The sequence below is a fragment of the Balaenoptera physalus genome (genome assembly GCF_965194825.1).
Source record: "Balaenoptera physalus genome assembly, chromosome: 17".
In the NCBI taxonomy this organism is placed as follows: Eukaryota; Metazoa; Chordata; class Mammalia; order Artiodactyla; family Balaenopteridae; genus Balaenoptera; species Balaenoptera physalus.
This window is the reverse complement of record NC_138895.1, coordinates 77,832,534-77,904,622: the sequence shown is the minus strand read 5'-3', so window position 1 is coordinate 77,904,622 and position 72,089 is coordinate 77,832,534. Positions and strand designations below refer to the sequence as shown.

The window sequence follows — 72,089 nt, the reverse complement described above, 5'->3', positions numbered from 1 at the left end:
CGACCGATGAATGATTACACAAAATATGGTGCATGCATACTGTGGGATAGTATTCAACCTTAAAAAGAAAGGAAATTCTGACACATCCTTCAACATGGATGAACCTTGAGGACATTATTCTAAGTCAAATCAGCCAGTCCTAAAAGAACAAATACTGTATGATTCCATTTATACAAGCTACTTAGGGTAGTCAAATTCATCGAGAAAGAAAGCAGACAGGTGGTTGCCAGGGGCTCTGGGGACGGGGGAAGGGGAGTTATAGCTTAATGGGCACAGGGTTCCAGTTTTGCAAAACAAAAAGAGTTCTGGAGATGGATGGTGGTGATGGTTGCACGACAATGTGAATATACTTCTTAGCACTTACACTTCAAAGTGGTTAAGATGGTAAATTTTTATATGTGCTTTACCACAATTAAAAGTAATGTTTGAAAAAGCAATCTGGATTATGTTCTTTTCTATGATACCTTCTCTGACCCTCATTCTCTTCCCCTACAAGACACAGCACCTGGTCGCGTTCACCCTCTTCCCTCTACCTACCTCTTCTGTGCTGGTACCACCCCTGATGCTGCCCTGCTCAGCCTGTATTTATGTTGCCCGATTTGCTAATTCAGCCTGGCCTTTCTAGGAGGATGGCCACCAGGAGGATGAGCTTCTGGTGGAAGGCTCCTGGAACATGGAACTTGTCTTTCTCCCTTCACTTCCACCTCCCTGTCAGTCTTAGACCACCCCACACTCAGCCCCTCACCTCCTGACAGTCTTCTCCGTGTGTACTGGCTGGAGGTCTTCTAGGTGTTTGCTTTCCCCGCCTTCTCCACTGCACCTGGTGTAACAGGACAGCAGACCTGCTCCAGAAACCAAATCAATCCCTCTGTGTTACAGACTGTTTGCTAAACTCCATAAAAGCACTGATGGTTTACTGGCTTAATTCATCATCATTTTTTTAAATTCAGAAAACCAACTCTATTTCAAAACTCAAAGAATGGCTATTCGATTTGGAAATTGGAGGAGATCCTTTCTCCCTGCTGAGAATCTGTTTCATCATTTTAAACCCCAGAAGATTTCCACTCAAATAACCACTTATGAAAACTCACAATGAGTGGGGAACTTGAAAAAAACTCTTGATCTTGGAACCAGGAGGCCTGGCCCTTGTCCTTCCATGTCGGCACAAACTCAGGCAAGTCACAGATCTTCTTGGAGCCTCAGGTTCCGCATACACCAAGGGGAGGCTGGAAAAACAACTCTCTTGCTATGGAGCAGGCATTCTGCTCAGATGTGACCACGCTCTCATTTCCTTCCTACAAAATCCCCACAAACTGGGTACCATCATTTCACCTTTTTTGAAGATGAAGAAGCTGAGGCTTATTGCAGTTGAAGTAGTTTTCAAGAAGTCACACCTGTTGTAAATTGCAAAGCCAGGCTTTGAAACCAGGCATGCTGACCCCAAGTCCTAGTTCCTGAGCACCACCTAACAGGCAGATCTAAGACTTTTCCTCCTTGGCCATTCCATGGTCCCGTTGCAGAGGAGAGCAAATGTCCTTCTACATGTTCTCTTATCCTCTGGGCCCACTATTACCATGTTTTTAAAAAATCATCCTAATTAAAACATAACCTCTTTGTTATCCTACTTATCGCTGTATCCCAAGCAACCATCACAGGACCTGTCACATGGTAGGGGCTTCACGAGGGTGACAATCATTAGGAAGGAAAGGAACTAGTGTGTGTCAAGCCCCTCCCACACGCCAAGCTCTGTGCTAACACCGTCAGGCATTCAGCTCCATTTCATCCTCTCTGAAATCCTCTGAGGTCAATGCTGATGACCTCTAAAGCTGCCCTTGAGGAAACCTTGGAAGCAGATCTGCTCAAGAGGACGCAGCCAGGGTCCCCTGAATTCTGACTCCAAAGCCTCACTCGGTAAAGCATTGCCAACGAAGGCGTAAAAGAGCAAACCTTTAAAACTACACAGGCACCATGTAAAAACCAGGGAAAGGGATAGACTTCAGCATTAAAACATGCACCACGACTCCAGCAAACTAGGAAAGTCAACATGCCAGGTAGTTGATCGAGAACAGCGTCTTTGAACCTGCTTGTATTGCAAAGCTTCTGCCCAACACTTGTCTATCTAAACCATGGGAACTGAAGCTACAGAAAGAAAGCTGTTTAATATGCAGGGAGCTCAGCTTTGTGGGGAGCAAAGGGCCTTTATCTCCCCCAATATATTCAGGGAGTGAGCAGAAAATGGCATTTAACAGGATTTGAAGATACAGAAGACCTGTGCTACAAAGGGACTGTGGCTAATTGTTATTGGGTGGAACAAACCACCCCAAGGTTTAGTGTCTTAAAATCACAGGCATTTATTTAGCTCACGTGTCCGTGGGCCCGCTGGGCAGTTCTGCGGATCCGGGCTTGATTCTGAGTCTGTACTGCCGGCAGGTCAGCAGAGGCCTGGGCAGTCCAGGATGGGCCTTGGCTGAGAACCCCGTGGCCATGTGGTCTCAAACTCCAGCAAGCTATTGCAGGCTTGTTTACACACGGCCACCGCGCGGGATCCCAAGTCGGCGAGCAGAAATGTGCAGGGCCTCCTGAGGCCCAGCCTGGAATGACATACTTCTCCTTCTGCCGGATTCCACTGGCCAAAACAAGTCACCACCTCAATTCAAGATGTGTGACAGCTGGCTGCACTTCTGATGAAAGGAGCTGCCAGTCATGTGGTAAGGGGTGCGGATACAGTGAGAAGAACTGCGACCATTTTTGCTGAGATGGACCGTGGGGATCTCAGACAAAGAAACGTCCTCAGGTCTCACTGACCCGGAAAGAAGGTCAGAGATTTTATCTACTGTCACACAACAAGGCATGGTCAGAGGCCAAAATAGAACAGGAGCGTTACAGAGAATAAAAATGCAGTTAACCCCTACTTAGCACTGTTAGGGGAAACACTGACTGAAACAAGCTGCCCTGGCCAGGCACCACAGTAGCCACTTGCATGACTTATCTTACAACAGGAGGTCCTGGTAAGGAACGAGGAACTAACAAGCTACCACCAACCGGAAGAATTCTGGAAAGGTCAAAAGCAGAGAGAAGACGCCAGTCTACATGCCTGACCAACCTCCCAGAATCCTCCTCGCTGTAATCCATCTTGGCTGAGTGATGCACACACCACCAGAAAGGACCCTGAGTCAGAGTGATTGGCCAGAGACAACCGGGAAACTAATCCCATCACCATAAAGCCCGAGACTGCAAGCCACGTGGCAGAGGGGTCCTCCTGGGTTCCCTTACCCTCCTGCTCTCCACCCGGGCGCCCCTTCCCAATAAAGTCTTTTGCTTTGTCAGCACGTGTGTCTCCTCGGACAGTTCATTTCCAAGTGTTAGACAAGAGAAGAGCCCACGTTCAGGTCCTGGAAGGGATCCCCCTTCCTGCAACAGCACCATGGCAGGTCTTGATACACTTGATCTCATGTAATCTTCCCAATAACGTGGCGAGCAGCTTCTGGTACTATCCCCATGTGTATGGACATCTGGAGCTTTCGCCTGCCCAGCAGGCCTCCTCTGCTTTCTTTAGTAACAGCATCCCAACATGCCTTTGAGAAAATGTGGTTCTTCCATGTTCTCTTCATGAGGTTTGATAGGGTTGACCCCTTCCCTGGCTCCAAAGTGAGCTCATGACATAGCCTATCAGAGAAGCCCATCTCTCTAGTCTGGGGTTACATGTGGGTGTAAGACCCAAGGCAGATGAATCACGTTGGCCACGGGAATTTCCATGGAATAGTGTTTTCCTCTCACTGGGGTTAAGAATGCTGAAGCCTAGAGCTGTCAGTGGCCTTTGCATCACTCAGGAGAGACTCTCTGACAATGACCCAGCAGAGACAGAGTTGAGCGAGGGAGCAGCAGAGACAAATGCCTAGGAAAAGTCATAAAGAACCCAAAGATTGAGGCATGCCTGGAGCCACGTGAAATTTCTGGTGTTCCAAGGAAGCATTTTTCACTTGAGGCAGATTGAGTTAGGTTTCTGTCATTTGCAACCAAAATCATGGCTAATAAACCAATTTAAAATATGCCTTTATACCTGAACTGGTGGGGCTTGGCTCTGTAGGGAAAGCAAAATATGTGTCCATACCTTCCCCACCCTTGAAGAGCTTTCTATTTTATTGGAGAGAGAAGAAAAATATGCATGAATCAGTGAGAAAAGAGAGAGAGAGCTTGCAATAAAAGGCTAAGAAGTATTCATTTAACAAATACTGAAGGTCAAAACTGAGCCAAGCTCAGGCGCCCCTGTTCTAAACGTTTATGGTACCCTGTGCTTCGGAACACTCAACACTCTAGTAACTACCGGTTCTGTGTAAGTCATACTAGGCTGTAAGCCCCAAGAGGGCAGGTAATATATTTGCCATGTTGTTTAGTACTTTGCACAGTCCTGAGAGGTGGGGCGGGTGTCCTCTTTGCTCCCTGATTATTTCTTCAGTATCTTTAAAATTCATTGTTCAAAACCCTCGATTCCTTAGAAGGCTGCCGTCGGGCTTCACCATCCTCTAGCGCTCCTTTGTGTTGTCATACATGGCACACTGTCCGCCTTCTTACCTCAGGGACCATGGTTCCTCATTGGAATCACTTCCTTGAAAACAACCTTAAATTCTCCCCCCTCGCCCCACCCCGATCATTCTTACCTGGTCAAGCTCCAAACCTCATTAATTCACTTCTTCACCTATGCTCTGGCCTACACCCCAGCAGTTCAATATTGCTGTAGGTAAACACATCATCTCTGCTTAAATGGAGACTCTACCTGGAGACTTTAACTGACCAATCACCATCCACTCTCTCTCACATGGTGCTTTTTTTTTTTGAGCCGAGTCATTTCTTTATTGGAGTATAGTTGCTTTACACTATTGTGTTAGTTTATACTGTACAGCAAACTGAATCATATACCTCCTCTTTTTTGGGTTTCCTTCCCATTTAGGTCACCGCAGAGCATGGAGTAGAGTTCCCTGTGCTATACAGTAGGTTCTCATTAGTTATCTATTTTATACATAGTATCAATAGCGTATATATGTCAATCCCCATCTCCCAATTCATCCCACTCCCCCCCCATTTCCCCCCCTGGTATCCATACCTTTGTTCTCTACGTCTGTGTCTGTATTTTAGCTTTGTAAATCAGATTGTCTATACCAATTTTTTCAGATTCCACATATATGCATTAATGTACGATATTTGTTTTTTTCTTTCTGACTTACTACACTCTGTATGACAGTCTGTAGGTCTGTCTGTTCACATGGCTCTCTTTTAAATTTAAAATATTTTCTGGAATATGTGATACATGTACATTGAAATGATACAAAAGTTTCTACAGAGGAAAGAAAAGAGAAAAGTTTTCTTCCTCTCCTTTCTCCAGCTATATCAGTTGCCCTGGAGTTAACTGTTGTTCCTACTTTCCCAATATACTCTATGCAATTAAGAACACATATTCTTTTGTTTGATTTTTTCCCCCATAATTAAATGACAGCACACTAAACATACTCCTCTACAAGTTGCTTTTTTCAGTTGACAAAATATCTTAGATGCCATTTCATCTATCTAGCTATCTAGATATCTATCAATCAGCTATCTATAAACTGCCTCCCTCTTTTTAATGGCTACGAAATGCTCCACTGTAGGGACACACCTCATTCTATTTGATCAGCACTCTAGTGGTGAATATTTAAGTTGTTTCCACTCTTTTGCTAGCTCAATGATGCCATGAATACCTTTGCTTTGCATAAGTACTAACACGTCTGTGCGATAAATTACCCAGGAGTCAAAGTGAATGTGCAATTTACATTTTCATAGCTATTGTCCCTTGCCCTCCATAGAAGCTGTCCCAGGTTACACTTCCACCAGCCTCATCTTGGTTTAATCCTCAGCAGAACAATTACCACTTTCCAGGAGTGTTTGTTGGTTGCTGTCTCCCCACCCCAGGACAGAAAGTGGTTCACTGCTGCTGGACTCCCAAGTGCCTAGATTACTCTCTGGCAAGCTCCCAATAAATAGGTTTGGAATAAATGAATAAACAACTGAAAATGGACAGAATGAAAAGAGGTTTGACATCCAACTGATATCAGAATCTAATCCTGGGTCTGTCACAACTGTGTGATCTGGGACAAATTACTTAACCACTCTGAGCCTCATTTCTTCATCTGGTAGACAGAAAAAATAATAATCCTTATTTACTTTCAGGACCAAATAGGATAATGGATGTGTCCTGTGTTTTATAAGTGTAGAGAGCCTACCCCCACCCCCCCACCGCCTTCCCGCAGATACTAAGATCCTGGGCTGATGAGAAGCCATAACCAGCTAAAAGGCAAATCCTAAATCAACACATTTAAACTTAGTGATGGCACATGTTGAACCCCATAAACTTCCGGTTAGATTTGTAGAAACCACAAGGATAATTTGGCAGGACTTCCACTGGCTAGTACTCATTGGAAGGAAGGTTGATTTACCAGTAAATATTCCCTACAGAGAACCAGATGTCTAGAGCCCCAGGCTTAAGGTCTATCAAAGAAATCAGGATACACACCATCCAGCCACCACACCAATGACCAGCACTAATATTCTAGTAGATCAAAAAAATGTCCACCTAAAGAGACTGCTGATGGCTGGGATGAAGTGGGGCAAAAGTGAGAGTTCTAGCAAAGATCAGGGGAAACACTTTTTTTCAGGGATGCAGGGGGCTCTTTCCCCAAAGTAGAAAACAGCCTCAGAGGGTGGGCAAATAAAGAATTTAACAGCTCCTGCAAAAACTCGCCAGAACCAATTATAATTAGGACTAGCCTGGCTTAGCATGAAATGTCTGATGGAAACTCCATGCTGAGAAATTGAGTGCCTTACTGGGGAGAGGGGCTGGCTGGATTTCAGAAATCTCAGGGTGTAAGGTCACCCTGCTGTCTCTGTTTTAGATTGTGATTGACCACTGAATAGCTGCCCAAATTGAGATGCCCTGCCCAGACCCCAGCCTGACAGAACAATCAGCCTACACTGGCCTGGAGACGGCGGGGCAGGAGCTGGTAATTGACAGAGAGCTCATTTTGGAAGCAAGGGCCAGGAGCAAACCGTGAATCTGAACTGACAGAGCCCCAGGGCACAGGAGTTGGAATCATCGTGGTCTGTGTCACGATGCACAGAGAGCTCTGGTTTTCAAATTCAGCTCCGCCATGCTCTCCACGTGACTTTGGACATGTGACCGGCCTCTATGAGCCTGTATTACCCCCTGCAAAACAGAGAGGAGAATAAACATCTTTACAGGAGTAAAAAATGAGGATGTTATGATGATGATATTGATGATCATTCTAATAACAACTAGCAGCTATATCACATTTTCCAGGTGCCAAGAACGATCTAAGGATGTTAAAAATGCTTTAGCTGATTGAATCTTCACAAGGCCTCTGCTGTTATTCTTCCCATTTTCCAGACCGAGGGACTGAGCAACAGAGATTCTAAGGTATTGCCCAAGGTTACATAGCTAGAAGCTGACAAATCCTGAATCTGAACCTGAGCTTTCTGGCTCTGGAGTCCATGTTTGGAAACACTGGAGAGGCCATGTGGGTTTGAAGGATTAAAAGGGAAAGGGTTCCTGCAATGTCTGGCAGGAAGATTGTGCTCAATAAAAGTGAGTTCCTTCTTTCTCCCACCCCCTCCTCCAACCTGCCTGTGAGAATTCTAGACTAACTTTAAATCTAAAATGCAGGTAGGTGCCAACCCCACAGCTGGACAAGAACAAACTCTCCTACATTCCCCTACACTGGTGGAAGCTCAAAAATCCTATCGAAGTTCAGGTTCCGCAAAGACTGAGCCCCACTGCCCAACGTGTACAATAACCTCCTGAATCAGCCGTTGACTTTGAAGAGCAAGACCGATCTGAATAGATGGAGGCGGGGGAGAAGCAGTCACCTGGGAGACGGACTGGGGGCGGGAGGGGGGGGGGAGAGCTTTGAGGGCTGCACGTTCCAGGCCTGGGAGAGAGATGGCCCTATCAGAGGGAGCCAAAATGCGGGGACTGGGGGAGACTGGGACAAGGAAGGTGGGAACCGTAGGTTCAGCCAAATGGTTAAGGACCTTGAACATCATGCCAAAGGGTTGCGAGTTTATTTTCTACAAGGCCCCCTGAAGTTCACTGCTCTGTTCTCCCTCCTGTCTCGCTCAAGGCTCTCGTCTCTCTGCAGTGAAACTGTCCTTGGCGCATCTGCCTCCTCATCTACATGTCGTGGAGGGGGTACCCAGACTCAGTCCTAGGCAGATCGGGGCGAGTTACCTATTGTCCTAGTTTCCTATTGTGGCTGTAACACATTGCCACAAACGTAGTGGCTTAAACCGACATAAATAGAGTATCTTACAGTTCTGGAGGTCAGACATCCAAAAGGGGCTTTGGCAGCTAAAATCAAGGTGTCTGGAGGACTTGGTTACTTCTAGAGGCTCTAGGGGAGAACCTGTACTTTGCCTTTTCCCGCCTCTAGAGGCTTCATGGCTCATGGCTGTGTCAGGGAGGGGAAAATTTCTCCCCTTTACCCCTCTGAGTTTTTGTGCTGGACTAATAATAAAATCGACACACAACAGATTAATAAAAGAAAAACTAATTAAATTGTGTGTGAATGAGAGATCATGAAATGATGCTCAGAGAGTGACCAAAGGCAGGCAGCTTTTATATCTTTTACACAAAGAAATAAATCAATTGGTGAGGATTTGACAGAACAAAGAGTTGGGTACTTAGTGAGTAAGGAATTGAGGCAAAGTTTGGGCCAGGAAGCAGCCTCAGCCTGCATCAGGCCCCCAGAATCAGCCCTCCACCAGTAACAGACAGAGAAGTGGTGGATAAATATCCCAGCTTCCTCACCCTTCAGAGAGGAGAACCTTCTACAGCACCTCTCAGGGACCCTGAACAGACAGAGCCCCCGGTTCTCACAGTGGTCACTGGCTTGATGACTGTTAAAGTGAGAAACCGCAGGTCCCAAATGGCGTCACTTGTGCTAAAGCCCACGATACCAAACCTAGATTTCATATCTAACCTAACTGCAGTTTTGACCTTCACCTGAAATGTGATCTTAATCACCCAGTCTGGAATTTTCCAGTCAGCACCAATGAAGTAATCTGCCACATGGGCCCCTTTCAATCCCCCAGAGGAAGAAGAGGCAGTCTGTAAGATTAAAAAAAAAAAAAAAATGGAGTTCCTTCCTCCCCAAAAAAGGTCCTAGCCTTAAAAAAATTTCATTTCTTTTATTATGCTAACAGCTCCCTTGCTCCATCCTCTTCCTCTAAAAACCTTCCATTTTGCACAATCCCTTGGAGCGCCTTCTAGTGGCGAGATGGGATGCTGCCTGATTCCTGAATCACCTAATCAAGCTCATTAGATCTTCAAATTTGTCTGGTTGAATTTTGGTTTTTTAACATAACACGCCTTCTTGACCTCCTTCCCTCCCCCACCTAACTCCCTGCTCCAGGACCAGCATTTCCTTGGATAATTTCCCCAACAAGCGACTTGCACTGAACCAATGGCTCAGGGTTCCAGGGGACCCAAACCAAGACAGAGAAAGAGAACGTATCTGCGATGGTTCATTTTACATGTCAAAGTATAAAACCAGAGCAAGAGAAACTGAGGAAAAGGAGAAGACTTGAGAATCCCTGGACCAGTCCGCCAGATGGAGGAGGCTGTATTTCTCTCCGACCGTGGGATAATTATTTGAATATTAAGTGAGGGCTCCACACAGCCAGGAGGCTTGGAGACACACCGATGCAGCACTGAAGATGTGCTCATTTCCTGCATCCTCAGAGGCCTAGCCCGGAGCTGAGCTCACAGCCGGTGCCCCGGGAGAAACCCTCTCTTCTCAGGGATGCTTTTCATCCTTCCCAGGAGAATGTCTTCTTTGGCAGTAGCCACCTGTGCCCCAGAACAGGGAGCAGACCTTATTTACTGTGGCCCTAGTGCCCAAAAGAGTATCCAATGCACATGGGTATTCACCTCACTGGTCAATTTTGAACAGGTGGACTTTCCTCTCATGTCAGATGCCCAGAGAGCTAAAGTAAGGCAACCGTTGAACTGAGATGCCTGTAGGAGAAAGAGCTGTTTCCGGCTCATCTCTGGGTCTCCAGGGCTTTGCCTAGGGGTCTGCACATTGAATAAACACTTGAGGAAGGAAGGAAAGCTGCTCACAAGGCTACCCAAGGCTGCTCTCAATGTTTCCCCATGGAGCCCTCCATGGGCCCAGAGTGATACTGAGCCGACCCTGTGAGGCTCCTGCGCACAAAAGCCTTTCTGTGTCCCTCCCCCATTTCTTGATTACCGGAAATAGGCTTTATTCAGCCTTCATGACCATGCCTGAGTTCCAACTAGCAGGTTCAAACCATGGCTACTTAGGGAAGGGAGGGGATGCAGAGACAAGGGAGGAACAGTCAAGAAACAACAGTGCAGCCTCGGGGCAGGGTCCTGGTTCCCCCTCAAGGATACACATAAGAATACCTTTGAGCTGTTTTGCAGATACTGAAACCTCCACCAGGTGAAAGAAGTTAACTCTGTGCTGCCCACAAGCACGTAGACCCCAGACGGGTTGGAACCAGAAGGTTGATGATGCAGACTCCCACTTACCTCCCCCCCAACCAGTCAGAAGAATGTCCACGAGCTGATCACGCCCTCTTTGAGCCATTACCATAAAACTTCTCACTACCCTTTCCAGGTCCCGACACACAGTTTTGAGGGCATTAGCCCGCTGTGGCCCCCTTTGCCTGGCAAAGCAATAAAGCTATTCTTTTCTACTTCACCCAAAACGCTGTCTCCAAGAATTAATTCCGTGTTGGGGTACAGAGGCCGGATTCGGCTTCATGAGCAACAGTCATCCTCTGACGTGGAGTTCTAAAGCCTTCCACGTTCCCCAGAGCTGTCTGGCTCTCACTCAGGGGTCCTGCGGTAAAGGTCCTGGATGAGACACTAGGTTTCAATGGAGACCTTTTTCTCACTGTCTCAGAAATGGCCAGGCCATTGTCACCTGGGACCCTACCCTCAGTCACTGCTCTCACAGAGCCAAGCTAGACAGAAGGGCATATGGTCTGATGTAAGCCCATCATCACATATTACCTATCCCAGGAGCGCTCCTGGAGGTCAGTGCTGTGACCCCTGCCTCTCTGCTCAAGGACCTGAGCTCAGACGACGGCGTGCCCGTCCCAGAGGCAGAGCCAGGATTCAAATGGGGCTCCTCGCACAACCATTTTTGCTCTTTCCAGCACATCTACGTGACGAAAGAGGCACCTGATCCAGGAGGCGGCCTCTTAGCAGCCCCGATCCAAACATTCCGGAACTCCAATTCCCATCTCACTGAGCTCCCATCCCCCTTTGGGTGCACCTGTCCAACCAGCCAAAGGTTTTGATGAAGTCGTTGCTCTCCGCTCTGATCCATCTGGGCAGCTGAGGCCCTGCTCCCTTTCAGGGCTTATCCGCTGGAGAGAGGGCGCCTGCCACTTGCAGAGGCTGCTGGGAAGCCTGCAGCTGTGAAAACGCATCACCCACAAGTGCAGGAGTCAGACCCAACAGTGCAAACCAATCCCCCTCTGGGGTCTCTTCTTCTCTAACATCAAATAACGCTCTTGATCCGAAAACCATCAGGACCCAAAGAGGCTCAAGATACGTCTTCTCCCAGGGACCAGTCATTGAAGACCTGGATGCAGTGGGAAAAAGGAAATTAACGTTCTGTAAAAACCACCAACCGGGTCACGCATGGCAAAGGCTTCCTCCAAAGCACAGGCCCTTCTGGGTCCTCTAAGCTGTTTTAAAAAATAGTATCAGCCTTAATTTTTTTTAAAAAAGATATGTTAATTAATATAGTAATAATATATATTAATATTATTACTATATTAATAATATATTAATTAAACAGATCTGTTTTTTAATAGATATACACAGTGAGTGGGTGAAGCTCCCACCTCCGATGCTGAGGCATTTTGGTGGGTGAAAGTGTTACCGAGTCCAAGCTCACTCTGCTCCGCGAGGTGTTGAGACAAGGAAGACAAGGAAGACGACTTCTGACCGAGAAGCCGGCAGACTAAAATCTCAAAATAACCATTGTGTCAGGGTTTGGATGCCAGTTTCTTTTATAGCAGGGAGAGGGGGAGGAGATGAGGAAGTAAAGTAAAAAGGCCATAAGTTTTGCAAATATCCCCTGGAATGGCCAGCCTCGGGGAGGGGATGTGTTAATTTCTTCTTCCCTGCAGCCATCCACAGGTGCACAGGGTCCGGATGTTTCCCTGAACAAAGGCACTTTGGTTTAACGTTCAGGCAGAGGGGCAGGGTTCCCAGAGGCTGGCCATTATGTATACACACTATCCTTTTAGTGAACAAAAGCAGCGGAAAGCAAAGGTTAAAGTAAAAGAAACAGATCCAACCTGTATTCTGATTTGGCTCTTCCTTGTTACAAAAGGGCGTGGGCAGGACCCCAAAGGTCAAAGTTCGGTCCTGACTTGTTAAGAGAAAATCACAAAGTTGAGGGTATGTCTGGGTCACCCGATGATGACTCACGTGGCCCAGGGGAGTAGTCAGGAGTCTCCACCTGTTTCCACATGTTCTGCCCTCCGTGGGACAAAGAATGTTGCCTGCCGTATCAGTAAACGAAGGATGTTGCGTGAATAAAGCCCTCAGCCACTGCAGCCAAGGGTGCACCCCGTGGGGAATTCGGGTTGGAGAAAAGCAGGATACTGGCCCTAGATAGTCAAGATGCATAGCAAAGGAATGATTTCAATCAGCTCAGACTTATGCGTCTTCCCATATACAGAAAAGCACTAAAATCATTAATTTGAGATGTCTGGTTTTGTAATTAGCAGTAATCTTTTGATGTTCAACTACATTTTTTTTCAGCAAAAACTCCTAGATATCCTGGTTCCTCCCTTACCTCTTCGGAACAGTTCCTCACTTACCTCTTCAGAACAGTCCCTCAGAACTACCTGAGAGGCTGCCATCCCCGGCTACAGTCCTCAGTAAGTCTGCTGAATAAAACATAATTCTCAACTTTTAGGTTGTGAAATTTTCTTTTAGTCAACATTTCTCACCCCACCCTTGCCTACCTCCAACATCCTCTGCTGCCGTGGGGCCACTATGCATCCTGGCACCTGCCTTACTGAACTGATAATATCACGGTCTTGTGTCTACTGAGCACGTACTATGTGCCAGGCAGTCTATATCCATGCTTTCCAGACACACAACCATTCCTGGAAAGTAGCTCCATTGGACAAATGAGCTAATTGCACACAGAGAGGTAAAGTGGCTTGCCCAAGGTCACACAGAGGGGAAGTTTCCAAGTCAGAATTGGGAGGCAATGTGACATCAATCAAGCCTCAGACTGCCCATTCAAGAGTCCAGGGGCTGCAAACATGAATGGCAGTGGTACAGGCAGAGGCCTGAGGGTTGTCCACGAGGCCTGGAGACATCTGTCCTGGACCGCCAGCTCCTTACTCTGCCACCTCCGTACTCTGTCCTGCCAGCTGGGGCTTCCACCAGCTGCTGAGTCATGATGCCAAAGCTCCTCTGTGGGTCTGTCATTGTAAAGAGGCCCAGGTCTCATGGGGCAGGTGGAGTAGGAAAGATCTGAAGAGTTATCTCTAAAACACATCAGTGTTTTCCACCCTCTGTGACTGTACTCGCTTGGCCCTCTGTGTGTGTGTGTGTGTGTGTGTGTGTGTATGTGTGTGTCCCTCTCACACTCCAGTTCCCTCCAATCTCTGTTCAGACGTGGCCTCTGCTGGCCCTTTTCCTGACTGTGTGTCCATCTCCCTTATCAGCTATGAGTTTGCTGGACATGGGACTGGCTTATTCATCTCTATACCTCCAGGGCCTAGGACTCACTGCTACCCGGCACATAGTAATGGCTCAGGCCACTGAATTATCTCAATTTGATGTAACTTGAAGTGGAAAGGAATGTGGAAAAAAACCCTGGATTCTAGGTTAATGAAAACCTCAAATTCCATGAGCTCCTTCATAGATACCAGCTATTCCTGCACAGGAGAGGGAGAGAGAGGAAGGGAGAGAGGGAAAGAGAGAGAAGGAGACAGAGATGCTGAGGAAAAAGATGAAGGGAGAAAAAGTAAAGAGGTGAGGGAGAGAAGGGGCAGGAGGAGGAAGTGGTGGAGGAGGGGAAATGGAGAGAAGCAGGGATCTAGGGAAAGATGAGAGACCATCTCTCCTTTCAATGAGCAAAAACTCCCTGGTTTACTCTGATTGCACCACCCTGAGCCAGCCCCTGAGGTCAGTGGTGCCTCAGTTAACTGACTGACTTAGGCCTGGGGTACTAAACCAATCAGGATCAACCTTGCCGGGATGGGGGCCAAGTGGTCCCACTGCTGAGAGAAGCTCTGGGTGCGGATGGATGGAGAAAGCCACGCCTCTCTCCGCAGCTTCACAGGGGCCAGCACAAAGTGCTTGAGGACCACACCTGCCAGGTGCCCACTTTTGTAAATAAAAGGTCTTGGAACGCGTCTTCGTTTATATGTGATCTGTGGCTGCTTTTGCTCTACAAGGTCAGAGTTGAGTGTGGACCCCAGAGCAGAAGATATTTACAGAGAAAGATTGCCCACCCCCTGCTCTGAGAGAACCCCAAAACACCATAAGCTCCGGTTTCGGAAACCACTCTAGACTCTTCCTTTGGGCAGGTTTGTTATTCAGGTCTTACTTCAGTCCCTGAGCTGGTCAGGATCATTCCTACAAAGGAACCTTTTTGTCTTAATTAAGCAAATTGCAGGGACTTCCCTGGTGGTCCAGTGGTTAAGACTCCGGGCTTCCAGTGCAGGGGGGTGCGCCGGGGAACTAAGATCCTACATGCCGCATGGCACGGCCAAAAGAATGTAATAATAAAAAATAAAAAGCAAATTGGGATCTGTTTATATTACAAGCCAAATGACCTCCAAATATGCAGCTCTGCCTCCGCCCTGCCCTGCTCCCAAGTGCACTCCTAGGTGTATTTCACAGCGTTCTTTCAGAAGAGGCTCCACTGTTTCCTAGCACGAGACTCCACATGAGGGAGAGGAAACAGCCCCTTTGAGACCTATCTTAAGGCCCTGGTTCCCGGGAAAACTCTGCACAAAGAGCCTCATGTCAATACCCCTTTGGCCAAATATTTCACAATGGACTCAGCCCTGAGTCGGTGAGGTCCAGCCTGGGGGAAGCTCAGAGCTAACTGGATTCCAGACACTCCCCAAACGTCCCCTTTCTTATCTGTCCTAACACCGTCCACTCCCCAGCTGCAGAGTCAGAAGTGATAGTGGCTGCCGGCACTTTGCACTTAACATTTTCCTGGAATGTTTTATCACTACACACACTCAGCTTAAGTAGTTACGACTTCCCAGGAATTCCACCCACCTCACAGATACGTGCTAATTACCCAGGCCCTGTGCCCCATGCCCATGCCCCTGGCACACTGCAAGTGGGACCTGGAGGCCGCCCAGCCCCCAGGGAGAGCAGGCACAGGCAAACAGTGTGCCCGGTGCGGGGGGGTGGGGGGGGTGGGGGTGGGGGTGGGGGTGGGGGGGTGGGCATCTGCAGAGACCTCAAACTGCCGGGAGACCCCGCGCTGTGCAGTGTGAGGCCCTGGCCTGGGGGCAGGACTTCTCAGACAGTGCTCCCGGGAACTCCAGCTGGTGAGCTGAACACAGCGCTGCAGAGCTGAGCATCAGGCCACAGTGGGCTCTGCGCGCCTTAACTTAGGGTGGGGAGGGAGCAGGGAGGCACTACTGCAGATGCTGGACAAGACAGGTGAAGGTCAGCAGTTACCGGACGCTCTGGTGAGAACTCAGCTGGGGGTTGTGCAGGGCTCTAGGAGGGCACACCACAGGTAACCGCGGTTGCTAGCATTTATATAACGCCAATGCTTTACATATGGCAGCCATTGTTCTAAGAGCTCCACGGGTACCGGCTAACAGAGTCATGAAAGTGGGTTTTATTTGGCCAGAAGGGTGTTGACACGAGGCTCTTTGTACACAGTTTTCCGAGGTCACGCGCCAAAAGTGACAGAGCTGGTTGTCAATACATGGCCATGAATGACTGCGCTTCCCCCACATTCTGTACCCGAGGTGGTCCTGGGAGTTTTCACGTAAACCATCGCGTGTAATTTTCATGACAGCCCATAAGGCAGGTGTAGGGCTCCTCACTTTAGGAGGGCATCGAGGCTCAGAGGTTATGAAGCGATTCTGTGGTCACACAGCTCATAGACAGCCAAGCAAAGACTCACACCTGACATATTTGGGACCATGGCCCTGGCTCGATGAGACACGGTGCCTCCATTCAAGATGTGAGCAAATTAGCTGAAAAAACATCACGGATGGATTAAAGGAAAGTAAGACCGCAAGAGATTCAGCCTCCGGATTCCAGGAACTTAAAGTGGAATTCAGAGTTCACCTGTCCCCAGCTGTGACCCCACATGGAAGATCAGCATGCAACATCTCAGCCAGGTTCACACCCAGCCACTAGGATGGTCTGCCCACACAGGAAGCAGGGACCCCAGCTCACAGAGAGGCCCCCCCCCCAACTAGGCTGGGCTGCCTTCTCAGGGAACTGACATCTGCTTCCCATAACTCACCTAGACCATTCCTTCTCACATAGGTCTTTAAGAGTAAGAAGAGAGAGATCTCAGATCCCTAAGTATTTTTTCTTTAATGAACATCCGGACGAGCACCACGTCCTCAAGACAACCTTCATCTTTGCCATCACCTCACTTCAGTGTTAAAGGACAGTGTTTAGAAGCAGCAAACCAACCCCTAAGCTTTTGTGACCGGAGCAGATTGAAAGACATTGTTGAAAGAATAAATAAATGAGTGAATGAATATATGAATGAATGAGAGAGTGAAAAAGTGCGTAAGTGTGTGTGCTAAATCCCAAAGCCCTGAGGGGAAATATTCCTTCTCACAGCTACGTATAAGAAAGATGAAGGGGCTTCCCTGGTGGCGCAGTGGTTGAGAGTCTGCCTGCCAATGCGGGGGACATGGGTTCGAGCCCTGGTCTGGGAAGATCCCACGTGCCACGGAGCAACTAGGCCCGTGAGCCACAATTGCTGAGCCTGTGCATCTGGAGCCTGTGCTCCGCAACAAGAGAGGCCGCGATAGTGAGAGGCCCGCGCACCGCGATGAAGAGTGGCCCCCACTTGCTGCAACTAGAGAAAGCCCTCGCACAGAAACGAAGACCCAACACAGCCATAAATAAATAAATTAATTAATTAATTAAATTAAAAAAAAAAAAAGGAAGATGGAGAAAGAATGCTAAAATCGGCAGTCCTGTGCTACTAGGGAAGTTTCCTAGGAGCAAAGATTTATTCAGATACATTTTTCATATCTGACCCTTTAAGAAAATCCATATTCTACCTCGGCATGAGGCCAGCCCTGCTGCTTCAACTGGACCAAATACTCATGATCAGACACTTCCTGCATGGCAGGCAGACTCAGGGAACAGGATGGAGAACAAGACAGGCATGGCTTTGCTCTCATGGGGCTTATAATCTGGTGGATTGGAAGTGTGGTGGGACATGTCCCTTCATTCAACACGTACTAATTAACATCCTCTATTAGGCAGACACTGGGAGCACAGAGAAGAAAGATATAGTCCCTCCTTTCATTAAAGTGTATAGAGGCAGAGAAGTAAGCGGATGAACTTAACAGAGTGCTTAGAAAAGGAAATTGCAGGATGCCATGGGAACCCAAAGGAGGGAGCTTGGAAGGAGAGGGTCAGAGGAGGCTTGAAATGTATTTGCAAGGACTTAAAAGGAATTAGAATGTCTCGAGGTGAACAATGTGTTCGAAGGCAAAGTTTCAAAGGAATCACAGTATCCATCCATCCATCCATCCAACCATCCAGGCAGCCACTGTGTATTCAGCTCCCCACCTACCCAGTTGCCCCCGCCAGGAATCCGTGCCCCATCCATGACTCCTCCTCCATCCTTCACCCCTAGACACTCTGCCATTTGCCCGCTTGGCTCTGTGGACACTGCCACGGCTGCAGAGGGCACCACCCTGACACTGCAACACCGCCTGAGTGTTCTTTCTGTGGCCCATCTTGCTCCGTGTCACCTCACCGTCCTCCGCGCTGCTGCCGCGGTTTGCTGCAGAAAGGCTCACTTGAGTGTGTCATTCCCCTTTCTGAATGCTACCATAGTTCCCCAGTGCCCCTGGGGGAAATGGCTCACCGGCCCGCTGATCTGGCAGCTTCTCACTTTCCAACCCCGTCTTGCAGCCCTCATCCCTCACGCTCTCCCCGCTCCCCCCTGCTCCTGTCTCCGGCTCCCATGTGTATCCTGGGCTCTCTCCTGCCTCAGACTGGCTTTTCCCTCTGCCAGAATCAGATCCACCTCCCCCTCCGCCCGACCTGGCTGAGGATCAGGACGTGTTTCCAGAAAACCACTGCCCCCAGCACGGGTTCTCTGTGCCTCCATGGCCCCTGGGAGGCTGCCACTGGAACACCTCTCTTCCTGAATCACAAAGCTCCCTCCACTCACGTGTCTTCCCCACGAGAAGGTGGGCACAGCCCTGGCAAGGATCCCATATGCCTAGGTTCCTTATTGACTCCCTACCCCCTGGAGAGACATGATAGCTATTCCATGCTATGTTTTCCCCTTCTTTATTTAATCTCAATTTCAATTTTTTAAATTGTGGTAAAGTGTATATAATGTAAAATTTAGCATTTTAACCACTTTTAAAAGTGTACAACTCAGTGGCATTAAGTACATTCACATTGTTGTGCCACCATCACCACCATCCATCTCAGAACTTTTCATCCTCCCAAACTGAAACAGTCCCCATTAAACACTAACTCCCCGCTTCCCCACCCCTCATGCCCCAGCCGCAGGCAAGCACCCTTCCTTCCACACTATACATTTTAAAACTAATATTACACCTGAAGGCTTAGAAGAACTCAAGTCTCACTTTCTTCCGGCCAACCCTTTTTCTGTTCTTCTGGACGTTTGCATGAACTGTTCTTGCATCTAATGTTTTACTTATTTACTTATTTTAGTACTTTAGAGTTCACCAAGAGGATTGACATGTCTTCTCATTTGGCTCTCAAACAGCTTCAGAGAGGTAGAGATTATTTCTCCTGTTTAGCAAAACTCACAAATTAGGGGACACATCTCAGATCCTAACATAAGTAAACATTATCTGCCACATAGATTGACTTGAAGCCTTTTACTGCCATGGAGAAGTGGATCTCTTTGCAGGTGGGTGTTCTCTAATTATAACCATAAAAAAGGAACCAACAAAAACTGTCTGATTTTCATCTACAAAGCAGAGAAATACGGGTGGGAGGGTGGCCTCCTGGCTCACTGATGGCCCAGGGGTGGCCCTGTGTGTCCCATCTACACCCAGATGGGGATGCCGGCATGGTTAGAATACAATCATTTAGGGGTTTTTGCATAATTGTCTTTCTGCGAAAAGGGCTCAGAGGGATTCTCAAGAAATTAGCAATTTCCCAGCCAACAACATGGCTGGATTTATTGCTGAGTCAGTGTCCTGTGGCGAGAGGGGGGGGCGCTCTCTGCGTCTCACAGACAAGCATAAAATCGGGAGGAAACTGAGGTCTTACCTCCTGTAGCATAAGAAAGGTATCTGTAGGTAAACAGGATGGGAAGTGCTGTACTCAACCTAGTGATACCAATTTCTTCCCTACAGAATACTGCATAACCTTTAGTGGAATAATGATAAAATAAAATGTGCAAAATTTACTGGGTACTTATATGGGGGGCCCTGGGAAAAGGGCTCTGTATATTTTATTCTCTTTTAATCCTTGTTCAACCCTGTCATCCTTATTCTACCAGCAAGGGAACTGATTAAGACATTATGACCCCGAGTCCCATAGCCATTAAGTAACAGGGTTTTGAGCCAACCTTGAGATCCTCATCTCTCTACTCAACTTCCCCCCGAAGTTGCGTGTCCTTCTCTCCAAGAGGGAGATGGAGTGGGCATTTGGTCTGCGCAACAGATGACGTGGGACCCAGCCATGTCCTCTTGGTCCCCCTGGAGTTACCTGGGCCTCAGTGGATAGTTTCTGTGCACTCCACAGACTTCTGGTCTCAAGCAACTTCTCTCTCTTCACTTGAGAGAATAACCCTCAAACAGCGGTGTTAAGTATCTCAGATTCCTCATCTTGGCAGGACAATCCCATGGAATGTTCTACTCGGTCTCTCAAGGGGTCCCAGGAGCGTGGAGTCCCACTTCCCCACGTGGGCAGCTCTGTCCTTAATGCACTGTCTGATAGCTTTCCTGTCACCCTTCTCTCCCTCCTCCAACCCTCATCGTGCTTCATGGGTTCAGTTCCTGATTAATCCACTTGTTGCCCAAACTATTTCTCAGAGTACACTTTGTGGGGAACCCAAACTAAAACAGGTCATGTTTCAATAATGATGTGATAGGGCTGGAGTTTTGCAGAAAACCCTTTGGGAAACACTTATCAGCTTCCACACCTTCCTCTTTAGAGGTAAGGAAACTGTTTTCCAGAGAGAAGAAATTCTGAGCAATGAGTCAGCACCAATGCCTTGGCAATACCTCAAGCCTGCTTCTCTCCATCTAGGACCTTTTCGATCACCCTACACAGCCAACTCCTGCCTTCTGTCTGGCAAGACATGGCTATGTGCTTCTTGTCCTCACTAGACACCCACTGCCCACCTTATCCATCAGGAATTTGGGGGTCTGGGGAGAACAGTACACCTGAGTTCACAGACTGTGGCTTATGGGACCCAGGGAGGAGCAAAGATAAGCAAAAAGGGCAGTGTGTTTTGTGAATTAGGATGAATTCCAATCATCCCTGCCATCCTGTGATGGGGAGGATTAGCATCTGCTAAGTAATGACTGTGCCTGACATCCTAAACGCTCTATAATTAATACTCACAGTGCTAATTCTATAAATGAGGGCGACGAGGCAGAGAGGTGAAGCAACTTCTCCATGTGACCAAAAAGCTGATAAGTAGAAAGGATAAGACTCAAACCCAAGCTCTCCAGGTCCTGAGTCTGCTCCCAAACTGCTATGCTATCCACCTGCACGTATGGTGGGGGCTGAATAAGGAAGTATAGTTGCACAGGCTTTGCTTAAAGGAAAGTTAAGGAAGCACACGATGAGAAGGGGCTGCGTTACAGGGTGAAACTTGTTCACATGTGTGCGCGAGAGAGAGAGGAGAGAGAGAGGGAGAGGGAGAGAGAGAGAAAATGGCATTTGTGTGAATGGCAGCCTAAGATTTGTCTGTGTTCAGCTGAGGTACCCCCAGAACCATGGGGTAAGACTCCCCTGTTGAAAATTCAGGGTTCTTAAACAGGCTGCCTATGTGGCCTCAGTTTGTAGCCCCTCCTGGGTTGTTTCCTGTTGATCCCTAGTTACTAAGGGACCCTTTTTGATCATTACTATATGGCCTAACCAACCTCTTCAGCTTGGAAGAAAAAAAAACCAACTCTACCAGCATGATTTTTGAGAATCATATCCTTTCAAGGGGAGTGTGGTTGTAGTTGTATATTCACTTATTCACACACTCATTCATTTAACAAATATTTAGTGAGTGTCTATTATGTGCAGCAAACAGTGCTAATTGCTATGATTGTTACTGAACCAAACTTGAGTCCACTCGCCCAACGCACAGCAAAGCCAATCTACTGACACCAGGTTGTGGTGAAGGAAAGTACAGCATTTATTGCAAGGCCAAGCAAGGAGAACAGGCAACTTGTGCTTCCCAGTGGCTTTCAGTGAAGGGTTTTTAAAGGCAAGGTGAGGCAGAGGGTTGCAGAGTGCCTAAATGGCTCTTGGACATTCTTCTGACTTGGTGGTGGTGAGATAACCAGGTGGTATTCCTAGAGTCAATATCATCAACCTTCTAGTTCCTACCCACGTGGATTCTATGTGCTGGTGGTCAGCAATTAACTTCTTCCACATGGTGGGGATTTTATTACCTGCAAAACAACTCAAGGATTGTCTCAGAATATTATCTACAGCCTTGAGGAGGAACAAAAAGGTCCTTGCCTTTATTTTATAGTTAAATGATTATTACTTTATCTTGCTTAACTATTGGCCTTTGTTTCTGCATTTTCTAGCTTCTCTGATTAAAGTTGCTCTTTGTAACTCAGGGAAGGCCTAGGGGGCTAAAGGTTTTCTACAAAGAAGAGGCAGGGAGGGGAGATAGGAGTCTGTCCCCAGGAAGGCCCCACAGGATCCTTCTTGGTTCCATGATAAGATGGTGAGAAAAAACAAAGCAAACAAAATGCAGTCTCCACATAGAGTTGACCATCTAATTTTCAGTACTAATAGAAACATAATACAAGCCACACATGTAATTTTTATTTTTTTAATAGCCACACTAAAAATAGTGAAAAGAGGGTATAAATGAACTTATTTACAAAACAGAAGTAGAGGCATGAATGTAGAAAACAAACTTATGGTTACCTGGGGATAAGGTGGGGGGAGGGATAAATTGGGAGATTGGGACTGATATACACACTACTATACATAAAATAGGTAACTAATTAGAACCTGCTGTATAGCACAGGGAACTCCACTCAATATTCTATAATGGCCTATATGGAAAAAGAATCTAAAAAAAAAAAAGAGTGGATCTATGTATATGTATAAATGATTCACTTTGCTGTACACCTGAAACTAACACAACATTGTATATCAACTATACTCCAATAAAAATTAAAAACAAATAATGAAAAGAAATAGGTGTAGTTAATGTTAATGATATATTTTTTCAATCCAATATATCTGATATATTATCATTCCAATATAAAAATTATTCATGAGATATTTTACGTTCTTGTTTTCACACTTAGTCTTCAAAACCCAGTGTGTGTTTGATGGTTGCAGCACATCTCAGTTGGGACTAGCGACATTTCAAGTACTCATTAGCCACATGTGACTGGTGGTTACCATATTGGATGGTGTAGGTCTAATTGGAAGGATAGTGGAAATAAATGATGTCATAATTGTGGTGTCTAATGAGATAAGGGATAGAGTATTATGGGATGGATGGAACAGCACTGAATTGGGAATCCACAGAAATGGGATGCCTCTTAGATCTTCCTTTAACCAGGTGACTCCATGAAAATTAATTTGCCTCTCGATGTCTCAATATTCTTATCTGTAAAATTACATAAAGGAATGTGTGTGTGTGTGTGTGTGTGTGTGTGTGTGTGTGTGTGTGTGTGGACTGCAAAGGAAAACCAATAAGTGGAAATTAAAAGACAGATTTTAATAGTTGGGAAGAAAACTTGGAATCTCACTTCACATCACAATAACCTCCAGATAAATTAAAAAGTAAACTGAGAGTTTAAAACCTAAAAGCCTATCCTGAGTTAGGTTACCCTCTTATCAAATCTCTTTAACAGGGAGGACCATCTACACTTTAACGTTTTTGAAGAAGTCTCAAAAAAAGAAAAAAAAGCAAGAGTGTAAAATGACTGTAAAACATTATGCAAAAATGCTAAACTTATAAAAATAAGCACTTAACTATGATTAAAAAAGAACAGAATCTGGAGGGAAAGTCACAGCTCTGGTTTTCGGTGACCAAATTCTTTACTCAGCACTGCACTCGTGAAAACTGGTAAGAAATGTAGTATATTGAGATCACAAGATATAAATAAGCAAAGGACAGAAATGAACACTCTCTACAACCGTTGAAAATTGCCCCAAAACCGACTAACGTAAAGTACCAATTTACTCCCATTAAATTAATGTCGAAAAATAAGAATTCACAATGTTACCTAGGGTGCGAATTGCCACGTATGAAACAGAGGAGGAAAGTAAATACAAAAGGGAAAAAATCATGCTCATTGTGAAACTACATCATTGTAATTTAAACCCCACCTATCTTACAAGGTGACGGATATCAGCAAAACATGGGCCTGCCTTGATTTCAGACTTCTATCCAGAACTGTCAGAGAACACGTTTCTGTTGTGTCAAGCCACCCAGTGTGTGGTAATTTGCTATGGCAGCCACAGGAGACGAATACACCCACCTTGCCCAAAGTCTCGGAACTCAGGGACCATAAACCTGGGATTGACACCTAGGTTATCCGGCTCCAGAGCCCATCCCTTCAGCCACTGCCTTGTGTCACAACTGCCTGTGATGGTTGTGCAAATTAAAGGAGTAGATTGATCCCGGCACCCACCACACTGTAGCACTGCACAAATGGCAACTATTATTAGTCTTTAATGATGTGGAAAATGCTCACGGCCTAATTTTAAGGGAAAAAAAGAGCGTGATTTAAACTTGAGTGTAGGATATGATCTCAACCAGGATTCATATGGCATAGAAAACTATTTGACTGAGAAGAAACCAAAGATGGTTGCCTATGGGTATGGAATAATAGGCGATGTTTTGTTCCCTTCTCATATTTTACTCTTCCATTTTTGTCTTCTTTTTCTCCTCAGTGAGTATGCATTACCTTTTGATTTGATTTGATTGGCCCTTTTGACTCCGAAAGCAATGTAAAAACAAGTAACACATCCTAAAATACAGCAAAAGCCATTAATAATTGCTCACCCACCTGGTCGAGTTCACCCCATGCTTTCCCTTCTTAATCAGAGCAAACAAATGTAGAAAAGGTAATTCATATAAAAACTGCTGTGCAGAAGGAGCACCTGCAGCTCTGCCTGCTGGGCTGAGCTGGCTGGTGGAGCGGTCCCCGGAGATGCCCTCTCAGCTGCTCCATGGGGACAACACCCGCCGGGGACCGGGGCTCAGGCTCCAGGGACTGAGAGAATCCTCAGCCTATCAGGGAGTTGCTGACACAGTGGGCCCCTCACAGATGCAGTGGCAGTCCCTAAGGGGTACTTGCACGCCCATTTCCAGCCCACACATGGTTACTGAGCCCCTTTTACTTGCCAGGAGCCACGGCAGTGACAAAAAGGCTCAAATCCCTGCAGTTTTGCAGCTTGCATTCTTGAAATGGCAGTCAGAAAACAAACAAACAAACAAAAAACTAAATGGAGGTTCTATCAGACAACCATGAGTGCAAGAAAGGAAAAAGAAGGGTATGGTGGGTTGAATAGTGTTCCCCAAAAGTTTACATTTACCTGGAACCCCAGAATGTGGCCTTATTTGGGAATAGGGTCTTTCAAGGTGTAATTAAGGTAAGAATCAAGATGAGGTCTTACTCGACCCTAAATCTAATGAGAGTGTCTTTATGAAAGGCAGAAAAGGACACACAGAGAAGAGGCCATGTGAAGATGGAGTCAGAGACTGAAGTGATGTGGCCACTAGCTAAGGAATGCCAGGATCCACCAGAGGCTGGAAGAGGCAAGCAAGGACTCTCCCCTTTGCAGGGAGCATGGTCCTACTGACACCTTGATTTTAGACGTCTGGTCTCCAGAAGTCTGAGAGAATAAACTTCTTTTGGTCTAAGCCACCAAGTGTATGGTAACTTGTTACAGCAGCCCCAGGAAACTGACCCCAAAGTTAAGGTGACTGGAGAGTGGGATAAGGGTCTATTTTATAGATGGAGGTTGGGGAAGCCCTCCCCAGCAAGAAGTATTTGAGCAGAGTTGCTAGAAGGGAGAAGCAGGCCAGGAAAAGAGCATTCCTGTGGAGGGAAGAGCCACTGCAAAAGTCCTGGAGGGGCAAGAGAGAGAGCTAGAACCTGAGTTATGGGACATTGCCAGGCCAGGGACAAGACCTTATAGGCCTGTGGGTAGCAGTAAGGATTTCCCTCCTTTGGAAGGGATGTTCTCAACCAATGCCCAACAAGACTACCAGTTAAGAGCTGCTGATGGTCCTGTCTCACCTTTCCATGCCACACCAGGGCCATAGAGATTCAGGAACCCACCTTGGCCAGAAAGGCCATTTAGTCACAGCTGTTCTGCGGCTGCCACCCTGTGCTGGCACCAAAAGCGTCTCTACAAGTTCCTGGTTCAGCACCCATGTCCTCTCTACATGCAGATTCCTAGACTTATGGCGGGATTTCCAGCCTCACCTTCCCAGATCATCAGCCAGAGGGATCCCACACTCCCATTTTGCTCCTAGGTTCTACTTCCCCAAACTAGAATGTCTTTGGTTCAAGGGCTTTCATTGACTTTCCCCACAGAAACCTCATCAGGGAAGACTGGGAAGGCTCTGAGTCTAGCATCTGAACATTTCTTGGGAAGAAGAAGTCATTTTTTTCCATGTCCACTTTTGCCAACCTCAAATGACACATAAGAGAAAATCTTGATGTCATTGTGAGATCACAGAATGAGACATCTGGACCTAGAACAGAAAATGAGGTTACTTGTCACATCTATTTTGGTTCCTTTTATGGCCCAGAGCCAGTTCCAAAGGGGCAGCATGCTGAAAAGACAGGTGACTCGGCCAAAGTCACATAGTTAATGTGGGTTGGTAGAGTGGGGGGCAGATCCCAGTTTCTCTACTCCAGCTCAAGTTCCCAATCCGATAGCTAACACTGCCTCTAACCTGAGGAGTCTCAGTCACTTTCCTGTCCCCAAAACTTGAGGTTCCTTCCCTCCCTTTATTTCTTCCATAAATATTTATTGAGCATCTACCATGTGTTAGACACTGTGCTGGGAGTGCAAGTGTGGTTCCTGCCCTAGTGACAATGACTGTCGTCAAAGTGCCATGACTCTCAGTAGCCTCCTGAACCAAGGGTGGGCTGAGGAGGAAAAGAAGACCCTTTGCTGACCATGTCAGGACGACTCAAAGACAATGTCCCCCAGGAGTAAGGGGGTGGTGTCCAAAGGGAGCAAAGACAAACAGAGCCTGGGTCTGGCTTTACAGAAAAGAAATTTTGCCAAGTCATATGCTCTTTTCTGAGTCTTACCCTGCTCACACTTGCCAGGGGCACGATCTTCCCATGTCATATCTAACTATTCCTCAAAACACTTCTTTCTTCTTGGTTGAGGGTTTCCCATAAATATAATCATAATAGCTACTCTTTATTTCCATGACAAGAGTGGGCTAGCCCCGTGTTCTAGGTTTGTTTTGTGTTTTTATTCATTTCAATTAGTTCACAAAGCAATCCTATAAGCTTCCCTTGACATCATCGTTGTCACTGTTATTCTGACTACCCCGACAACTACCACAGCCATTTCTACCATTATTGTTTAAAGAGAGTGGAGAGATATTCCAAACAGAAAGAGGCAGAGTTGAATCAGAAGCCCGGGGGACTTTCCCCACCAGACCACATGGCCCCTCTACAGGTATACATTCTCTACAACCAATTATTCCAATGCACTCTCCCGGATTCCTTTGTGATGTGAATAATCAGCCTGATTGATCTATTTCCTCAAATGGCATTTCGTTAGAGTGTGACACATCTCATCAACATTTGCACTGGGCCAAGAATCAATAACACCGGTGATGTCCAGGAAATCCAAGGATTAGACAGAGGAGAAAGGGAATTGACATTACATTTGTATAAGGTGTTTTAGGAAGTGTTAGATTACGTGGTGGTCACCTGGAGAAAAAGAAAGGTGACTTCCCAACAAAGCAACACTTATTTTATTCATATTCTTTAACTAGGCAATGACGTGAATGTATTCTATATGCCTAGCACATGGTTACATATTCATAAAAGACACATTGTGAAGTGAAGAAATGTAGAGAAAGCATATTGGTTTTGCCAATGCTCATTTACGTGTTGTTCGGTGAGCCATCTCCTTCTCTGAGACTATGCATCTTCAGATTTTTTTAACATTTTATTCATCATTTTATAGTTTTTTAAAATTGAAGTATAGTTGATTCGCAATGTTGTGTTAGTTTCAGGTGTACAGCACAGTGATTCAGTGCTATACAGTAGGGCCTTGTTGGTTATCTGTTTTATATATAGTAGTGTGTATATTTTAATCCCAAGGAGGCAAGAATATACAATCGGGAAGAGATAGTCTTTTCAATAAGTGGTGCTGGGAAAACTGGACTGCTACATGTAAAAGAATGAAATTAGAACATTTTTTCACACGCTACACAAAAATAAACTCAAAATGGATTAGAGGCCTAAATGTGAAACCGTAAAACTTTTAGAAGAAAACATAGGCAGAACACTCTTTGACATAAATCACAGCAATATTTTCTTTGGATCTGTCTCCTAAGGCAAAGGAAGCAAAAGCAAAAATAAACAAATACGTTTTCAGATTTAGAGAAAGACACACCTTAGACTGGCAGTCAAAGAGTTTTAAAAACCTTCCGTACATTCTACAGAAAGGATTTGTGTTTAAGTAGTTTCCCTGACACGAGTGACTATTAGTGTATAACATCTCAGAAGAGATAGGAAAAGGGAGGATGAGAGTATGAGCAAAATGAGAAAAAGAATGCAGAGCTCAACTCTTTCAAACGTAAAACAGATGGCTAGTGGGAAGCAGCCGCATAGCACAGGGAGATCAGCTCCGTGCTCTGTGACCAACTAGAGGGGTGGGATAGGGAGGGTGGGAGGGAGGGAGGTGCAAGAGGGAGGGGATATGGGGATATATGTATATGTATAGCTGATTCACTTTGTTATACAGCAGAAACTAACACACCATTGTAAAGCAATTATACTCCAATAAAGATGTTAAAAAAAAAAAAGAAAAACCTAAAAAGCAAAAAAAAAAAAAAAAAAAAAAAGAGCTATTGAAAATGAAGACAGAGCCCCTCTGAAGCTAAACCATGATTGAATAGGGTAAGGAGATTTTGATTTTTAAAATCTAATCACACACTTTGTAGAATATTCCATCATTCAAAAGTCACATAGTCTGTCATTCCTGTCTTGGGTCCTAAGACTTGTTCTGGGGCTCACATCTGAAGGACCTATTCTTTCCCAGGCTCTTCCCAGTATGATAGCTCAATACCAAGAGATGCTGGATCAAGGACTTGACCCTCTGAGCAGTGGTTTCTCAGTCGGTGAAGGAGGAGTGCTAATTCTCCTTACTGCACAGAGGTGTATGGGGACCAAGTGAAGAATGAAGCAGGGCAGCACTTAGAGAACACTCAAGACCTAGCCACACAGAGGAATTTTGATTGTTCACAACCCAACTGGCTGCCTTTCTCTCCTCTCGTCCCTAGATCTACTGATAGATGTACAGACACTCTCTCTCCTTTTTGGGAAGGTAAAGATGATCTTTTCGGTAAGTTCCTCACCTCCTGATTTCATCCGCTGCCCCTGGTGAGTGCTCAGCAGACTATCCTGGTGGGGATGGAGACGGGACATTTGGTGCCAGGGTATCAGAACCCTTGCTCCCCTCTACTGCGAGGTGCTGTGTGACCCTGAGTAAATATAGCCACCTCTGGGCTGCAGTTTCCTCACTGGCATAATTGGGGTGATCTGTCTAAGCGGATGCCGCGCACTCCTGCAATTCAAGTACTTGTGGCTCACTCAACAATGAGGAGGATTTCAAGATTTACCCTGAAACATCATTTTAACCTAGGATTTGCTGACACAGAAACAAGTGCTTCTTTAGAGAACAGGTTAGACACTGGACCCACAGGAAACCCTAGTCTGCTTTGTAATGAAGTAGGTCCCGGGACACCATGAGTATCAGCCTTGACCTAGGGCATTGGACTGAAGTCAATGCTGATGCCCTCCAGTGCCCTTCTGCACCCCCAACTGTTCACTTACAGTCCCTCGTTCATTCACTCAGTGTCTGATAGTGAATCTGCCGCCTGTAACAGAAATCCAGCCACAGCGGTGAAAACAAATGGGATTTAGGTATCTTCCAACACAAGAACCCCAGCAGGAAGAAGTTCAGGTTCAGGGCTAATGAGAGTTCTCAGGGACGCTAGCAGAGATCCAGGCCCCTCCCTCCTGATGCTCTGCCATTCCAGGGCGTTGGCCTTTCTCCTTGTACTTGGTATCCCATGGGTGCAAGACAAACATTGCATGGGCACCCGGGGGCAGAATGTCAGTGTTACAGGCAGGAAGAAGGGGACAGAGCAGAAGCAAAGAGTCTTCTCTTCTTAAGCTTTTGCACTGTTTTTCCGGGAATGAAGCACCTCCTGGTATTTCTGCCAACACCTGATAGGTTAGGGCTATGTTAGTTACTTAAGCACTCCTAGCTTCAAAGGATGCTGGACAATAAAGTATTTAACTTTCTAGCCTCTACAAGAGAAGGTAAGGGAGGAGGTGGTTGGACCAGTGGTGTGGGAGCCTGTCTGTGGGACCTGCCAAGCATACATTCAACAAACAGGGACTGATGGCCTCATAGGACCCAGACCCCAGGCTAGAAACCCTGGGAGCTCCCAAGGAGAGAGACATAGACAAATAAACAACCTGAAGATGGTAGTGTCCAAGGCAGGTATCACAATGCAGCCTTTAAAGCATTTACATTTTATTTGTTTCTTAACATAAAAGTAAAAAAATGATCTTGAAAGAACACTTTTTAAAATACAGAAGTAAAAGGAAAAAAGAAATAAAAACACCTTGCCTTCAATATTAATGTTTTGGTGCTTTTTCTTCTAGCTTGTATTTTAAATCAGTTTCAATGGTCAGAAGCCAAACAAAATGCATTGGTTCATGTACCTGAGGGCTCCAGGGATGGAGGATGGTGTAAGCCACCTGATTCCCCAGTGTCAGGACCCTGGGCCTCTTTCCCTCTCTCAGCGCTGCTCTGCCTCCTGAGATGTAAGCTTTACAAGATGCTTCGCGTACATACATCTATGATCCCCAAAGAGACCCCTTATTTAAGGGCCTTCCCAGGAGTCCCTGACTGGCTGACATGGGGCACATCCTTCAGGAGGAACTTTGCAAGATTACGAGGGAACTTCAGGTTGCCAGGCAGAGAGAATTCCCTCTCTCTCTTTGCAAAATTAGGATAAGCTAAGAATATGATAATGTTTATTGAATGAGTGAATGAATGAGTGAGTTGATGAGGGAGTTGGGTTCACCCACTGATCTCACTTCACCCTCCATGTCATCCCTCTGATGAATTCAACACAAAAGAAAGCATTATGTACCTCTTACAGATTAAAGAACTGAGCCCCAAGAATTGCAATGACTAGACCCAAATTTTTCTGAATCCTCTCTTTTGGTTCACTCAGCTAATCTTCATCACTAAAATAAATTAACATATAAGGAACACAGAACAAAGCTCAGCTTGAAACAAGCATTAGTTCAGAATAAGCATTTGTCATTGTTATTGTTGGTTTTATTACTATTATCTGTGATAGCACGTGTCAACTCACTTCTGATCCACTTGGTTAAAGCATGTGTCAGGTCCCTGTGAAGTCCCATAATTGCTTAGTGGACTTTTGTGCTATGGCAGGGTTCTTCTGCAGAAGGCTGGCATTTCAGCACCATCAGCACCTTCAAAGGTGAAGACATCTCTGTCTACTTAGGAGGCCAGCTCATAAGGTTATTTCAAACCTACTAACTTTTCATTTTAGAAGCAAAACTTCATACAAGGCAATTCCGAATCCCCTCCAGAAAAGATCAGGGCAGATGGCAGTCCACTAACAATCCAATCCTCAAGTCACTGAGAGTGATTTTCTTTTTAAGTAATGTTATTTTCTAAAAATGTACATAATTCATGCTCATCTGCAGAATTTTTGGGAGATACATAAAAGTATGGAAAAGGAAATAAATATCACATATAATTCCACCTCCCAGAGACAACTATAACGTTTCATTGTCTCTTTAATATTGATTTTTCTCTATGCGATGTCAATACTTTTTCATTTTCTCTTCCTCATATTCCTTTATGAATGAATCAAAATTTTACTAGCTCATATAAATATTCACCACTTCTCTTGACATGTTTTATTATTCAATCTTGTAAGACACTAAGCACATCCGCGAAACATCCTTTGATGTGTTTGACACGGAGAACTCCATAATTTCAAATGAAATTTTCTGTGCAAGACCCATTATTATTTCATAGGGCATTAAATATATACTTTTCACAGGTTTTCCCCTGAAAGGCAGGCAGTGAAGAACCTGAGTGCTTGATCGGGGCATTAGCAGGTTAGCAGAACCAGCAGCCTGTTCTGACTTTTCATTCTGAAGGCGTTGGTTCACAGGGGTGTCAGGACTGGAAATCAGCATGGAAATAAAGCATCTATTTTACTATGTGGGGAAATGAGGTCCTGAGGGGTGTGTGCATAGTTCTTTTAACACGTATCTCAGGGCACTGTAATTTCTGGTTGGTACATCTGTTTCTTGCTTTAGACAGAGATCTTTGGGGCAGGAACTATATCTCATCCATCATGGGATCCCAGGGCTTATACGATGCTGGTGCATAGGTGCTGCTCAGGAAATATCTGCTGGACTCAGCTGAGGGACAGGTGGATTCATATCAGGTAGCTGAGAACCCTGGGGCACTAAGGTGGAGGCACGCGTTGTTCAGTGAATGTTAGATGGATGAATGGATGGAAAAAAATGGAAGAAAAGAGGGAGGGAAAGAAAGAGGGAGGGAAGAGAACTATTTGAATCTTCCTTACTATGTTATTATTAATCTAATCTCCTTCGACCTCCTTCCTCTACACAAATGAATCCCAGCTTCATCAGTTTTTCTAGTTCGTTTCCAAGTAGCTCTTTATTTTTTTCATTAAAATTTTTTTTTCAGTTTTAGTATTTTTTTATTGAAGTAGAGTTTATTTCCAATGGTGTGTTAATTTCTGCTGGACAGCAAAGTGATTCAGTTATACACATATATACGTTCTTTTTTCAAATATTCTTTTCTATTATGGTTTATCATAGGATATTCTAAAATATGACATGAATGAACCTATCTATGAAACAGAAACAAAATCATGGACATACAGAACAGACTGGTGGTTGCGAAGTAGCTCTTTAAATGATATTACCTTCCACTTCACCAGGAAACACACTGGGAGTGTTTGGGGCCTGGCTGGGCCCCGGACACTCCCCAGCCCCAGCCCTACCCCGGATCTCCGGGCCCGGCTCCCCTCTGGGTAGCGCAGACACCACTCTGCCAGGAAGGGTATGTGAGACAACGCTTCCAGGGCATAAACCCGCCCGTCCCGAGCTGCGGGTTTATGAGACACCAGCTGGGAGTGAAGAAGCCCGCCGGCCTGCAAGGAGGAAACATGGAAACATGCCAAGAGGCTCGGGGCTGGGGAAAGAAGCCGTGCGTCCTCCTCTGGACCAGCCCCACCCTGGACCACAGTGAGGTCACAGTGGCCATCACAGAGCCCTCCCTCTGGGACGGCTGTGGGCTGCATACCTTGCAAACTTCACGCTTCAGCACACACAGCTTCCTCCGGACAAAGGGCTAGCATTACCCGTTTATCAGGTAGGAAAACTGGAGCTCAGAGAGCTTAAGCTGCTTGAGGTCACTCTGCCGGGGGGGAGCGGAACCAGATCCTAACAGGACGCAAGCTCTTGGAATAAAGTCCTAAGAGGAGAACCCTGGGGGCAGGCTTTCCCCCTCGGTAAAGAATCTTTTTAAACCAAGGTTTAAGTGGACCGTGGATAGGGCCATGGGTAGGTATCCTCCTCCTCCTCGAGTCCCACAGGATGTTAATATGTGTTATGTGGGAGAAGGGAGTTCTATGGCCAAATAAGTTTGAAAACTGCCGCTCAGATCTAACAAGTGATTGAGGCGAGTCATAGTCATGTGCCCGAAGGGTCCTATGTCTGAGTCCTGCCCCAGGGTCTCCTCCTCCTTGGTTTTAAAATCCCTCTTGTCGAAAATGGCCATTGAGAACGTGGCCTAAAGTCATTCAGTCAAATGACCAGACTTTTCTTCTCCCTCTTATAACTAGGACACAATATAATGTCGGGGAGTCATGAATGTGTTCTGGGTCCCAAACTCAGTGCCCTGAATATCGCAAGCTTGCGGTTATCACCAAGAAGAGAATTCTCAATCTGGTGAGTCTGGTGGGGCTTCTACTACCAAGAGATGAATGGTATTTGTTCTCTTGTTCAAAAGACCTTAACTGAGCAATCAGCAGGCACTTGCGGCAGGGTGGAAGGTGGGAACTAGTGGTAACATAGATGTGAATCAAGTCCAGATCTCAAGCAGCTTACAATTTAGAAGGTATCTCTACTCTAGTAAAGATAATGAACTATGTGATGGATAAAACACAGGGCTATAAGAAAAGCACAGAGGGCTCTGAGTTGCCAAAGGATGGAGAAAGAGATTGCAGCTGGGGAACTCTGGGAAGCCTTCCTGGAGGAGGAGACATTATGATAATCTGAATCATTTGCTCTTCTTCCTCTTCTCCTATGAGTAGAGTATATTTCCTGTTCCAGTGATGCAAGGTTTGACTTGCTGTGGCCAATGCGATGTTAGTGAGCTTGCTAGAGAACAGAGTTGAATGTGCTTGCTTGCATAAAGCTTTTTTTTTTCCTCACACTACTGCCATCACCATGACGAAAAACAACCATGGTCCAGGGAGGATGAAAGAACCCAGCCTCCTGCTGGGAGCCAATCCCACCTGAGTTCTGCTTAGATCAGCTGATCTCCAGCTAACCTGCAGAAACATGAGTGAGAATGAATGTTTGTGGATTTAAGCCACTGACTTTTTGTGGTGGTGTGATGTGCGGCATTTTTGTGACAATTGCTGTCTAACATAGATAAGTTGGATCTTGAAGGAAGGATATGATTTGGATTATGGAGAAGGTAGGGGGCCTCTCAGATGGAAACAGGGAGATAAAGGCAAGGAAGGGGGATTTCAGGCCTGTGGGAAAATAGCAAATGAGGTGGAAAGGGATTCAATAGACTGAAGGCTCAAAGCATTGGAGCGACTCCAAATTTTAGAAGGTCTGAGGCCAGTGTGAAAAATTCAGGCTTTCTACTAAAGAGAATTGTAGGAGGCAGAATAATGACACCTCCCCGAAGACCTTCCTAACCCTCAGAACTTGTGAGTATGTTAGCTGACATGGCAAAAGAGATTTGCAGGTTTCATTAAATTAGTAATCTTGAGATGGGGAGATTATTTTGGATTATCTGGGTGTGCCCGATGTAATCATCAGGGTTCTTATAAAAGAGAGGCGGGAAGGTCAGAGAAGACGTGGCAGAAGCAGAGGTCAGAATGATGCCACCAAAAACCAAGGAATGCAGGCAGCCTCTGGAAGCTGGGAAATTACCCCCTGAGTCTCCAGAAAGGAAAGAAGCCATGCCTACATCTTGATTTTAGTCCCATAAAACTATTTTGGCTTCTGATCCCCAAAACCGTGATATAATGCATTTGTGTTCTTTGAGTCAGTACGTTTATGACAGTTTACTACAGCAGCAAAAGGAAACTCATACCGTGACAGAGGTTTATATGCAGGGGAATACCCTGATTAGAATTGTATTTTTGGAGGATCACTTTATCAAATTAGCATGTGTAATATTTATAATAAGAAGAATTAATAAGAATTAATTTATGCTAGTAATAATTATTACTACTAATAATTATTAACTATTATAAAGAGTGTATTATTATTATTATTATAGTCGTCACTCGTATCCAAGGGGGGCTCCTGGAACGACTCCCCCAAGGATACCAAAATCCAAGGATGCTCAAGTCCCTTATATAAAATGGTGTAGTATTTGCATATAACATACAGCCATCCTCAGCATCAACTCATTTAAATCATCTCTAGATTACCTTATAATACCTAATACAAGGTAAATGCCATGTAAATTGTTGTAAATACAATGTAAATGTTAGGTAAACAGTTGCCTGTACTTGGCAAATTCAAGTTTTCCTTTTTGGAACTTTCTAAAACTTTTCCCCAGTATTTTCAATCCACAGTTGGTTGATTCTAAGATGTGGAGGGCTGACTATACTAGCGTTTATTGAGCACTTAGTATTTACCCAGAACTTTTCCAAGAACTTTACAAGTGTTAACTCACAACATCCCTATGAAATGGGAGCTATGACTGTCCCCAGCTCACAGACAAGGAAACCAAGGCACACTGAGGAAACTAAGCACAGAGAGATGCAGCAACGCACCCAAGGTCACACAGCCCATCTAGCTCTGCACTTAGACACTGAGGGTCAGCCATGGGAAAGGATTCGCTGAAGTGACAGAAGGGATGGCGGCCTAAGGTGGAGGCCACCATGGATGCTGCCACAAGGAAGGAGAGAAAAAAACGAGGGCAAACCGTAATATCAGCGGGTCAAACGTAGGAGCACATGGGTAATTGGTCAGCAGAAGGTACCCTCCCGGCATGAAACCCCATCTCGGAAACAGTGATAGAAGAAGCCTGTGTAAAGTTCTATGAAAAGGTTTAACATTTTTAAAGGAGATAGGGCACAGCAAGAGGCAGAAATAAAAGCAGGAGAGGGGAATGGGGTGAAAGAAGGCAGGGCTGCCCCGCTTTAAGCAACCTTTAGATTCATGAGAAAGAGATGGTTCCTCTGGGTGGACACGGTCCTCCCCGTGGTCCCACCGTCTGGTGGGGATGGTTTGCAGAAGCTTCCATCTCTCTTGCGCTCAGCGGGGGGCTCTGTGCTGTGTAAACCGCTTGACCGTACTCCACTGCCCAGCTGCAAGGGTGAACACCAGCAACTCCCTTTGGGTTTTGTTGTTGTTTGTTTGTTTCCGATAAACCTTTAATTTTAGAATAGTTTTAGATTTACAGAAAACTTGCCAAGTTAGTACAGAGAGTTCCTATATACTCCACACCCTGTTTTTCTACTGTTAACATCTTATTTTATAGTCAGATATTATCTCTACGAGAATCCAAACGCCAACCATTTAATTCATTAAACCTAAAATAGTATTGAACACCTACTATGTGATGAGTGCGGGGTGTCGGCAAAATAACAGTGAGAGAGCAGACAGCTCCGTTTTTTTGTGGTTTACATTCTCACAGGAGAGACAGTCAGTAACTTGTAGATAAGGTGGTTTCAGACAGATAATAAATAGCAAAATGTAGCAAGAAAGTGACTCGCAGAGTTGGGTGAGGCAGTCTTAGACTGGGTGGTCAGGGAAATCCTCTTTGATGAATTGACATATGAGCTGAAACCTGAAAAATGAGAAGGGAAGAAAGCATCCCAGGCAGAGGAAAGAGTGCAAAAGGTCTGGGGCAGGACAAGCTCAAAAATGAGAGACCAAACAAGTGGCCTGTGTGGCCACAGCACAAGATGTCCTGACAGGTGGCAGAAGCCAGATCAGATATAACCTTGTAGGTCAAAGGCTTTTGAGCCAATCGGACAGATTCTTTTACAATCCAGGCTTTACTCCTTATGTGCTGTGTGACCTCAAGCAAGTTACTCAACCTCTCTGTTCCTCAGTGTCTTCTTTATAAAGAACTGGTGGGACAGGGTAACATCCGGAGGCCTTGCAGCTCTGCAGCCAGCATGACTCTTGCATGCAGTCCACACAGCGGTGCTGGGCATGCACTTTACAAATCCACTGGCACCATCACAGCAACCAGGGGCAAAGGATGCTCGTGGAGCCTGTGACACAGATACCTGGTTGTTCAGCTCCAGTACTTCCAGCTCTGCCCCTGTGAGAGCCCACTCCTCACTCCCTCTATCCTCCCAAAGAAGAAAGCCTGGGTTGACATAACTCCGGAAATGGATTCTGGATCTGAGATTCCCCAGGACCAGCAGCCCACTCAGAGACACCAGAAAGGGCCGTGAGGAAAGGAGACATCCATTACACATGCTCTGGGAAACTCCTCAGGACATTCCCAGACTTGTCTGAAGAGCCTTTGGGACAGGCTGACAAGATGATGAATGTCAGACACAGAGGAAAAGAGTTCAAAAGCCGAGGGCTAATTGCCTTGGAATAAACTCTGACTGCAGGAGACCCCTGCAGAATGCCATTGCCCTGTGGTGGAGATTAGCCTGGGAAACAGGAAAGCTTCTCAGACTGGAGTCAGAGCCACACGGCTAGATGGTAATGGCCACCATTATTGAGTACTGAGTGTGTGCTCTGAGATGGTCTCACAAAAGCACCCTTAAAGCAATACAACCACTGTCCTTGCTTTTAGAAGGATGTTTCCATTAGGAATATGCTCACAGGCAAATCAGAAAACTGTACTAATAGTGGCTTAAACAAATAGGGTTTGTTTTTGTTTTGTTTTTGTTGTTTTTGCACATGGGGAAAGGTCTGGAGATAGAGAGCTCCTAATATTGGTTGGGCTGCTTTGACTTTGGCATCAGAGACCTAAGCTCCTTCTGGTTGTTTTCTCTGCCATTCTTACCAGTTGCCACATTACCTCATGCTTGTTGCCTCATGACTGCAATGTGGCTGCTGTCAGTCCAGCTATCACATCCATTACCAAGGCACTCCTATTTGAAAGGGATTGAATAGGCAACTAATGGCACTATATTCAAAGGGTAAGCCGAGTCAGGGGTCTGCGGCATGGTATGGTGGAGATGACATAGAATGTCTCCTGTTTACTCTATCACTTGCGAGCTATGAAACTTCAACACCCTCGTCCTCTCTGAGCCTCGGTTTCCTCATATACAAAAAGGAAGACAGTGATGCTAGTATCCATGTAAGGATAACAAGAAAGGGGATGTGAAATTTCTTAGTAAACAATTAAGTGGCATGAATGTTCCAGAAATTGCATGGTCCTCTCTGTGTAACACAGCATCACTGGGCAAAGAGAATGCTCTGGACTCAGCCTTCCTTGGCTTTGAATTCTCCCTTCTCCACTTATTACCTGGGTGACCAAGGTTAAAAAACAACTTCTCCACATCACAGTTTTCTCATCTGTAAAATGGGGCAATAACCGTATCTTGCTCACAGGGGCATCGTGCAGGTTAAAGGAGATAATGCAGGGAAAGGGCCTTGCCTGTTACTGCCACATCAAAGGTGTTCAGTAAATGGTGGTTGTTAGTACAATATGCTGGTGACACACAATTTGAAACCTTTCTGTTCAACCTCTCCAAGTTCCAGACCCACTGCTTCTACACTTTTCCTGGATCGCTTGACCTGGATGCTTCACAGACACTGGAAGGGAAAGGAAAAGAGGATGACAGCCTAGAAACTCATACCTCTCCCTCCTCCTTCCCCACAGGCCCCTGTCTAAACTGTCACCAAGCCCCATCAATCCCATCTCTCTAATATCCTCCCACCTCATTCCTGCTCCTCCTCCCTAGAGCCAGAGCTTCAGGGCACATTCCTAATCCTCCAGCCTAGAAACACCCCTCCAGACTACTGCTTCTCAAAATGTAATGTGCTCGCAGATCAGTTAAAATGCAGATTCTAATTCCTAGGTCTGGGGAGAGGGGAGAGAATTCTCCGTTATAACAAGCTCCCAGGCGATGCTGCTTCTGCGGGTCTGAAGACCTCACTTTGCATCACCAGGCTCTAGCATCACCTGGATTATAGGTAAAACTCTGGGCTGTAGCCCAAACCCCAGTGCTACCACCACCACTGCCATTGCTGCTGCTACTACCACCAACAATAATAACGACAATGCATAGTATTTCTTGAGCTCTTACTGTCTTCCAGGCACCCTTTTAGTCCTTGTATATTTGTTATCTCATTTAATTTACATGAATTCCTCCCAGTTTGTGCATGAGGAAACAGAAACTTGAAAGGTTAAGTCACATAGACAAGATATTTCTGCCGATTAGTAATGCAGCTAGAGTGCAAAGCCCAGTCTCTTATGGTCAAGGGACATTAGATTATTCTTGTGAAGTCTGTCTTAAATTTCCTGTAGCTGATAATTTTTGGTACCTGGTGTCAAATCCCTTTGGCTCACATCTGATTTCAGGCACAACCATGGTGGACAGTGGTGACAGCTACTGAACTTAAAAGAGCTTTTGTATTTTCTGCTTTCTGTGCATGGTGCAGAAGAACTGGGTGTGGGTGCGGAAGGGTCAGTGGTGGAAAACATTCCCAGGGCAACCGTCAACCAATGCACTGGCCTTCTGTTCTCAAAGGAGCGATTCTGGAAAACATTCCGGACACATTGCAGATGGCCCAAAAAAGTCAAGACTCCACTGTCTCCACTGGCCTCCTGTATAACACACCCTCGTAGTAGCTTTTCCTCTACTGTCTGCATCTCTGTTCTCTCCTTCCTGCTTCCTGAGGTCACCTTCAAAATAAACTACTGGTACCCACGTCCTGCTCTCACGCACTATGTCTGGGGAAACCAAACTTTCATAGGACCCAAAAGGGCATGAAATGGGTGATAAGGGTGAGTGGGTGTACGGTTTTAGATGGAGAAAGGATGGGGAAGAAAGATGTATCAAGCCCCTATGTTGAGTCAAGAACAATTACACATGCCAGCTCACTAATTCCCAAATGGTTTGCAGGCTAAATTTAATATCCCCCTTTTACAGGGGAGGAAACTGCGATCCAGGGAGTTGGAACAGCTTGTTAAGGTTACTCAGATAGCTAATGATTCAGATACGATTCAAACTCAGCTCTGCCTGACTCCACACCCAATGTTCCCTCCTCCATACTGTACCAACCCAAACATTCCACAGGGAGACTCTGTTCCAGCCTCCAGTTAACACTCCCTCCATTCTGCACTGTGATGAAGCAGCTGCGGGCATCTGCTTCTCGCTCTGCCCTCCACAGCCTTAGTGATAATATTTGGATAGTTGAGAATAAACATCACCAAACATCTACAATCTTTGACTTCTAAAGACGAGGATGGGTTATTCACCAAACATTTGTACAACTTATTTGATTTTTGCTGACTTTTGAAAATGTGTCTCCTAAAGACACGTGATCCTTCCCTTTGTTTACTCTTTTGGTTTGTGGTACAAATCACGGGTAGGGCCCAGGGAGACATCCCTGCCAGCAAAGCAGCGCGCACGCTCTCCATGGACCCCCCGCGCCGCAAAGGATTTGGCAGAGACCTTGTTGCACTTTCTTCTGCAGCCATCACTTCTCCTGAGTAAAGCCCACTGGTAAAAAGTCACGATTCTGGAGCCCAATATGACCCAGGAAGTAAGCACAGGACAGGAGACTGAAGGCTGGGTTTCAGCGCCAGCTCTATACCAACCATCAGTGTGACCTTGAATGAGATACTTAGATTCACCGAGACTCAGTTGTCCCATCTGTAAAAGGGGCTCCATCGAGGCATGGAGCACATTATTCTTCTTCTATTTCATTGATTTTAAGACAGGATTTTTGTTTTTTTACATTTTAAAAGCTTCAACAACAGGCAGGATGAATCCTAAAATCCATGTCGTCTCAGATTGATTAAAATACAGCATTGAAGAAACAATTCACACCCAGGACAAAAAGCTGAGGCAGAGCCCCCAGGCCTAGAGCTTCTGCGCTGGTTGGTCACTGACTCTGAAATCCCCAAAAGTGTTTTATATCTCACCTAATAAAATTACTGTAAAAGCTGGTAGAAAAAAATAATTAAAATTATTTTTTTTAATTATTATAACATTTGGCAAGGGGTCATGCTGTAGGAATGCAGGAAGCACAGGCTTTTAGGTGGAATCCTGGGGTCAGAGGTCTGGTTTAATAACCTGGGTTTCAGGTTATTAAAAACTGGGTTAGGTTTTCAGACAAGATCTGTACCAAATATGTATAAAACTGGCAAAGTTCTTATCTATCACTAACTAGCTCTTTGAACTCGAACAAGTTACCTAGTCTCTCTGAGATTCAGTTTCTTCATCTATAAATTGAGGGGGAATAAAAGTGCTTTCTTCATAGTGTTGTAAGAATTAAAAAGTTAATACATGTAAAGTGCTTTCATTAGTTCCATCGTGTATGTAGTGCTCAGTAAATGTCAGCACTTACACAGACACACCACAATAAGCATATATGTGTGTCTGAACAATGTCCTAGACTTTTTCTTTATCAGACCCTTCAAGTGCACCATGAGTGCCCCACTTTACAGATGAGAAAACAGAGACCAGAAGCTATGTGACCCCCTGAGCTCTCAGAGCTACTAAGTGGCTGAAGTAGGCTGGAGAGAAACCCAGGTATTTACCACACCTGAAGGTATCTAAGTGATCATCTTCCCCTAAAAATTCCCTATAACCTGCCTTCACAAGATCTTCCATGGGAATAAAGGATGGCCAGGGGCATAGAACTCCAAGGGCTGCTTGCTTATATTTGCTTTATATTTTGGGCTTCTGAATAATTTTTTGTTTTGGGGGAAAGGGTTCAGCAGCTGAAAAATAAACAAATAATTATAGGAATAAATACATAAGTGTCAAGCCACTGGCTTCTCCCCTCCTCCTAACTTTCCTCTTCTGGAAAGTGAGACTCAGAGAAGGGAGATGCTGGCTCTGGTCTCCGTGTCGTTTGATGTCAAGGAGAGCACCAGAGGCTGGGTCTTCACGCTGCCATCTTTCCAAGACCCACACCACCTCTCTGCCAGGGAGCCTCCATAGTGTATTTTACGCTGAGTTTGATTTGGAGAAATTAAGCCATTTTAAACTCCACCACAGACTGGACTCACTGTGTGCCTGTCCAAAAAACCATGAAGACAACTGCAAATACCTAACTAATGACATCACAAGCTGGCATCCTTCTAAGGGTGGACGCATGCCATTTTGAACATGCACTGCATTAGTAAGCAGTGGAATGCTAATAAAACGTGTGCAATAAATTGCATTTTAAAAGCATCATGGGAGGCTGAGATTGCTCTTTCAAGAAACCCTATGAGGAATTCTTTGATAGAGTAAGACGGGGGGGTGGGTGGGGAAGCCTTTAACAATGGAATAAAAATCACTCATCTGAGTCTTATAAATCCAGACTGTAGTATATGGTGCTTCCTTTGAGCATATTGCTTTTTATGTGTGTAGCATATGCCTGAACACTCATAGATAAATCAGCGGACTAACTATGGCTGGAAAGCAACAGCTCCACCTCCTCCCAATCCCCTCTTATCTAGTTTCTCCCCACCTCTCCCGCCCCTCGAAAAAGAAAACTACTTCCACCCTTAAAATATCTAAGTATAGCGACTGGGCCTCCAGACCACAGATCCTCGCTGCCTTGTCAACATCTTTGAGCATCGACCGCTCCGGAAGCCGGGGTAGGAAACTATGTGAAAGAATCCTCTGACGTCACAATTTCTGGGTGTCATTGGAACATCTGATCATCATTCCTTTGGCAATTCCAGCCTTCTCTGGAAGGTCAGTAGAAGCAATTGATTTATTCACCTCTACAGGAATCAGACTCGGCCTATTTTGGTTTTCAGTGAATTATGCCTTTTCAGTTTGGGACCCAACCAAGGAGGTTTCCAGTGGAAGGGGGAGATTCTTCAGTTGGGCTGGAGCCTGGGCTGAGCTTTCTAGAGATGTCACCAACCAGGCAACTTGGAAGATGCCCTGGAAGTCATGGCCTGACAGTAACTGATGTTCCCATCACTGTCTATGCAACAATGCGAAAGCCACCTACACAAAGCAGCAAGGAAATGCATCTTAAATAGCATCATTAAGTCTTTTGTAGTGGTTTGACTAGGTCAAGGGTAATGGGCCAGTATCATCTTATGATCTAGTAAACAAAAGTGGTGGCATCTTTGGATAAAAAAAAAAAAATCTAAGTAAATGAAGTCACGGTGATTTTGAGCAAGGAGAACAGATTGGCGATGAGGAGACCTGAGTTCAAGCACTTTGTTTTTTTTTTTTTTTTTTGGGCCGCGCTGTGCGGCTTGCAGGTTCTTAGTTCCCCCACCAGGGATTGAACCCGGTCCCTCTGCAGTGGAAGCATGGAGTCCTAACCGCTGGACCACCAGGGAATTCTCCAAGCACTTTGATTTTTAAGCAACCTATCCTGTCACCTCTCTGAGACTCGGTGTCTTCATTTGTACAGCAGAAATAGCATCTGCTCAATTGAAATTAGAGAACAATTTGGGGAATCAAATTAGATGATGAATGTAAAAGGGTTTATCAAAAGAACACTAGTTCAGGGCTTCCCTGGTGGCGCAGTGGTTGAGAATCTGCCTGCCAATGCAGGGGACACGGGTTCGAGCCCTGGTCTGGGAAGATCCCACATGCCGCTGAGCAACTGGGCCCGTGAGTCACAACTACTGAGCCTGCGCGTCTGGAGCCTGTGCTCCGCAACAAGAGAGGCCGCGATAGTGAGAGGCCTGCGCACCGCGATGAAGAGTGGCCCCCACTTGCCGCAACTAGAGAAAGCCCTCGCACAGAAACGAAGACCCAACACAGCCAAAAATAAATAAATTAATTAATTTTTAAAAAAAAATCTTCTCAATAGAAGCAGAAAAAGCATTTGACAACCCAAAATCCTTTCATGATAAAAACTCACAACAGACTGGTTATAGATGGAATGTACTTCAATGTAATAAAGGCTATATATGACAAGTCCACAGCTAACATGGTACTCAATGGTGAAAAGCCAAAAATTAAAAAAAAAAAAAAAAAAGAAGAACACTAGTTCAGAGGGAGGAAAGAACACAGGCTTCAGAATGAAGCTGCCCTCTCTTCCCCCTCCTCCTTATGTGCAGTTTAGCCATCAAGTCCTACAGAATCTACTCAATTAAATTCTCTGTATGTGTATCTCCTCTTCTCCACCCCTACGCCACGGCCCTAACTCAAGCTCACCTCAACTTGCACCTATATTATTAGAGCAGGTTCTTCACTAGCCTCTCTACGTCAAGGTATATCCACAGGGCCGTTAAGGCGATTCTTCTAAAATGCAGCTCTTAGCAGCTCCCCATTTCTCCCAAGAAAAAAAAGATTCAGCTCCTGTGTAAGGCTTAGCAGAGCCTTCAAGATTCACCCCTGCCCACCTTCTCCACTTTTCTATAGCCAGAAAACATGGCAAACTGTGAGCTCTGTCTTAAATTTTCCATTCAGCTCATAGTTCATTGACCAAGGCAAGTCAGGGGCCCTGGGAATGACCTCCTGACTCTATTCCTCAAGGAACAATTAGTAGCTACCACGGGTGTTGCGCGGAGTAAGGAGCGAGATGAGAGGTGGGCGCAAACCTCTGCTTCCCCGCTGACCTGCTGTAGGACTAGCTAGCAAGTCACTAGACACTCAGAGCCTCGGTCCCCTCATTTGCAGACAGAAAGGGTAACCTTACCTTGATTTAAGGATTGGATGAGATCATGTATATAAACACCAGGTCGATATGTGGCACATAATAGAAGCTTAATGTATGACAGCGGCTCTAGGCTTTTGCTACATTGTATTGTTTTTTCCCTTGTTTATGGCTGAGAGAGGTGTTTCTCAGCGGGGTCCGCCGACTGCCAGCAATCCGCAAACTCCATTATCCATCTGCCACAAGATAAGGGGCTTGCACAGCTGTAAACCCACTCCTGCTCTCCCTGAGAGTCTCCCAGGGTCCCACCCAGGGCACGGCTGGGGTGCAGACAGTAGGTGCTCAGCCCTGGCTCCTCACAATGGGAGCCAGAGAAAATGATGGTGATATGGCGGGTCCAAGCAGAGCTGTGGGCGTTTGCTCCGACTCTTCAGCCCGGGGGTGGGGGAGGAACCGGGCTCCTGGCCCTTTCATTTAACTTCTTATTTTCCCTTTGGCATCAGTTCGTCCGCAGCATCTGGTTTCTGTCACTGGACGGATGACATTTGGGCCCCAAGTTCCTTGACCTCCCAAGGACCCTGAGCATCCATTGGGCTTATCAGAACTGTGCGAGCCAAGCCAGAGGAAGGCGCCTGCGAAGATGGGGAAACAGCCTGGATCCAGGAGGGTGGCTGGAGACCCTAGCGAGGACCTGGAGCGGTGCCTGGGCTGCGCGAAGGCCTTGGGCTGCTCAGGCCAACTCAGCTGTCCCGGAAGTCCTTCAGGGGCTCCTGCCACCTCCTGCCGCCTCGTCCCAGGCTCCTTGCATGGGGCAGGGCCAGCACTGAACAACTTAGTTGTGCAAACTTTCTTGAAAACAAAGCCCTCGATAAGAGAGAGCTGTTTTCTTTATCATTATCATTATTATGAGACACTAAACAAGCTTGCCTCAGTGTTCAGAAGGATCTGTCCAGATGCTTAAAGCAGCGCCAGCATCTCCATCGTTCGGGAGACCATTGCCGAGCACTTGCCATGGACCAGACACCAAATTCGATACTGGACAGCCTCATCCGTCTCACCCTCTCACAAGTTGATACAAGTTACTTTTCTTTTTCTCTTGAACTTATAGAGGAAGGGATAGAATCCCACAGAGGCTGGGTGACTTACCGGTGCCTCAGAACTTCCACAGAGCTGAGCCAGAACTCACAGCCAGTTGTGCATAGCTCTAAAGCCCACCACTGTTTTCAAGACCCCTTGCTGTGTGCTAAGAGTAAGTACCAAAGCGGAAGCCCCAGTCCTTCAGGAAAGACCTGAACTTGACCATAAATGAGGTCAGGAGACAGATCTGTAGTGAGACAGGACTCGAAGGAGGGGTCCCCAGAGACGCCATTGCCACACTTGCACTTAACGCAGAGCCCCTTCCTGCACACTGGGAACTAAGGGAAGCTCCTGTCCCCAGACCCCACCCTGGTCTCAGGGAAAAGCAGCTTCCAGGAGCCACCCTCTGCCAGGACGGAACAAGCACTTTAGAATCTAGAGGGCTGATTTTTATTTTTAACAGCTTTATTGACATGCAGTTTTCATACCATACACCTTACACATTTAAAATATGCAATTCAGTGGGTTTTAGTATATTCAGAATTGTGCAACCATCACCACAATCAATTTTAGAATATTTTCATCATCCCTAAGAGTGACCCAGAATGCTTCAATCATCATAAGACCAGCAACCCACACTTTTCCTCCCAGCCAGAGGCAGCCAATAATCTACTTCTTGTCTCTATATATTTGCTGATTCTGGACATTTCATAAAAATTGGACTCATATAATATGTGGTCCTTTGTGACCGGCTTCTTTCATTTAGCATAATGTCTTCAAAGTTCCTCTGTCCACACACCAGGCACACAGTTGTAGCAGGTAACAGTACTTTATTCCTTTTCATGTCCAAATAATATTCCACTGTATGGACATACCACCTTTTCTTTATCCATTCATCAGGTGATGGATACATGGGTTGTTTCTATGTTTTGGCTATTATGAATGATGCTGTTATGAGCATTCACGAACAGGTTTTTGTGTGGACATAAATTTCTTTTCTCTTGGGTGCATATCTAGGAATGGAATTGCTGAGTCACGTGGTAATTCTGTTTCACCTTTGGAAAACTGCCAGACTATTTTCCACAGTGGCTACAGACACCAGCAGTGTAAAACGTTCCAATTTCTCCCCATCCTTGCCAAAATCTGTTACTGTCTGAACTTTTTATTATAATAATCCAAGTGGATGCGAAGCAGTATCTCATTGAGGTTTTGATTTACATTTCCCTAATGAGGAAGGATGTTGAGCATCTTTTCACATGCTTGTTGGCCATTTGCGTATCTTCTTTGGAAAGAAGATTGTTCGCCCACTTTTTAAATTGGGCTGTCTTTTTCTTATTAACTTGTAAGAGTTCTTTATAATATATTCTAGATGCAAGTTTCTTATATGATATACAATTTGCAAATCTATTCTCCCATTCTGTAGGTCATCTTTACACCTTCTCAATGGCATACTACAAGCACAGAAGTTTTTAATTTTGAAGAAGCACAGAAGTTTTTAATTTTGAAGAAGTCTAACTTACCTATTTTGCCATTTGTACTTTTGGTCTCATATCTAAGAAGGCTTTGCCTAACCCAAGGCCATGAGTATTTACTCCTGTATTTTATTCTAAGATTTTTATAGTTTTAGTTTACATTTAGGTCTATGATCCATTTTGAAATCACTCTGTATGGTGTGAAGAAGAGGTACAACTTTGTACTTTTGCATGGGGATATTTGGTTGCCCCAGCATCTTTTGTTGAAAAGGATATTCTTTCCAAACTGAATGGTCTTGGCACCCTTGCTGAAAAATCAGTTAACCAGAAATATGAGGATTTAATTCTGGATTCTGAATTCTATTCCAATGATCTACATGTCTATCCTTGTGTCAGTACCACTCTGTCTTGATTACTGTAAGTTTACAGTGTTAAAGAAATTAAACAAGGGGGCCTTTAGACTGGGGTGGCTCTAATGCCTTGGTAGTCTGTGCATGCAAACCGAAACTTACACCAGAGTCAATGCACTCAAATTCAAGAAAATGAAACCTGAGAACAACCAATCACAAACAGCCAATCAGCCTTTCCCAAACAAGGCAACTGCTCAAGCTCCAGCCAATCACATAATTTCCTTGCTTTGCTTCCACGTCTTCTCTATAAAAACCACTCTCCTGGCTCCTGTCTGTGGAGGGCTTCTATCTACTCAGTTTGGCGCTGTCCAATTTGAATGGATGCATGCTCAAACCAACTCTGGAATGTTTTAATGTGCCTCGGTTGATCTTTTAACAGCTGACTTTTGAAATTGGGAAGTGTGAGTGATCTAACTTTGTTCCTCTTTTTTTCTGGCTTGTTTTGGCTATACTAGGTCTCTTAAATGTTCCATATCAATTTTATTATCAACTTGTCAATTTCTGCAAAAAAAAAAAATGTCACCTGGGATTGTGTTGAATACGTAGATCAATTTGAGGAGCATTGCCGTGTTAACAATATTAACTCTTCCAATCCAGAACATGGAATATCTTTCCATTTATTCAGATTTTCTTTAATTTCTTTCAACAATATTTTGTACTTTTAAGAGTATGAGGTTTTTGTACTACTTGTGTTAAATTTATTCCCAGACAGTTCATTCTGTCTGATGCTATTGTAAATGGAATGTTTTCTTAATTTCATTTCTGGAATGTTTATTGCTCATGTATAGAAATGCAATCAATTTTTCATATTGACCTTATACTATGCAACCCTGATGGACTCATTTATTAGTTCTCATAGTTTTTTAGTAGATTCCTTAGGATCTTTACAAGAACATGTCATCTGCTAAGAGATTTTTTTTTCGCCTTCCTTTACAATCTGGATATCTTTTCTTTCTTTCTTTTTTTCCGTATACTTGCCCTGGTTAGACCCTCAGAAGGTGTTGAACAGAAGTGGTGTGACTAGACATCCTTGTCTTGTTTCTGATCTTGAGGGGAAAGCTCTCAGTTTCTCATCGTTAAATACGATGTTAGCTGTGGGTTTTTTGTAGATGCCCTTTATCAGGTTGAGAAAGTTCTATTTCTAGTTCATTGAGCTTTTTTATAATGAAGGGATTTCAGATTTTGACAAATGCTTTTCTCTGCATCTATTAAGATGACTATGTGGTTTTTAAAAATCGGAACATCTCCGTAGGTGGACAAATGTCCCCTGAGGTTTGTGTGTGGGGAGAAGGGGAGCATTCCCAGTTAAGACCCACTTAGAGTCTTAAGTGCCTTAGAGAAGTACCGTGAGAATTAAATGTTATAGCATTGGCGTGTCTGTCCCAATGTCTGGGACGCAATAGACACACAATATAGAGTGGGCTATTTTGATTTTTATCCTCCACCGGGACACTGCTCAGGGCCTGGAGGATTGTGTGTATTTAAACAGAGAGGAGTTGCCCAGGCCCCTCAGGGGTCTCCTCCGTGACCTAAGGGAGCTTCAGAAACCTCAGCCCCAGACCCAGTGATTCCAGACACAGGACCTAGTGAAGACAAGTGCATTCAGCCACCCACTGTGGCTTTCCATTAAAACCAAATTCTGCCAGCCCCTCCCCAAAGTCTGTTAAGAAGAAATCAGGGTGGACATTATGTCTTCACTAGGACACTGCTGGCTCAATAGCCCTTGGCTCTGGTCTGCCCTTATCTTAGCTCAAGGGTCCCCTGGGCAGGGCTGGCTGATGGGTTCAGATATGATGCCTGCAGGCGCCCTTCATTGGAATGGGATGGACCCCTGAGCATGGCAGCTCAGTAGTGAAATTAATCAAAACCTTAGATGGTAGATGATTTAAACGCAATGTCTCTAATCCTCACAACATTTCTGAGGTGACATTTATGGCCATTGTACTGGTAAGGAAACTGGGGATCCAAGAGGTCAAGTGACCACATAGCAATAAAGGATAACATGGGTGATTAGGACCTACAGCTTGGATCCAAGGATTGTAACATAACCACTGCTAAACCGTGTTGAATCTCACACACCCCCCATACAATACATATGCACACCACACACACACACACCACACCCCTGCCATTTCATGGAACAGTAACTCACAGACTCTTGGGAGGCAGATTGCACAGGAAGCGCAGGCATCTGCTTTCCTTTGTATTCACCTGCAGAGGCTCCCTCTGAATTCTCTGACTCAGAAAAGGTGGGTCTGGGCCCAGGCGAGAAGGAAGAGGAAGCTCAGTACCTCCCCGAGCAATGACCCAGAAGGAGAGGCTGCAATTAAATGATGAAAACACAAAAGGGAGAGGCCACCCATTTCTTCACCTAGTCATCCCCTGGTAACAATATTTGTCAAGTGTCCACTACACTGGGCACGCAGAATAAGAGAAGGCAAGGCCTCTGCCCCTGGGGAGCTCTGGGGACAGTGGGGAGACTGACGCGCACAGACAAGCCAGTGGCCACCATCCGGGGCAACAAGGCCTGTGGTATGGTGGGAGCACGGAGTCCGGTGCTCAGCTTGGCCCAGCACGTGCTCTTCCCACCCCCTGGGTGCCCTGCAGAGCCTGGCTCATTCCTCCTGTGTCAGCATTCAGCTCACACACCAACTCCCCAGGCAGCCTGTTTTCTTACTGCAACTGGGTAAGGCTTCCTGTGCGCCCATTCAAATCCCCCTGGACGTCCGCTTGGTGGAAATGGCCACAGTCGTATGCAATAATTAAACATGGACTAGACAGTCCACCCCGAGACTGTCTATTACTTATTATTAGTAAGTAATTAGTAATAGACTATTACTATTACTAAGTAATAATTACTATTATTAAGTAATTAAGTACTTAATTACTTAATAATAGTAATTAAGTACTATTATCCTAAGAGGGCATGGGCTGTGTTTGTTTGCTCAGTCAGTGTTTTCTTTCTGAGTCCTGGCACGTAGCAGGTAGAAGCCACTGAAGCATTTCAAACAGCAAGTGAAATGGTCCTATTTAGGAAAATCGCCTTGGACACAGGATGGAGGGTGGATTATGAGATGGAAGATAAGGAGGACAGGCAGAGAGAGAGAGCTGCTGTAGGAATCCAGGTGAGAGATGGTTAAGACTGCAGACTTAGGCAGTGGGTGTGTATGAGGGCAGGGGAGCGCTGGAGAGACATTTGGAAGTTCAAGTTAAAAGAAGCTGCGGAAAGGGGGGAAGAGAGGAGAGGGAGAGTTTTAGGCTGCGTGGCCTGGCTTCGGGTGTGTTCCATGCCCGCATGACTGAAGAATCTCTGCTTTCGGAGAGCTGAAAAAAGGAAAGAGTAATTAAATGTGCAGCCTTGCCTCTCTCAAGGAAATAAACCGACATGGACGTACCCAACCGTGGGTGACTGAATGAACGTAGAGACGAATTACAAATGCCTTCCATGTCGGAGCTAAAAAAGATATTCAAGGACACTCCATCCCAGGCTTCTCCACCCCGACCCCCCTCCTGCTCACACCCATCATATGCATCTATTCCACTGGAGCAGGTTATGTGAGCAAATTGCTTGGAAAGGACTTCATCAGTGCAGAGGTCCCGTGAACTTCTTGTACCAGGAAGAGATAACGAGACCCAAAGTATCTCAGGTCACGCAAACATTCAAGTCAACCTATTTCTCATGAGCACACAAACTCCATGCTGTGTTGTGCTGTGGGCTTCAGGGAGACAACGGTGGATAAATCATCTCCCCTATCCAGCGTACTCATAACTGAAAGCAGCTACAAGTTTTATAATAAAAGTCCATGCTTGCAATGCACTTCAAATGGTCCGGGTACTCTTCTAATACCTTCCCTGTCCCAGCTTGCAGCCGCCCTTGGACACAGAAGGTTCTTATTGTCCCTCTTTTGCTGTTGAGGAAAATGAGACCCTTGCCCAAGATTTTGTACATCCTAGTTGTGGACACAGGAGCTAGTGGTGGAGCTGGAGTAGAGTCCAGAGAACTCAGCCCCAGGCGCTGTCGAGCAGAGTACTGCGCTGTCCTACTATACGGTGGCTGGCGTGTAGCGAATGCTAACCGCGCTTTTTCGTGCACTTGACACCTATTTCGTCCTCACAGTGACTCTAGGAGGGGAAATAGCCGTATAGCGTCGTGAACTTTGCTGTCCAGTCTTATGGGATCAATTTCCAATTCTGACACTCACTATCCATGTAACCCTGGCCAAGTTTCTAACCTCCCTGTGCCTCAGTTTCCTCATCTGTAGTAAGGAGATAAAAGGCCAACCTTGAAGGCTATTGTGAAGATTTAATCAGTTAATGAGTGTAAAATGATTAAAGTGTAGCTGGCACAAAGGAAGTGCTTTTGTTACAGTTGGGGAAGTGAGGCTTGCAAAGGTTAATTGCACTGTTTTCTATTTCACAGCTGGTAAGTGGTGGACTCTGCCTTCCTGTCCAACTCTGGTACCAGGGTTTTTACCCACTGCACCTTGCAGACCCAGAGATCAATATAATGGTTGGGTGAATGAATGAATGAGCTAAAATAATTATTTGGCAGCGATTATGACCTGGACAGTTTCATATTCATTATTTCCTTTAATGATCAATTGCTTAAAGATTAGGTACTATTATCCCTTTTAGAGAGAGAGAAGAAAGCCATCCAAAGCCATGACAACGCTCTTTGTCCCCACCACTGCCTCGGTGAGAAGACGAGGGTTCAATTCCAGGTCTTTGACACCAAGGTTGATGTCTCTTCTTTACCATCAGAATAATCCAAGAACTGGGGCAAATCCAAAACAGATGCTTCCATCTGCAAAATACCATCCAGAGCAGTTAGACCAGGGAGAATTCCAGAGGTTATGTCCTGCCTCCGCTGATTTCCAATCATAATGTGGACCTTTCGGCACACGAATTAATTCTCTGAACCCTGGGTTCGTTTCCTGGAAAATGTGCATAATAATACCTACTTTGCAGGATTGCGGGAGTGACAGTGAGATGACGCGGTATAACAGCTAGCATCAGACCTGGCACACAGGAGGCATTTAGTAGATTAATAGAATTAACATCAATTCGTGTCACCACATGTTAATAGGTATAAGCATATTAATTAATAATGATTTCAGCTTGGAGGCTGAGCGAAGTAGTGGGGGAATTGGGGCTTAATGGAAACACAAGAGGTCTGCCCTTCACAACCCTCGAGCTACTGTCATGTCGCTATTGGTCAGAGCTCCAGGAGTCAACGTGACATCTTTAGCCATTACTGCTCCGTGCACTTCTGTTTATTCAGTGCCATGCTGCCGGCCTGTGAGGCTCAGCATCCAGACCACACTGTAAGGGGAAAGATCCTGAGAAAGACATAAGAGCTATCACAAAAGCCATGAACTAAATCTTCCCTTCTAGACTATTCGAGAATACTGACCCAATTTGCTCAGGATTCTAATAGACTTCAGTATCAGAATGCTTTGGGTTGCAAGTAAAATAATATTCAACTAAACTAGAATTATGCAACCAAAATGGCATAAACAATCAAGGCCATAACATCACAAAACATGCAAATCAGAGGTAGATGTTTCCAGTGTGAACCCACCAGTTCAACAGTCTCGTCATGAGCCCTGAGGCTTTTCATCTTTCCACTCTGCCGTCTTCACGTAGTGGCAACGCCACCCTCAGAGTGTTAAGATGTCTGTCGGAACTGTCTTCGCATGACATGTCCAAGGGCAAGGAGAGAAAAATTCCTATCTTGGGTTATTTTTTTCAAAACCAGGAACACCTTTCCAGAAGCACCCACACAGACTTTTCCTAGCATCTCATTCTCTGGGGTCATCGCATGTCTCTACCTAACTCAGTATCCAGCGAGGGAGCAGAATTGCCATGAGTGACCGGGACAGGAGGGTTGCCTTTTGGAAGGGCGGGGGTTGACCCATGAACGGAAGCTAGTCAGGCCTGCTCACGGGGAGTAAGCAGGACGATAATGGCTCTTTCAGAAATGGCAACGTGGTTCAGTGTTCAATGTCATGTGACTTCAAAGCCCAGAGCCATGAGAAACACAGAAGAAACATCCCTCCCACATCTGCAGCCCTTCAGGTTCATGTAGGAGTTCACATTCACCATCTCATTCTAGCCCACTGGGACCCTGTAAGGCAGGAAGGATCAGGGATTCTTTATGTCCATTTCACATCTGAGGAAGCTGGAACTCTGACGTTCTAGCAGGGTCCTCATCAGCTAGAGGTCTCACTCCGAGTCTGATACTGTAAGCCCTGTTCACGGCAGCCTCAGATGGGCAGGCACACCCACCGCTGAAGTCCTTCCAAGTGAGGCTCATGTGTGGACACAAGGGCAACAGTTAGGAGATTCTTACTGAACTCTCACACAGCTCCTCTTTAAAGCTTAACCTCCTTGTCTTCAAAATATTTCAGGTTGAAAGGAGATGTGGTATATATACAATGGAATACGACTCAGCCACAAAAAAAGAATGAAATTTTGCCATTTGCAGCAACGTGGATGGACTTGGAGGACATTATGCTGAGTGAAATAAGTCAGACAGAGAAAGACAAATACTATATGGTATCACTTCTATGTGGCATCTAAAAAATACAACAAGGCTTCCCTGGTGGTGCAGTGGTTGAGAATCTGCCTGCCAATGCAGGGGACATGGGTTCGAGCCCTGGTCCAGGAAGGTCCCACATGCCACGGAGCAACAAAGCCCGTGTGCCACAGCTACTGAGCCTGCGCGTCTGGAGCCTATGTTCCGCAACAAGAGAGGCCGCGACAGTGAGAGGCCCGCGCACCGCGATGAAGAGTGGCCCCCACTCGCCGCAACAGGAGAAAGCCCTCACACAGAAACGAAGACCCAACACTGACAAAAATAAATAAATAAAATAAAGAATTATTAAAAAAAAAAAACGTAAAAAATACAACAAACTAGTGAATAAAACATAAAAGAACAAACTAGTGGTTACTCAGTGGGGGGGGATCAATATAGGGACTGGGGGGTGGGAGGTACAAACTATTGGGTGTAAGATGGGCTCAAGGATGTATTGTACAGCACAAGGAGTACAGCCAATATTTTATAATAACTGTACATGGAAAGTAACCTTTAAAATTTGTATTAAATTTTTAAAAATTTTAACTAAAACATAAAAACACCTTCAAAAAAACCCAGCAAATAACAAAACAAGAAAAAAAAAATTTCAGGTTGAACAATAAGCTCTGGGTAGATAAGCATAGGCTTTAAGAGCCATCTCATCTGTTTGGCAGGCAGGATAAGCGTGCCGGCCTCATCTAGGTGGCTTCAACATAATCCGCACAGCTAATGGAGAGACAAGGGCATCACAGCTGCAGGCAGCCGAGGAAGCAAGCAGGAGCCAATGGCACCCTCCAGCTCAGAGTATGAAATATTTATTGCTCACTTTAATGGACCACGGCTGCCTGATCCAGGGAGCCCTGGAGCGGCCGAATGTTACGATGCTCTAACAAGAGCAACTCTGTGTCTGAAGAGTTGTTTCAGCATTGACTTGCACCTGGATTATGGGAAGAAGCTTTTTTTTTTTGTTTGTTTTTAGAGAGAGAGCTGGTTTCAGTTGTCTATGGAGGGATTTTTCTTGAACTGGAGTTCCGACCATCCTTTATGTGTTTATTCATTTTGTGAACATTCACCAGCCAGCTGTGGGTTCAGGGGCTCTAATGTGGAATTCGACAGTCCTTTCCTGGATTACCCCCAAAGCCCTGAGTCCTTTCCATGCTCTCTGCTACCCTGCTGTCTGTCAGGACCGTGGGGTGACAGGGAACCATCCTCAGGGGATGTAAAGCGTTATGAGGATTGAACATCTTCTCCCTCCAAACCCAGCTCTTTGCTCTCGGGTCCCTATGCCTCAGGGCTCATCTTCTTGCCTCTGATGTTGTTCCACATGTGACCGAAACATATGCCCAACTGTGAAGGTCAAAAGTAAAAGACACCTCAGAGACTACCTCTTTGTGTGCCATGGACCCCCTTGGTTGTCTGGAATTCCTGTGGACCCCTTCTCATAAAACGAAATACGCAAGATTAGAGGGATACCAATTATATTTCGATACAGTTATCAAAATAGTTTAACAACAAATTGGTAAAATAATAATATTCGGGCTCCTCTATTAGCACGTTCTATAAGAAGGGCCAGTGGGGGTGGTCTGAGAAGGACTGTATTTTTGAAGGACTGATGAGCATCTTTCATTCCTACAGTGAAAATATCTGCAATATAAATTGGCGATAGAGTCCCAGGCACTGCTGATAGGACTGTGGCTTGTTTCCCACTTTCATAATCAAGGTAAATTATAAATTTCAGTTAGAAGGTAATAAAAATGAAGATGCATTTTGGTTCCCATCTGTATTGGATTGAATGCTAGCCCCAAAAAAGATATGTCCATGTTCTAATGTCCATATGGGTAAAGGTGACCTCATTTGGAAAAAAAGAGTCTTTGCAGATGTAATTAAATTAAGCATCTCCAGAAGAGATCATCCTGGATTATGAGTGGGCCCTAAATCCAGTGACACCTGTCCTTGTACACAATAGAAGAGAAGACCAGAGAATTCCATGTGAAGATGGAGGCTATGTGACCACGGAGACAGCAATTGGGTTGGAGCACGCACAAGCCAAGGAACCTGGGGCCACCAGATGCTGGTCGAGGCAAGGATGGGTTCTCCCTTAGAGCCATCAGAGATCACGGCCCTGCCCACACATTGACTTCAGACCTCTGGCCTCCAGAACAGTGAGAGAATGTTTCTTTTGCTTGAAGCCATCCGATTTGTGGTAATTTGTTACAGCAGCTCTAGGAAACTAGTACATTAAGTTCACTGATATCTCAAATTCTAGTATTAAGACCCCTGCGCAGGTACAACTATGTCACACAGTCATTCCATACGTATCTGTGGAATGATTACTTTTATTCCAGATGTAGTTGTTGACACTGGAGCCTGGACAGTGGATAAGCCTGCCTTAGTCTCTGCCCTCAGGAAGCTTGCATTCCAATGCAGTGGGTGACGAAAAATAAACAATAGAATAATTAATAAACAATGTCAGGGAGTGATAAGGGCCTTGAAGAAAATAAAACAGGGAGGTATGTTGAAAGTGACTGGGGAACTGAGTGGCCAGGGAAAGATGACCATTGCTGAGAAGATGACCATTTAGCTGAGATTTAAGTGATAAAAAAACTGCCAAAAATGGTGGAGGGAAGAGCTTTCCTGCAGAAGGAATGTGCAAAAGCCTTGAGGCGGGAACAAGCTTGGCTAGTTTAATGCAGAGAAGAAGGGCCGTACAGCTGGAGCAGAGAGTAAGGGGAGGGTGAGAGGAGGGGGGAGATCACAGAGGAGAATACCACTGGGGCCTCAGTCTGGGTTCTCAGAGAGACAGATGCTGAGATGGGGATTAGCATTCAGGGGGATTCTTGGGGGATGCGCTCAGGATCATTGCTTGGAAGGGAGAGGAAAGGAAGCAGGATTTCAGGAGAGAAAAGTTGGGCTGCAATGCAGTCACCCGCAGCTGACACCCCAGGGAGCTCTGGAGCTGAGATCATCCTGCAGAGTTGTCCTGCCTGCAGGACAGGGGACCAGGCTGGATACCCTGCACTGACCAGTCGCCAGTGACCGGCCGATCCCAGGGAGGGGAGTGCGACCACGGGTAAGGGGACTCTCTTCATTTCGGAAAAGCCACAAGCTTCCAGCACTCTCAGCAGCTAGGAGACAAGCGCTCAGTCCCGAAGGCGGATCGCACACTGCAGCACCCGCCACAGGCCCTGGCGAGGAGTTTGGGTTTTACAACTTGGTGTGTGTGGGAATCACAGCTCAGAGAGGGCAGTGAGTTTCCTGACGTCGCAAAGCAGGCTGGGGGCAGAACCAAGGTTAAGTGCCTTGCTTCCTAGATCAGTCTTCCTTCTGTTATTCCCCATCCCTTCCAAGGGCCAGAAGGTAACATTTTTTTTTTAAATTATTTATTTATTTATTTATTTCTGGCTGTGTTGGGTCTTCGTTTCTGTGCGAGGACTTTCTCCAGTAGCAGCGAGCGGGGGCCACTCTTCATCGCGGTGTGCGGGCCTCTCACTGTCGCGGCCTCTCTTGTTGCGGAGCACAGGCTCCAGACACGCAGGCTCAGTAGTTGTGGCTCATGGGCCCAGCTGCTCCACGGCATGTGGGATCTTCCCAGACCAGGGCTTGAACCCGTGTCCCCTGCATTGGCAGGCAGATTCTCAACCACTGCGCCACCAAGGAAGCCCCAGAAAGTAACATTTTGCTCTGCATTCTGATGCTCAGAACTTCCCAGGGCAAGGCCACTTCTATCGTCCTTGAAAGTCGCTGTTTCTAAGGAACCATCTTGATCTGCTCTTCCTTTAGACACCAGGAGTGCTGGAGATGCATTTGTGTGTACATCAACCCACGTGTGCAAACACACATGTGCCTACATGCAGACATGCCCACGTACACATACACACATGCATACACACAGTAACAGTGCATTTCTCTGCACTGTTCTGTATTGTTGGTAACGTGGATTCTCCAGCTTTCCGTCAGTGTCGACCAATTATTACGCCCCCCTGGCAGTCATCAAGGAAGTGGGACCATCCTTTGGGGAAACCATGTGAAGACTGATTACCTGCTGTGTATGATTTCTTCTCTTCTTAGCAAAGAACACGTTCCCGGAGCCCAAGGCACTCAGAGAAGATGTCACCTTCCCAAGAAGCAAAAGCATCTTCCACACATTTCAGATTTCAATTTACCCAGCCATGGCCAGTGACTGACTTCAGATCCTGATAACACTTTCATCTCCGTAAACGCCGAAGGGCAGCCAGTCAACGCAAGCCCGATGCTTCCCGGAGTCGGGAAGCAGATCAGACTGGCGTGAAGTGGCCTCTCAGAAGATCAAAAAGGCCGTGTTAGAGCTCAGCTCCACTCTCCAGAATGCTGTGACTTTTCCAATGTATGCCTTCATTTTTTTTTAAAGGAAAACACACGCACGCTTAGAGTCTATTTCACCACCTTGCCCAGATTCTTAAGTGAGGTGAGCAGACCGTGGAGGTAGCTTGTGTAATCGACTCGCTCCAGACTTAGAGGCCAAGAACTGGCTTCTCGAGCCACAAGGTGGAAATGGACCCTGGGCTCACCGTTGTCCTGGGAACAAAGGATGTTGTACGTAAAAGTGTCTCTCAGACTCTAATGAGGATACCCCTTTCAGGATCTACCACTAAGAGCCACAGGTGGGACAGGACCTGAGCTGTTCTAAAATGCCACAGGCAGGAGGGACAGCTGAGCCCCTGGGACCCTGGTTTTGTGCCCGTGTGTCTACAACCAAGTGCCATTCAACCTTTCTCAGCATCCGGTTCTGCCACAGGTTTGATGAGTGACTCCTTCCCTCATCCTCCATGTGTTCATCTTCTACGAAACGCTGCAGCTCTCTAAGGTCTGTGGTTGGCATTAAATGCTCAAGCCTGGAGAGGCGACAGTATCCTTGATGAGGTGTCTCAAGGCTAACACTTGCCTCCACCCCGGCCACCATTGCCCCGGTTCAGGGACTCCCGCCTGGGTTCAGACCTCCTCTGTCTCCCCAGCCTGACGCCACCATCTCTCTCAGGAACGCCAAAGCCATCCATCAAAGGTCAAATTCCCAGGCCATTAGTTCCCTACTCAGAAGTGCTGCCTGCCTCTCAGAAATGTGAACAAAGATCTCTCCTTGGAATTAGAATCACACAGCAAGGTGGGCAAGAGTATAGAATCATCTAGAGTATAGAATCATCTAACTGGGTTCAAATCCAGCTCCATCACTCACCAGCTGTGTGCCTTTGCACAAGTCCATTCTCCTCTCTGTACCTTAGTTTATTTATGTACATGAGGAAGATGAAAGTGCCCGCTTCACAGGACATTTTATGTGGATTAAATCTGTGAATACATATAAAGTCATGAGAGCTGTAGTTGACACATCATAAATCCTCAGTAAACTTTAGTGATTCTCAATGTTATAATTAGCCAGAATCTTCCATTGCACAGTCCCAAGAGTTAAGACACAGCTGAGCCTGAGATAAAGTGAATGGAGGCTGATTATTCATAAACCTGAGGCAGGGAAACCTTCAGCTGGCACCTGCATTCCAGCAGGCGTTCAAGGTGCTGGAAAGGAATCGGTTTTGTAAGAAGAAAAAGAGGAGATGCCGAGACAATGCTGATTGGTGAGCGACTGGGGGGGTGGGGCGGGTGGGTGTTGGGATGTGGGGAGACTTTCTGGTTGGTCTGTAGGTAGATTCAACTATCCTTAATCAGCTGCAACGAGCAGGCAAGCAGTTGGGGCAGTTTTAAAAGGGGAAGGATGGTTTGTTCAGTGTTTGGGGCAGAAGGCTTCCCGGAACAAGTCGGGGGTGATAGGGAGCGTCTTTGTGGCCACACTGGGACACTCATCCACATGGGGGAGACGGGGCAGGTCGTTTCTCACTCCCCTCCCATGGTTCCCACTTTCTGAGGGCGAGATCTTGTGCAGAACCTGTCACACATCTACCCCATGGGAGCGTTGCAGGGGATGGAAGGGAGGCGACCTCCGTGATGCTGTACAGTCCACACCGGCGCTGCGTACCTTCATTCCTAACTCCACGCAGGATTTCCGAAAGGGACTGCAGACATTCAGCTCTGCTCCTCGAGACTGACACAGATCTGCAACAAGGCTGGTACTAAACGTTTGGGAAATGTTTCCTAAAGGCGCTCCCTTTTTTAAATTGTGCAAAGTCAGCATATTATGGTGCAAGCTGGCCTGGGGCAAAGTGGCACTGTGAGTAGATGCCCCTTCCGGCCAAGCTGAGTGACCCCAAAGGGGGCTCACCTATGGGGTAGGGGGCTAGGGAAGTGTTAGCTCAGGGCTTTTATGAGTAGAAAAGCCTTGCTCTGGCCTCAACCTAGCTCTGCGGAGGTTGGGGGTATCCAGAGGCCATTGGAAACTGCAGACCTGGGTGCAGTAAATACATGCCAGCTCACAGCCACTCCAACACTAGGTCACACACCACCAAGAGAACACATCTGCATCTCCTGCTGACTTCCTGATGAGGCCACCATGTCAGCACCAGTTTTAGGCAAGGGTGAGATATGGGCCTTCAAGACCAGCAGATGGGTAAGAGCAGGAACCTCCAGGGAAGCTCAGCATGGTCATAACAGGACATGGCCCAAGTGTGTACATGGCTGTGAATAAGAGGTCTCTCCCTCCATCGCTCCAGGACTCAGAGGAGAGACCCGCAATTTCTGCCCAACTCTCGTAAGTTACTGCATGTATACAATGTGAATTGTGTCCCATTAGAGCTGGCAATTTTGTGCAATGCACAGCCTGAACAACTGTACATGGCAGCCCTGGATGATGAATTTCCTCTACTGAGATGAGAGTGAAAGCTATGGAGGAAAATCAGATCAGTAATTAGAGGGGAAGAAGGCAACAAAGTTCATTCACATAGTCATCTCTCTTTAATTTATTCATTTATTGTTCATTGATTCCACAATTCAAAACTCTATATTGAGCTCCTGCTTAAGTCCAAACTCTGAAACAAGGGCTAGAGTTCCAGAGACAACCCAGTCATGTCCCTGCCCTGGAGGAGGCTGTAGTCAAGTGACACCAGAGAAGGTCTTTTGCACAGAATGTTTGCCTTTTGCATCCCTGCCCTTCACTTACAGTCATGAAGCAAATACATGGAGAGCTCGTGTCTGTTCCAGACATCACAGTAGAGACATGGTGTCTAGAGTCAGGAGCTGACATTTGGGAGGGGAGCCAGACAAGGACTGACATGGTTGCCACAGGGTGGGAGAGGAGATGCACCCCCTGCCCCAATCCTGGGTGCTTTCCCCCCACATTCTTCTCCCAGAAAGACCTCCTCCTCAGACACCCTCACCCTCAGGTTGGATTCACAGCCTTTCTGCGCTCCGTAGCACTCTGTTCTGCTTCTCGAATCACCCCAAGAGCTCCATGATCACCGCCTGTTCACCTGCCCCCTCCCTTCTTCTACACTGTGAGCTTCTTGGGGTAAAAGACCTTTTCTCATGACTCTTCAAAGTTCAGTGTCTTGCCTGGTAGATATTTGGGAGATGTCGATGGACTATATGAAGGTGTGCACGCTGCATGCATGAATGATGTGGTTTCCAAGGTGGGTCTCAGATGATGAGCAGATAATCATTAGAGAAACGCAAATCAAAACTACAATGAGGTACCACCTCACACCGGTCAGAATGGCCATCATTAAAAAGTCTTCAAATAACAAATGCTGGAGAGGGTGTGGAGAAAAGAGAACCCTCCTACACTGTTGGTGGGAATGTCAATTGGTACAGCCACTATAGAGATCAGCAGGGAGGTTCCTCAAAAAACTAAAAATAGAGCTACCATATGATCCCGCAATCCCACTTCTGGGCATATATAGGAACAAAACTCTATTCAAAAAGACACATGCACCCCTATATTCATAGCAGCACTATTTATAATAGCCAAGTCAGGGAAGCAACCTAAATGTCCATCAGCAGAAGAATGGATAAAGAAGATGTGGCACATATAGACAATGGAATACTACTCAGTCATAAAAAAGAATGAAATAATGCCATTTGCAGCAAAGTGGATGGACCTAGAGATTATCATAGTAAGTGAACTAAGTCAGAAAGAGAAAGACAAATACCATAGGATATCACTTATGTGTGGAATCTAAAATACGACACAAATGAACTTATCTACGAAACAGAAACAGACTCACAGATATAGAGAACAGACTTGTGGTTGCCAAGAGGGGTGGGGAGGGATGGATTGGGCGTTTGGGATTAGCAGATGCAAACTATTATATACAGAATGGATAAGCAACAAGATCCTACTCTATAGCACAGGGAACTATATTCAATATCCTGGGATAAACCATAATGGGAAAGAATATAAAAAAGAATATATATATATATGTATGTATCACTGAATCCCTTTGCTGTACAGCAGAAATTAACACAACATTGTAACTCTACTTCAATACGATAAATTTTAATAAATAAATAAATAGGGAAAGAAGATGAGCAGAATATTACCAAGGAGAGAAGGACACTGGAAAATATGTCCCTGTGGGTAGTGATTTTGTCTGCTTTGTCCACCTCCTGTCCCCAGGCCCTCAAACAATAGCTACAACATAGTTGACACTTAAAAAGTATTTATTGAATGACTGGCAAGAAGCTACCTTCTCCTGCTTTGCTAGATGCTATGCAAATGAGAGAGGTCATCCCAGGACAGGATTTAAGCAGTGCCGCCTGTCCCAAGGTAGGCTTCCTGCCCTGCATCCATGAAAACCTCCCAATCGCTTCCAGCAAGAAGCTCGGAGGCACACACTTTGCTGAGAAGATGTCAAGGCTTCATCCAGACCAGAATCTGGGTTCTACGGTATCCACCATGTCTGTCACACCCCTAGATTCTGTCTGAAAGTCCCAAGGAAATGGGCTTCGGAATGGAACTCCAGCTAAAATGCTTCCCACTTGATCTGAGTTTGACAAAGTCAGGCTGACTTTAGTCCACTCCCAAGGCATAAGCCCTGGGATCCATAGGAACCGGGGGTGGTGTGCGTGGGTGAGAGAGATGAGTGATGAAAGAAAGAGAGAGAGAGAATGGAATGAGGGACTCTCTATGAATGAAATGTAGTGGTTATTCGTGTAAAAGATTAAAACCTCATATTCTTAATTAATTCAGCTCAAGCCTTCCTCAAGCCAAACCCCAAATCAAGATCTGTGCCTGGACTTTTCAGTTATTTGAACCAATACGCTTCTTATTTTTCAAGCCAGGTAAGAGTTGCATCTTCTGTTTCTTGCAGCCCACAGAGGCTCTCAGGTGGCAGGGCAACACTTCTAAACTGAACGAGACACACTGTGGTTGATTGTCCTTAATTGCTGTCTTTGCTCTTGACCTGCTCTTTCAGATGCAAACCCTGAGATGCTTCCCGATAGGTCCAGCTTCAGGCCTGAGCCCTCACTTTGCAGGGGGAGGGAAGGCACCTTCATACATAGTCCCCCAAATGGAGAAGTATTTTCCAAAAAAGGAATGAGTTTGCTGTCAGCCAAACAAGGCGGCAGTCAAAAAAATTACTATAATATAGAGGAGAAACTTGATTATAATTCCTGACCCTTCCGAGTCACCTGTCCCTGGAATTAGGTGCAGCCAATCTTTGCCTCTCTCCCAGCTTGGACACAGAGGTGCCTTTATTCACGTATCTATCGAGGCTTCCCATGCATGCAGGATCTGTTTCACATTGGCACCACTTTCCAGCAACTCCTTCCACCCACTCCTGCCAGGTCAAGCACATTCCTTCGTCCCAGGAATGTGCCTCTTATCACTGCCCTGTCCATCAAGTGGTAGCTCTTCCTTTTGCCATCCAGGCTCTAAGTGTCCTGCACGTCACTTTCCCCTCAAGTTCCTTATGCTGTTAAGACTCTGCAGGTAGAAACCTAACCCTGATCCTGCCCTCAAAGCACCGAGGGGCCTCCAGACAGCCCCTTCTTCTCTCTGAGCTTCACCTTATCTGCCCAACCGCCTCCTGTCTGGGGCAGGAATCCCCTCTGCCGTTTCCCTGACAAGCACCCGACCTGCCTGTGCTTGCACACTCCCAGGGACAGGGGACTCACTTGCTCACAGGCAGCCTGTTCCATCATCAGAGATCTCTAAAGCTGCAGCATCCCTGGGCGGGGCCTGAGCAGAGATAACACAGTGCAATCCCCATGCCCTTGATGGCCACCCACTCACCAACGGCTCTGCACGTGGCTTTGAGGATCCGGGTCACACCATTATGTGGCAAACCACGGCTCTGATGCTGGGCACACGGTCTGTTCCTAAGTCAGGTGTCTTCCATCTATTTTAAAGGCAATGGCTTTTTCAAGCCTGAATCTGGGGTTTTATTACTGATCCCTAGATGCTGATGCTGAGGAAATGATTTGAAATCTCTATAGAGACTGCTCACCTCATTCCCATCATACTGCATCCTGCAGGGGTCTGAGTGAGGGCTCTGGAGTCAGACATACCTGAATTTGCATCTTGGTTTCAGCTTACTAGCTGTGTGACCTTGGGAAAGTTTCTTAAACTTTCTGAGCCTCAATTTCCTCAACCTAAAATGGGGATGGTAAAAATCCACTTGCTTTGCGAATGCTCGAAGGATTCAGTAAATGAAAACAGAAGATATAAAGGACTTTCCACATTACCTGGCTTTGCTGTTACTATCCCATGTGTCGTTTCCTGGAGGGGATTTTAGGCATGGGAAAGTACTTTGTTAGCTCTGGAAGCCCTGTACTTCTGTTGCCATTGCCGTGGTCACCACCCTGGCACAGTCTACCCAGGAAGCTGAGCAGGATGAAGGCAAGAAGCTTGGATCCTGGGCCCTGGATGGGCAGCTCCACGATGAGTCCACAAGGGAGCTGAGAGGATTATGTGGTTACGTGTTTGGGGAAAGAAGGGGCTGCTGTTTGGGGTTCAGGCCCTTCTAAAGGTGAAGGGACTTGAGGTGTGAGCCGTCTGGGCTCCAAGTAGAACATCACCCCCATTCCACCATGGCCTTTTGCGCTGGAGGCTGTGTGGCCAAGAGGAGAGAGCTTGGCCTTTGGACCCAGGCAGAGCTGGGTTCAAATCCCAGCTCTACCATCACACTCAGGGTTCTTCCCCCACCTGGATTGGTAGCTTCTACCAACTCGTTCCTGATTCTTCTTTGACAAGTTCTGCTTTCCCCTCTCCTTAAAATTCAGTTCAAGCAACCCCTCACCCAGAAACTCTCTGAGGCCCCCCAGGCAGGCTTAGGGTTATTTTCTCTGTGTCCCCAGACTATATGGTGTTCTACCACCAGTCACACGGAATTGAAAGAGCCTGTTCAGTGTCAGTCTTCCCGACCCCTGCGAGCACCTTGAGGAGAGGGACACAGGCTCATTCATCTGGGTCTGCGGTGCCTGGAATAATGTTGGGCACCATGAAATGCACCAAGAATATTTGCTGAATTAGTTAATTACAAATAAAAACAGAATCAAAACCAACTAGCTGGGTGCTGGGCACAATTGTAGACTGGAGAAGCAAGAAGGGAAAGGAATAAGAATAGGGGCTTCCCTGGTGGCGCAGTGGTTGAGAATCTGCCTGCTAATGCAGAGGACACGGGTTCGAGCCCTGGTCTGGGAAGATCCCACATGCCGCGGAGCAACTGGGCCCGTGAGCCACAACTACTGAGCCTGCGCATCTGGAGCCTGTGCTCCGCAACAAGAGAGGCCGCGACAGTGAGAGGCCCGCGCACCACGATGAAGAGTGGCCCCCGCTTGCCGCAACTAGAGAAAGCCCTCGTACAGAAACGAAGACGCAACACAGGCAAAAAATAAATAAATAAATAAATAAATAATTAAAGGTGCTAATAATTTTTTTTTTAATAAATAAATAAAAACGAATAGACCATTTCCTGTACCTGGTGGGCTAGGAAGGAACCTGGGCCAGGTGAGACCCAGGTTCTACTCCAGGCTCAGGCACTAACTGCTTTGGCCTTGGGAGAAGTCAACCCCACTATCCGGATCTGGACCACAGCTTCCCTCCCCTGGGGATGGCTGGATTGGCTCATTTCTAAGCTCTCTTCCATTCCTGATACACTCTGTGGATGGAGGCCCTTGGCTGAGGCCAGGCTCTAACCCTCCCATCTTCCCTCTCAGCTCAGGGCCAGGGCTGTTCACAAGGAAACAGGCCTCCAGCAGAGGGCCGGATTGTTATCTCCAAGACAAGCCTCTAATTGGCCTCACAGTTTAAGACACAGAACAGTTTTTTTGAAAATGGACGCGCTTCCTGATCCAGCTCTATTACCAGCAGGTTTTCCGTCTCATTTGTTTGCCCCTGAGTGATCGGAGGCGTTCATTCTGCATCAGCAACACTTACAAGAAATATGAGAAGAAATAAATTTGCCACAGACATTATACACCACGCTGCAGTAATTACAAACCGCTGTCCTGAAAGCAGCCTGAGGTGGTTGAAATATGTGAATACATAATGCTTGGGAGGAGGAAAGAGGAAAAGGAGAGAAAGAAGAAAGAAAGGGAGGGGGGAGGGTGGAAGGTGGGAGGGAATGAAAATAGACACCATTTATCACCAACGATCTGTGTACCAAGCACTATGCCACGCTCCTTACCAGATTTACCTCATTTAATTCTTTCAGGATTCCTGTGAAGTAAGATTATTGTTAGCTTCAGGTTATAAAGGAGAAAGTGAGGTCAAAAGCAGAAAAACAGATATGCCAACAGTGGAGCAGAACAATGAGAAATGAGTCAAATTACCCTGCAGAACCTCCAAAAGATACCGCACACAGAGCACCAGGTACCTGCAAAGTAAGAGCGAGGCTGTAAATGGGAATTGGCTGGAAGTCTGTGTACTGAGAATTGACACCCACCCCTGCAATTCCCTATCTGCCCCTGCAAAGCCACAGAGGGGCACACATGTACAACACATACACACACACACACACACACACACACACACACACACACACACACACACACAGAGGCTTAAGTTTCCAGATCTTTTTTTTTCTCTCCCTCTCCTTCAAATGGGCAATTTCTATTGGTGCATCTTCAAGTTCACTGATTCTTTCTTCTGTCATCTCCAATCTGCTGTTAAATTTATTTGGCAAACTTTTCATTTCTGTTCATTCCCTTTAGTTCTAGAATGTTCATTGAATTCTTCATAGTTTATATTTTTCTGTTAAATGTTTCTATCTGCTCCCTCATTAAAATCAAAATTTCCTTTACATGAACTTATTTCCAACAGTCATTTTAAAGTCTTTGCTAATAATGTGCAGCAATTGGCACTCTCTTACCATTGCTGGATATATAAAATGGTACAGTAGCATGTGTTTGGGCTGGAATGGCTTGGGGGTTCTGCTGCCTGGGACATTAGTGTCCTCAGATCTTGCCCTCTGACCTGCACTGGGAACTTCCCTTCAGAGTGGAATCCTTTTTTGTTTTTGACTTTTACAAGCAGGGAAAAGACCTGCCCCCACTAGTTGTAAACACTGGGAGAACAAAATATTGTAAATGTGGTACGGATTATTTTTCTGTAAAACCCTCGTTCCGTGGACTCTTATTTGTATTAAGAGCTTTTATATTTTGTCTTTTTGTATTTTGACTACATTGTGGTGCAGTACTAGTGCCAGAAGGCCTAATCCTACAATGAATCCTGCTATTCACTGAGCGCCTGCCACATGATAAAAAGGCATCACTGATGAAAAGAGCCCAAATAGACTAGGACTTCCCTGGTGGTGCAGTGGTTGGGAATCCGCCTGGCAGTGCGGGGGACACGGGTTCGAGCCCTGGTCCAGGAAGATCCCATATGCCGTGGGACAACTAAGCCCGTGCGCCACAACTACTGAGCCTGTGCTCTAGAGCCTGCGAGCCACAACTACTGAGCCCATGTGTCACAGCTACTGAAGCCCATGCGCGTAGAGCCCATGCTGCGCAACAAGAGAGGCCACTGCAATGAGAAGCCGTGCACTGCAATGAGAAGCCCACGCACCTCAACAAAGAGTAGCCCCTGCTCGCCGCAACTAGAGAAAAGCCCGCATGCAGAAACGAAGACCCAATGCAGCCAAAAATTAATTAATTAATTAATTAATTAAAACAGGACTAAAAGATAAAAAGAAATGGTACAACTCCTATGGAAAAATGTTTGTTGGTTTCTTATAAAGTTAAAAATGTATCTCCCTAAAAAAATAAAATAAAATAATAAAGTCTTTGCAAAGTGCAACATGTGCGCTCTCTTGGATTTGGTTTCTATTAACTGATTCTTTTTTTCACTCTGGATCACATTTTCCTATTTCTTTATATGTCTAGGGAAAACTTTATTGAATACTGAACATTGTGGGAAGGAAATTATAGGGGCTCTGGCTTCAGTTATCATCCTCTGAAATTAGCAAGCCTCTCAATTACTTGTTAATAACTTGAACTTGCAAGGGCTTGGTTTCACACTTTGCTTGTTCAGATCTGTGCAAATCTCAAGGTATTTTCCAAGCCCCTCTAACTTGGTGGGACTCAAACCTGGCAGGTCTGTGACATGGTCGTTACTCTTAAGGCATGTTCTTTCTGGTGTCTCAGCCAGATGCTGGGAGTATTAAGGGATTTCTCCTCTCTGGCAGGGCAAGAACTCCAACTCCTCAGCACTGCTTTACCCGGAGTATCTCTTCTGCTCTCAACACCATAACAGCAGCTATATGATAAGACTTAGGTGGCTTGCCCTGTGCACACATAGCTAAACCTCAGCCACAGACTCTCAGGGACTCCTGCATCAACTTAAGGGACCCCTTTTCTACATAGGCTCCTCCTTTCCAATGACCCACCCTGAGGGTTCCATCGTCTCAAGCCCTGCCTGAGCTCGGAGCTCTGTTTTCTCAGCTCAGTGGGACCACGTTCTGTATTTGGACTCCAGCTCACTGTGCCACAGTCAAGAGAATGTCCCAGGCATCAAGCTGGATGATCAAGGGATTCATCTCATGAATTTCCATTCTTTCAGGGATTGCGGTTTTGCGTTGCCTATTCCTCACTGCCTGAAAGCAGTTATTTCATATATTTTTCCACTTTTTTATTTGTTTACAAATAAACAAGAGGAATAATCTAGTACCACTTACTGCATCATGGCTGGAAGCCTGGAAAATGTATTTTAAACTTCCAAGACTGTGAATTACAGGAAAGCATAGCTAAAGAAGAATGAAATGGCTGTTGGGTGAGCCAATCCACAGTATGTTTCCCAATCTAAAAATAAATTATCAATCAACTTTGAAAGAAAATATAAAGTTTCAGACTTGCCAAGACTAAAATAATAAATTAATAATAAAAATAATTTAAAATGTCCTTCTACATGTATTTTCTAGTAAAATAAAGGAGTAGAAAAGGGAGACCCAGGATTCTAGAGACAGAGAATCAAACTCAGGAGAGAGATTATCAAATGGAAGTCGCATGATGGCCATTGTGTACCAGGCTGAGAAAGTGATCTAGTCAGATTGAAAGGAAATCTATAGTGACGTAGGAAGCAGGTTTCCAGTAACACAAAAATAAACTTGAGAGCATAGGACCATGTTTAAGTATTTGAAGAACTATTGACAGGCATATGACAAAAGGTAAGAACACTGAAAAAGATAGCAGTAGTCACACAGAAAATAAACTACAGGCCATTATTATCTCCAGGAAAATCAAAAAGTTATAGTCTATATAACTGAACTTTACTTAGCCTAGCAAGAACCTATATTTACATAGTCATAATTCTACAAATATTATTTATTAGTTTAACCAAAAATCATGTACAAATCTCATTAAAGGATATGGATAGGGAGAGGCAAGCAAAGGAGCTATTGAATAAGAAGTCTGTATGGGTTCTTCATTCAGATAGGCCTGGCTCAAATCTTGGTTCTACCACCATCTAACTGGGCCAACCTGGGCAGCCTATTTAAATTTTCGAGCCCTCAGTTTTCCCCTCTGTAGAATGGATGCTCTCTCATAAGAATGCTGTATTAAATGAAAAAATATACACAAAGCCCCCCACACATAATGATGTAATGGCATATATATACACACGATTTGGAGTGACATATCAGCACCTATGTGGTCTAGCCTCTAATTATCCTTCCAGACTCAATTGCCTCTCCCCTTTCACCCCGAGAGTGAGCTTCAGCTACACATAATCATTTAGAGCTCCCAAATTTGCCATGACAATTTACACCTTTGTGCTTTATCTGTGCAACTCCCTCTGCTCTGAAGGAAATTTCCTTTCTACTAGTGGCCTGAACTTCTGCCCATCCTTCAGGAACCAGTTCACATGCTGCCTCTTCCAAGCTCCACCTATACCCCCTCCCATGGGAGAGAGAAAGTGTTTCTAAGCATGTTGACCAGAGACTGGTGCTCATTGGTGAACTGAGTAGTTGGCTGGGACCCTAGGAAATGTGAATGGTCATGCATGGCATGGTTTTGGCCTCATCCCTCTATGGTTGAAGAACTAAGTCTCTACATGTTGGGACCTGGGATTCCAGCCCTAACTCTAAGTGTCCTGCTCCTGGGCAGGCCTGAGATGCAATGCCTACTTTTCCTTTCAGAGCCAGGCCCTGTCCCCTCAAGTCTCAACTCCCCCAGCCGCTGAAATGGGGGAATCTCATGGCAGCAGCTAACCTGTCCCTTTCCACCACCTCCTGCTGCTGAAATCAGGTGGACTTCTTGCCTGGAATCCCATCCCCAAAGTGAATACATCTCGTGAAACTCACCTACTGTCTCTCTTGTTGCTTGGCTGGAAGGCTATATTCTACTGCATTTCTTGGCTTGCCCTCCGGGCTATAAAGAGAGAGCCAGTGGAGAGAAGGGAAATTTGAGACATCGCAAGAAAACAAATCTATTAGCAATAACCTCATGGTTGAGATGGGAAGGCTTATTAAGGAAGGAGTTTCCTCCACAGAACTCGGACCCTTCCCTTTCCTCAAAGACACATTTTAATTTGAAAGTTAAAGGGAGAGGAATAAACTCAGGGAGATCCAGCTCTTTCCTCACTGCAATGTGAGCTGCAAAGTGGCTAGACCATAACTGTCAGGCAAGGAACATTCTCAAATCAGTAGGCTTCCAGGATAGAGTCTTTGGATGACCATGGATGACCATGTGGCCTTTGGCAGGTCCCTTCACTCTTCTGTTTTGCCAACTGAGCAGTGGTGCCTTGGACCCTATGCTCTTGGAGGTTCCATCCAGCTGTCATGTTTGTGATCACTTAGGAGGCTTTCTATGTTCTCTGCTTAAGTATCCTTTGTTCCTGTTATATTTGAGAAGAGGAAATATGTCTTCCCATCTTTCCCATAAAGAAAAGGGGAATCTTTCTGGCAACCTGCCAAATGACTGGGACGAGTTAACGCTCAGCTGATAGGCTGCGACTTCATGTCCATCAGGACACAGATCCAGGGCTGGCTGTCTCTTTCACTTTCCTCCCCCATGCAGTAAGCATCTGGGACAGGGCTTGTCCTGTAGGGTCTTGTTTGATCTTCATCCATTCTGCTGCTGGTGGTAAAGGTCTCAGGGCCTCTCCTGGGGCCTGGCCAAAACACATGGGTCCCAGGGCAGGGTTCTGGGGGAGGTCAAAGTATCCACAGGGGACCCAGGCCCTCATTCCTTTTTCCCATTCAGTTTTCCCAGTGATCTCAGGAGTGAAGGATACAAGTTGCTTGCCTAGCTATTCCACGAATAAAATGGATTAATTTCCCATTTGGCCATCATTGTTTTATGCGCAGCTCTCTTGGTCTGGATCTCCAGAGATCAGGAGGAGTGAGCCTTAGGATCAGGGCACTGTGTCCCCACCTTAAAGTCCTAATAAGACAAAGGAACGCACTGGATAGTCCAAAAGAAAGACATTGACATGACTATAATAGC

At 45.8% G+C, this 72,089-nt stretch overlaps 1 pseudogene across 1 annotated transcript; it reads left to right on the top strand.

Annotated features, from left to right (window-relative positions):
- Nucleotides 1-21,753: 21,753 nt before the first annotated feature.
- LOC309646820 (protein FAM229B pseudogene) lies at nucleotides 21,754-57,627 on the top strand (annotated as a pseudogene). The gene has a single exon. The product of its transcript is annotated as a protein FAM229B pseudogene (transcript).
- Nucleotides 57,628-72,089: the final 14,462 nt, after the last annotated feature.